The sequence below is a fragment of the Narcine bancroftii genome, chromosome 5 (genome assembly GCF_036971445.1).
Source record: "Narcine bancroftii isolate sNarBan1 chromosome 5, sNarBan1.hap1, whole genome shotgun sequence".
Taxonomy (NCBI): Eukaryota; Metazoa; Chordata; class Chondrichthyes; order Torpediniformes; family Narcinidae; genus Narcine; species Narcine bancroftii.
Window position 1 is genome coordinate 234,363,746 of NC_091473.1, and position 72,089 is coordinate 234,435,834.

The window sequence follows — 72,089 nt, forward strand, 5'->3', positions numbered from 1 at the left end:
ATTCCGGAAGTGCGTTAAGTAAAGAGGCAGGACTTGCAATCCGCGTCATCATTAGCCTGTGCTATTCATTCGCCCATTGTTCACGAAATGCCTGTAGTTGACTTTCGACTGCAGGCATTCTAGGAAATTTACTAGGGGTTGAGGAGGTAAAATATCGGAACAGGAATGGCCCTTATTCCCATTCTGACTTTTTTACACAGCATGTATTCTGAGAAAATGACAATAATTTCCTGGAACACAGCAGCTGTGTAAAAAAAAATACATAAATGTTTCTTTGTATCTTGATGAAGGGCTCATGCCCGAAATGATGGTTCTATGTCTTTGCATCCTGTAGCTGCTACGAGACCTGTTGAGTTTTTCCATCACTCTTGTGTATTTACTACAATCACAGTGTCTGTAGACATTCTTGTTTCACTTGGAAAAAATTAACACATTTATTGTAAATGGTTTGTTTTACTATCATTTAAGTGATGTGAATATTTATTAATATGTGCAAATGATCTTATTGGGCAGTAGAGATGACTCTGTACAATGACAATTTCACAATGGCTGTGATCCCAGCTACACTGCTGACTCTGTGGACCTTTCTGGGTGACTGCATGGTTTTCCTATAATGCTCTGGTTTTCTCCCAAATCCTAAAGAAATGTGGGTTAGTAAGATTCATAGACAGTACAGCACAGAAATGGCCCTTCAGCCCACCATGTCCAGGTTAACCTTTTTTCCAACCTACTCCAATCCCATTTGCCCTCATTAGATCTGTATCCTTCTATGACTTGTCTTTACAAGTGCCTGCCTAGATGGCTCTTTATTTGTCTATTCATTCATTGATTATACCTGATTCCAACACCTCCTCTGGCAGTGAGATCCAGATATTATTCACTTTCTGTGATTTTTAAAAAACACATTCCCTGCGAATCTCTTTAAAAATTTTTGATTTTGATACCATTGTCCTTGGAAAAAGATTCTGACTATTAATTTTATATACCTCTGTCAAGAGGTGACCTTAACCTCACTTGCTTCATTGAAAAGAAATCTAGTTGATTCAAATTCTCCCCATAATAGAAGAACTCTATTCCAGCCAATATCCTGGTGAGTCTTTTCTGCACACTCTCCAGTGCAACCATAGTGATGAGAAAGTATGAAGAATAGGTTGCAGGGAAAATTAGTAGGGGCACAAATTGAATTAAGAGAAGGATGCAACAGGTGGATCGGCATCTGTGGAGGTAAAAGGATAATCAATGTCTAAGGTCGAGATCAAGTTGTTTGCCTTCACAGATTCAGCGTAAAAGTTAAAACATTGTTTTTGATTTTTGTTAATTTTGTGACCATCCCTTTAAGAAAGGTTGTTGTTTGTATTGTTACCATAGTTACTATGCCATCAGATGTTATAATATCTGGGCATAGGGAAGGTTGCTTTCATTCTTTGAAGAAACATGGAGGAGGTGTAAGCTCTCAAAATACTTTGAATTCATCTTAATCATTTTATTTCATTTTAATCATCTATTAATCATCTCTTATCTCATTATATCATTAAATATAACCGAATGCTTTGTTTATATATCATGAAAATTTTGGATAAGTTAAGCAAATTGGTAATATCAACTAATTAAAGGCTACATAAAGTTGCAAATATGAAGTTTAGTTTATTGATAAGATTGTAATTCAAAATATCTAAGCTTATGTTTATTAGAAGAAGACGTTTTGAAACTGAAAATCACTAGAACTTGGAAAGTGTTGTCTACACCCATCATGCCCTCCTGAGTGCTTCTCACCATATGTTTTGTTCACTCAAGATTCCAGCTTCTACAATTTCTTGTGGCTCAAAACTAGTAGGAGAATGGGATAGCAAAATGTGCTAACATAGTTCTGATAGATTGAATAGAGTATGAAATACTCTTGATAGAATATGAAATACGTCTAATAAATAATTACTGGAGGCAGTTCTTAATTTGAGAAGATTAATATGCCTCTGTCTATGTCACGAGCACATATAAAAATATAAAACTTGAGCATTGGAGAATATATTAGTTTTTAGGGATAAAATTGGCTACAAAGAAGAGGCCCTTAGTGTTACCCACTTGTTTGGTTAGCTGCAGGAAGTCCATACCCCATCCCTCAAAGCTAAGAAGAGTTTAGTCAATCCTGTCACAAGCATGAAAGCAGTAATTCAAGGAGGCAGCTCACACTTCCTCAACAACAGCATTTATGGTTGCCCATTAAAGGTTGTGTGATAGTACAGATTGTATCACTGATGTGTATATGTACAGATTGTAGTGTAGGATGACTGTGATTGGCTGAGAGCATAGCCACCCCTACTGGCAGGTCTTAAAAGGATTGCTCCTAGCCAGACCAGGTCATTCTGGACTGGTCGACCTACTTGTGATATGCTCCAGTCTTTTAGTTAATAAAAGCCTTGGTTTGGATCAACAAGTCTTTGGTTCTTTTGACGCACTCTACATGTTGGTGTTGCTGAATTATTTCCATGAATTAAAAAATGTTAGTCGACTCATCTTCAAAGAATAAATCCTTCAATTAAGTCTGCGTGCAATCATGCAAACAAAAAAAACATACAAGGACATATTAGAACTCAATGCTGGAATAACTCAGAAGGTCAAGCAGTGTACTTTATATATAACCATTTTTTTAACCATTTACGAAGAAGAAACAGACCATGTCGGCCTTTCGAGTCTGCACCGGTTCACTAGAACAACTCCACTAGCTCAAACCTCCTGCTCACCGTCAATAACCCTCCAACCCCCTCACCGCCATGTACACATCCAACCTTCTCTTAAATAACAGAAGGGACCCTGCTACGACTATCTCATTCGGAAGTTCATTCCATTCTGCCACCACTCACTGAGTGAAAAGGCCACCTCTAATATTTCTCCTAAAGTGTTGCCTCTTTAACCTTACCTCATGGGCTCTTGTTCCAACCTCCCATGCCCTCAGGGGAAAGAGTCTGTTTATGTCTAGACTATCTATTCCTTTAATAATTTTAAATACCTCTATCAAGTCCCCTCTCAGTCATCTACATTCAAGTGAATAAAGTCCCATTCTCCTTAATCTCTCCCTGTAATCCAGATGCTGTAACCCAGACAACATCCTTGTAAACCTTTTCTGCACCCTCTCCACCTCATCTATATCCTTTCTATAATTTGGAGACCAGAACTGAGCACAGTACTCCAAATCTGGCCTCACCAATGCCTTAAACAGCTGCAGCATCACCTCCCAGCTCCTATACTCTGTACCATGATTTATGAAGGCCAGCATACCATATGCCTTCTTAACCACCCTGTCTACATGGGAATCCACCTTCAGTGAACTCTGTACCATAACCCCCAGGTCCCTATGCTCCTCTGCATGCCTCAATGCCCTCCCCTTAACTGTATATGTCCTATTCTGGTTATTTTTACCGAAATGCAACACTTCACACTTGTCTACATTGAATTCCATCTGCCATCTTTCAGCCCACTCTTCCAAACAAACCAAATCCTTCTGTAATCCAAGAAAATCTACCTCACTATCCACCACTACCCCTATTTTTTTATCATCTGCACAGTTGCTTACCCAGTTAGCAAAGATCAAGATATGTAACCAACTTTTCAGGCTTAAGCCCTTCATCAAGGTATCACAAGGTGTGAGGTATAGTTCAAGGCTCCAGATAAACTAACAAGGGAATATATCCATTGACCTTACAGTGAGCAATTCACTCAACTCAATTTTCGAAGTCCTTGACTCCCCAGCTTCTACCCAGGGGCAATGCTATGTACAATTTAGCTGAAGAGTATGAAATACAAGTCTGATAAATAATTACTGGAGGCAGTTTTTTTTTAATTTGAGATGATGGTGATATAGTTCAGCAACAGGCCAATAGAAGATGACAGGGAAGAGCAGATAGCTGTCATAGAAATAATAACAAAATCTAACACCTAATGCCAGGCTCAAAGCAATAAAGTATATGAGAAAGGAACAAAAAAGAGCACATTGTTATTAAAACCCCTCGAGGCCAATGACAAATGTGTCTAGCTAACTAATATTGTATGGAAGTAATATTTCCTGAAGGAGTTTCTTATTTCTGAAATATTTACAAATAACTTTTAAAAAGCTGTACACCAAAAGAAGAAACTAGATGAAGTTGAATAATATTTGAGAAATACATTATTATTTTTCCTGCAACTGGAAATATTTGAAGAATGTTTCCTATCTTAAAATAAATACATTTAATTAAGATAGTTGATATTTACAACCATAGAACACTACAGCACAGAAAAAAACAAGCCATTCCACCCTTCTAGTCTGTGCCGACCATTATTCCGCTAGTCCCAATGACCTGCTCCCATTCCATAACCCTTCAGATCTCTCCCATCCATCTATCTATCCAATTTATTCTTAAAACTAGGTCGAGCCCACATTCACCACATCAGATGGCAGCTTGACCCATATTCCTACCACTCTCCGAGTGAAGAAGTTTGTCCCTCAACTTTTTCCCTTTCACCCTAAAGCTATGTCCTCTTGTACTTATCTCCCCAAATCTAAGTGGAAAAAGCCTACTCTCATCCATTCTGCCTATACCTTTTGTAAGAACTATAGGCTCGGTCCTTACCTGTCACGGTTGCGGCCGTCAGCGGAATCCTCCGGGGTCTGTAGGTTTCTTCCTGTTGGCACAAGCTGGAGATGGAGTGAGGGGGCACATGCGCAGTTAGCTCAGTCCTATGATGGTGGTGTCAGCCATTACGCATGCGCCTTTGAGCCTAGTGATGAATGCACGCTTGGCCTGGCCTCAGCAGGGCAGTGGTTGGAGCCAAGGCCATTGCATTGCATCAAGATGCATGCGCAGGAGTTATGCACATGCTTAAAATTAGGTTCTACAGCCAGCATCAGCAGTTGGAAACCAGAAGGAGATTAAGCTAGGGGTTGACAATTTCTGTTGACTGCTTTCAGAATCGTTAAGCATCATTTAAACATTAATTTTTAGATGAATGTTTTGTTGTTAAGAATCTACTACCTAGAATATTGGAAAAGAATATTACAAGTTTTGCATGTTAATAATAAAGGATTTAAATACAACTGATCTTGTACTGAAAATGATTGAAACCCCTACCTTAGCCTCCAAGTGACTATATAAGTGAATAGGAAGGAAGTCGCTACACCTCTCATAATTTTGAAAACCTCTATCAAATCTCACCTTATTCATCTTCGTTCCAAGACATAAAGTCCTAATCTGTTTAAACTTTTCCTGTAACTAAACTCCAGAAGACCTGGCAACATCTTAGTAAATCTTCTATGCACTCTTTCAATCTTATTGATATTGTTCTTGTAGTTAGGTGACCCAAACTGCACATAAAATTCCAAATTTGGCCTCACCAATGTCTTAAACAACTTCAAAATAATATTCCAACTCTTATACTCAGTACTTTGATTTATAAAGTCTAAGATGCCAAAAACTTTCTTTACAACCCTGTCCACCTGCGACAACACCTTCAGGAAACAATGCATCTCTATTCCCAGATCTGTTTGCTCCTCCACACTCCTCAGTGCCCTCCCATTTACACTGTATGTCCTACCTTTGTTTGCTCTTCCAAAATGCAGCACCTCACACTTGTCTTCATTAAACTTCATCTGTCACTTACTGGCCCATTCTCCCAGCTGGCCCAGATCTTTCTGCAAGCTTTGAATATCTTCCTTTCTGTCCACTACATCTCCTTTCATTGTGTCATTAGAAAACTTGCTGATTAATTTCACCACATTATCATCAGATCATTGATATAGCCAGCAAACAACAATTGTCCCAACAGAGTTCCCTGAGGCACACCACTAGTCACAGGCCTCCAGTCTCAGAAGTAACCATTCGCTACCACTCTCTGTTTTCTCCCACACAGCCAATTTCAGATCCAATCTACAACCTCTTCATTGACACCTAGCGTCTGAACCTTCTGAACTAACCTCCCATGTGGGACCTTGTCAAAGGCTTTACTAAAGTCCATGTAGGCAACATCCATAACCTACATGATTCGTTAAGCCCAAAGCCATGCGGACTGTCCTTAATCAGCCCATGGCTGTCCAAATACTTATATATCCTATCTCTCAGAACTCCTTCCAATAATTTACCTACAACTGACATCAGGCTCACTGGCCTATAATTACTTTTGAAGCATTGTTTATTTATTTATTTATTTCCTTCTGGAAATATTTTTATTGATTTTAATAAAGAACATAATAATAATAAAATACAATATGTTATGAGTAGTTACACATAATTAATAAAACAATAAGTATATCAAAAACAATCATAAATTGTAAAGCATATGAAAAGTGGTCCAAGGAACTTGGTGTTCTCAACTCTCTCCATCACTGAGCTATTAATGTATAGTGGAGAGTCGTCGTTACTCCTCCTTCTGAAATCCACAATCATCTCCTTTGTCTTGTTCACGTTGAGACTCAGGTTATTGCATCATTTCATAACATTTTCCACCTCTTCTCTGCAGAGTGGCATTGATGTTGCTGATGAGGCCAACTACTGTTGTGTCATCTGCAAAAATTGATGACTCTCTTGGAGCTGGATCTGGCTTTGCAGTCATGTCAGTCGTGTGACCAAAGATGGGCTGTGCACACAACCCTGTTGTGCGCCAGTGCTCAGTATGATGACGCCAACCTGAACATGCTGTGGTCTTTCCATTAGGAAGTCCAAAATTCAGATACAGAAGTGTTGAGTCCCAGCAAGGCCAGCTTCTCCATGAGCCTCTGATGTATGATTGTATTAAATTCCAAGCTGAAGTCGATGAACAGTAGTCTGGCATATGTGTCAATCTCCAGGAGGGGAAGAACGGAGTGGAGGGACAAGGCTATAGCATCATGAGTGGAACGGTTCCATTGTAGGTGAATTGAAAGGGGTCCACTGATGATGTTGTTACAGCATTGTCCTTTTTGGAGGTAGGCTTTGATACATCCAATCACCAGACACGTGAATCACTTCATAATGGTGAAGGTCAGTGTCAATGCTGTTGACACAAAAACCTAATTGGAGGCCGTTGTGGAATATCATCGGGCAAATCAAGTGATGATTCACTTACACTTGCGCATTGAGAGTTCCACCTAAAATGTAGCTTCAGTTGTTTATCTCCATATTTGAAGTGTGAAGTGTTTTAATTAAAGCACTGAAGCACTAAAACCTGCAGAAACCAGATTTTCTGTTCTAATTCATGCAATTATGCTCTTAATTTTCTGATTAGGATGTGATCAATTAAAGTTTTTCTTGTGTTGGTTTAAATAATTGATTTATGCTGAAGCTATTGGAGAGGGATTTTTTTTTCAATTAATAGGTCTGAGTGTGATCATTCTCCATCAATTGCCTGGATGTAAATTCGCTATTAGAAATCATGGTAAAATTTTGAATTGCAATTTTTAAAAAGTTAAAATAAGCAGGTGTTCCAATGACTAGGGATTTCATTAACATTGTAATTATACCTCTGCAGTCAATTTGTAGCTGTTCTTACTGTTGTCTAGAGAGCCATTCTCAACTACAGCCACTCCCCCACGACCACCTACCCCCCACCCAACTCTCCTCACGTAAATTTTTTTTTTGTAATTTTATTGTAGTTGGTGGGAGAGAAGTACAGAAAAAGCCAAAATGACTTATTCACAGGGATGGGGAGGTCAGTAAACTTTGACCACAGTCCAAAGGGGGCCATAGCCAATAAAAAGGTTGGGATTGACTGCCTACAAGATTCCACCATTTTCTTAGTTTTTTTTAAACTCTTCTCATTCAACTTCTACTATATCAAATTATCAGCCTAGTTTATATGCACACATGCCTGGAGAGGAATTTGAATCTACAACCTTCTGACATTAAGACTATCTTGAAATTTGGTATTGAGATTAATCAGAGTGACACTAAGATAGCCAATCAGTTTTTTTTCATCATTTTGTGTTTGAGATAGAATGAGAGCAGGTCTGTTACCAACATATTCCTTCCACTCCATTTTCTGTACAATTTCTGATTCTATCACTTTTTGCCCAGTATAATTCATTTCACCGTCCACAATAATGGCAAAATTGCGCCTCATTGTTTAAAGCTGGAAGACAACTCAAGGTAGTCCCTGACTTATGATCTATGTGACTTATAACCATCCGTATATATGACCAAAAGAATTAAATAATGTCTGCACATGCGTACGATAGTGACCATCTCTCAGTTGTCATTTGGTAAACGCAGTAAGCTCACCAAAGAAGAGGATCTCCACAATTTTAAAGGATAAAGAGAAAATATGGGAAGTCGTGAAAGGTTTGGCATGTATGAAGACCATGACAGTGCAAAAGTAATAACTTATACATGCCCATGCTAATATACTTGTCCATTTTAGGATATCCAGTTGGTCAGAAAAGAACACAGTCGTAAGTTCAGGATGACCTGTTTATGCTTCTGTATGAGATCAAATGAAAAATTACATTTTGTTTGTACTATTTCACATTTTCTAAGTGTCTTTTTGCTTCAATAAAATGATAAAAATATATTCATACTTGAGTGGTGGGAGGTGGATCATACCACATTGATGCTAGCCAATCAATGTTGCTTTAGTATGGAGACTGAGAAGCTGAGCCAAGTCCAACAGGACCCAACGATAGCTACCAGCTTCAGGACAGGTAATACGGATATTCTGAAAAAGATATAAAGATATGTGTCAGGTTGGATTGGCCTGTACCATTCTTCCCCAATTCAGTGCTTCTTAAAATTCAGAAAACATGCATGTTGCTACATTTATGATGATTGTGGCCAGATCAGATATGGAAAATTAAGGATTACTAGAGTCTCCCTTCTCTCCTTCCCCATCAATGTGATCTACTGGGATCATTGTCTGAAGAGGATACACAAAATAAACTGAGGACCCATTCCACCCTGCACACAGCATCTTTCAGCTGTTCCTGTCGAGGAAGAGATACAGGAGTATCCGAGCCAGCACCTCCACCCTGAGGAACAGCTTCTTCCCACGGGTAGTGAACGACCAAAGGAACTACTCACACTATCCATCCGAGATTCTCATATTCACAAAACAAAATTTATTTATATCTATGAATACTTGTCCTGCATATGTATCATTTGTCTGTCTGTGTGTTTTGTCTGCTTGTGGGCCTGTGTGTTTTGCCCCAGGGACTAGAGAATGCTGTTTCATCGGATTGTACTTGTGCAATCGGATGTCAATAAACTTGACCGACAAATATTTACTTGGACTCAGGTCAGGTTGGGACTGATTTGGGTTGCATGTTAATCTTATACTCTGCTTGTTAGGTACTGAATGCTTCAAGACATATTCTTGGATTCTTAAAACTAAAATTATAGTAGTAGCCATTTAAGTACATGCTGAAAGGTTAGTTAATTAATCTAAAAATTGAATATTCAACAATTGTTGAATAAGCTCTCTTGCATTATCTGCAAATAACATTTTATTTTCAGTTAGAACATTAGAGCACAGTACAGGCCTTCGGCCCAAGATATTATGAGGACCTATATAAACCTACTCAACAAACTATACCTTCCTTGCCTCACGCTCATCCCCACTATTTTTTTCCATCAATGTGCCTGTCCAAGTGTCTTTTAAATTTCCCTATTGTACCAGCCTCCATCACCACCCTTGTCAATGTATTCCAGACACCCACTGTATAAAAAACTTAACCCTGACATCTCTCTTAAACCATCATCCCCTCACCTTATAGAGGTATCCTCTGATATTTGCTACTATTGCCCTGGAAAAAAAGAGTTTGCTGTCCATCCTATCTATACCTCTCATAATCTTATAGACATCTATTAGGTCAGGAACTCTATACAGAAAAAAATATATCATCTTCATCCAGGCCACTTACTGGGAGCTATGGAACCATGGCTTTTGATCCACTATAACAGCTATCAACTTGTCTATGTCAATCACATTTTCTAGCACTTGAACTGTAGCCTTCCATTACCAGAGTTTGAAAGTTAGGTTTACACAGGAGAGTCTGCAGAAACTGGGGTCGAATGCAATACACTCAGAAGTCGTGCAGCATATAAAGGAAGTAAAGGTTAACCAACATTTCAGGCCTGAGTCCTTTGTCAAAAAATGAGCAGATTTCAGACTACAGACATGACATCACATCCAAACATTCTTTTTCCTGCAGGCAGGGCAGAATTACCACATTGGTAGTCCAAATAAAAATCTGTATCCAGCATATATATGTAAACAAATAAAGTACTGTAAACAGATAACAAATGTAATTGAACAGACTTTGCAATAAAGAGAGCATTATATAAAAAAAAAACAAAGTGCAAAAGTAAGAGTCCCTGATGGTGAAGGGGCAGCTGCTGTTCCTGAACCTGGTGGAACGAGTCTTGTGGCCCCTAGACCTCTTATCTGATGGTAGCAGCGAGAACAGAAAGTCGGCTGGGTGCTGTGGATACTTGATGATGGCTGCTGCTCTCTGATGGCAGTGTTCCCGGTAGATGTTCCTGATAATGTGGAGGGTTTTGCCTGTGATATACTGGGCTGTGTCTACTACCTTTTGGAGAACTTTATGCTCAGATTTATTGGTGTCCCCATACCAGACCTTGATACAGCCAGTCATCACACTTTCCACCACACATCTGTAGAAATCTGTTAGGATTTATAATGTCATACAAAACCGCTGCAAACTCCTGAGGAAGTAGAAGTGCTCACATACTTTGTTTGTGAAGCCATTAGTGTATTGGGTGCATTCAGAAAAGATCCAGCAAGTAGGCGATTTTGATGGATGCCAGGAAAATGAAGAACCAATGGTTGAATACATGGATACAGAAAAGGATGAAGTGTAAGATAAGTCCTTGGCAAGTCCTGGTGAGTGGGGTCCAGAGTTGTGGAGGCGGGAGAGTGAAGGTTCAATACTCTCTATGCATGGAAGAGCGTGTGGTCTGAAGAACACAGCGTTCTACACTGATGTTATGGTGCACTAACCTCTATCTGGCCAAAGCCAGATGATAATTCTCAGACATCTCCTCTTATCCCTCTAACAGGACCTCAAAGGATTTCATCTCTTCTGGCCACCTCCCCAGCATGGCCTCCAACTTTATTGTTTCCCAACCCCATACTGCCTGTTTCTACTTCCTACCCAAGATCTACAAACCCAATTGTTCTGGAAGATCCATTGTGTCCATGTGCTCCTGCCCCATCAAATTAGTCTCCACTTACCTCGACTCTGTTTAGTTCCCCCCAGTCCAAGCCTCCCCACTTACATCTGTGATACTTCACACGTCATCCATCTCTTCAACAACTTCCAGTTCCCTGAACTCAATTGTCTCATGATTACCATGGGCATTCAATTCGTATACATCTCCATCTCCCATATTGAAGGACAAGGCCCTTTGCTTCTTTCTGGATATTAGAACTAACTAGTCCCTCTCCATCAACACCCCACTCTGACTGGCAGAACTTGTCCTCACCTTCAATAATTTCTCCTTTGGCTCATCCCACTTTCTGTAGGTTAAAGGGGTAGCCATGGGTGCCCACATGGGTCCAAACTATGCCTGCTTTTTTTTGTTGGCTACGTGGAGCAATCCATATCACAAGCATATACAGTTAAGACCCCTCAAATCTTCCTCTGCTAAATTGATGGCTACATAGAGGCTATCTCATGTACCCATGATGAGCTTGTTGACTTCCTCCACTTTGCTACCAATTTCCAGCCCGACCTCAAATTCACTTGGTCCATCTCAAGCAATACTCTCTCTTTGCTCAGTCTCTCTGTCTCCATCTCTGGACAACAAGGACAGGATTCCTCTTGTCCTCACTACCACCCCACCGCATCCAGCACATCCTCCTTTGTCATTTCCAACACTCACTACATGATCCTACTACAAGACACATTTTCCCCTCTCCTCTCATCTCCACCTTCCATAGGGACCACTCCTTTTGTGAGTTCTTTGTCCACTCTTCCCTCCCCACCATTCATCCCCTTGGGACCTACCCCTGTGACACTGGAGATATTCCATGTGCCCACACTTCCTCCCTCACCACCATTCGGGGCCCCAAACAATCCTTCAAAGTGAAGCAACATATCACTTGTAAATCTGCATCAGAGAGACTGGATACAGCCTGGGAGATTGCTTTGTTGAGCACCTCAGCTATGTCCACTGCAATAGCGTGGATCTCACAGTGGCCACCCATTTCAATTCCCCATTCCATTCTCCTGCTGATCTGTCTTTCCATGGTCTCATGCACTGCCAGTCTGAGACCACCCGCAAATTGAAGGAACAACACCTCATCTTGCAAATGAGGACCATCCAAATCGATGGTATTTATATCGACTTCTCTGGCTTTCATTAAGCCTTCCCCACTCACTTCTTCCCACTCACTTCTTCCCACATCACCTTCTCCCAGTTCTGTCTCTCTCCCTTTTCTCTGTCTCCTTTTGCACAAACGTAATAAATTCTTACCTCATCCCTTATCTTATCTAATTAACATATTTTGTTGTTCTTGATTCCTCCCCCAGCCAGTATTGTCTTAATTCTGAAACTTTCTAAGAATTCCTGGTTCTGGCTCATTCTGAGATAGCCGCATTCCAGTCAAGGTACAACCAAGCACACAGTACAATTCATACAGACTTTATTCGAATAACACTAGCGAGAATGAGTAGTCGTTAGTGTTGGGTAGACAGGGTCACCTCACTAAGACTGTTTGGTCTCATTCAAAGAACACAATCACAGGTACAATATTTAAGACATTTTCCTGCATACAAATTGGATATCATTCCTTTGAATGTATTGCACAATGTATGTTTTACATTTTATATATCCTCTTCCTAGAGTAAGGGATATGGTTTGTTGTCAATCATTTATTCTTATGTGCAAGTCATAATTAAGAGATATCCTTCTTATATACAAAAATCAACAGAAGTCTGGAAGGGTTGCTCTCAGTACACACCAATATCTGCCCTCTGTCTGCCTGATTTCTGGTTTTCAATTAACATATGCAAATAGCTAGTTTCACTCTAATCTTAAAGTATTGAAATTAACAATGGTGATCAAAACTTTTGGGCAGAAACAATGTCATCCAGGGATTGAGTGGCGCCATCAATATTGCTGGACATTTATTGCAGCCTTTGACAATTTGCATCACGTCTAACAGATAGTAACTCAATCAGCTGGATTTGGACGGGAAACCAATTTTTGAGCGGGCTGCCTTTTGACAGCTTGCTGACTCTATCGGTAGTCAGTTAGCACTATTGTGTTAAAGATCTCAGGCAGGCATCAGGATATCTGGAGTTTGAGGGTTCTGTATAAGAGATGAGAATTGATTCCTATGTGGGAGGGTTGTTAGCTTTAAACTTATAACCTGTTCTGTGGAAGCTTCTGACTGAGTAAAACTTATGCTGGTTTTCTTATAAACGATTTTTGTAGCTATCTTGTAAACACAAATTTCTACATTTTTACATTTATCCTAGGAACACAACCTTCAACATTTCTACAATGCTGCTTATTCCTTGAAGAAGGGATCAGGCACGAAGCATCAGCAATATACTTTCCTTTTTATACTTGCTGAAGAGACCGGCTGAATACCTCTAGCATCTTGGTATGTTTTGACCTCAATCACAGCATCTTTCATCTTTCATTCTTTACAAAATATTTTCCTTCTTGAAGATTAACAATTGATGAAATCCACCACCTTCCTGCTAGGCTGATGTGATCCAGCATCCCTCTAGCCTTTCCCCTTTGTAAAGGGGAACGAGTTGAGTTTGTGAAATTGCAAGTTTCCCAATATGAGCATTTTCATCACAATCGCCAGAATTTTTGGATACATTTTTTTGTTAATTTCACTTCTTTAAAATACTTAATAGGTGACTCTCCTTCATGTAAATTCTCACTTCTTCATTTCTGTCATGTTTGTACGTTCTAAACTAATTTAGATGTGAGGATGTTCTTGTTTCAATTTTAAAATGATGAAACTTACTGCCTTTTCTCATACATTTGTCTTTGAATTCAATTGTTCCTTACAGATATACAACACTTATGGGAAAGCTCATAAGTGTAGAAATTAATTTTTAGTATTTGACTTCTATATTAAATTGTTGCATTATCATTAGTATGCATTGAAATGCTTCCATTAATCTGGTTTGACTCACATTCTTTGACATAGGCATTAACATTGATCAAACCTGATGTTCAGTGATAAATCATGTGATTTTATTATCTTGAGTGAGTTTGGTGTAATTTTGCTCCTTACTTTGTTCATATCAGAAGCGTTAATCATGATCCTTTCCAACAGTACAAGCATGGTTGTTTTATTGGAAAAACTGCTTTATATTGAAATTGGCACATGCTGTTAAAAATAACTATCAATTTTGTGCGTTGCTGTAGCAAAACATCTACATCACTGCAGCATATTTTGAACAAGTAACATCTTATAAAATAAATGCTTGATGAGATAAAACATTGTGGTGGTCCACCACCGGCCTACTGCAGGGGGAAACCTCTGTACCTGCAGGAGTGTAAGGGACAGGGCAACACCTGGCCGGCTGTCAATCAGTCGGCCTGAATAGATCAAGCCCCACCCAGTCGGGTGTCAATCACCCTCCGGATATAAGCCTGCGCCGGCCTCCCGAGGCCTCACCCAGAGTTGCTGCAGCCACAGCCAGCCTGGCTCTGTGGAAGTCTTTGTGGATTAAAGCCTGTTGTACAGTCTTTATCTTTGTGTGTGTCTGATTCTGGTTAACAGTGCACCACAAACATTCTTCCAAATTCATAGGCTGGAGTTACTAGTGAAAGTCATCGATTCAATTCGTGCAGTGTATGTAATATTGGTTGGGAACCATGATTGTCATGTTAAAGCTGTTATTCCCTGTAAGGTGTCATGTAATTACATTTTCTCTGATTGCAATGATATTCCTGGAATGTTCCAGAGAAACAATTTGTGAAATCCCTGAATAAATCATGTGCATATACTTTGAGCACTTCATGCTTAGTGAGTGAGTTTGTACACTCAGTAATAGACCTTGTTACAAATTAACAATTTACTAAGCGCTCTCACTTTATAATGAGCACAGTTCTTAGTGCTGGAGAAACTTCTGATGTTAACCTCACAGAGTGAAAGGCCCAAGAAAAGGAGTATTGGAAGAAGGATTCAGACATCTGGGAAACAAAAATGGAAATGAGCCTCCTGCACTTTACACTTACTAGTAAAAGCTGCCCTGAGCTCCAAGTGTGCACCAGAAATCCTCCACTACACCCTCTCCCCTTTCCCCCCCTTAATCAGAGACAGTCATCTGATCATCACAAACTTCCTCCTCCTTGCATTACACATGCTGAAAGGCTATAAAGCAAACAGGCAATAATGGTATTGGTCTACCTCTCGAATATACTGTACCTCTGTCATACAGACCTGTCTCAAAGTTGTCACACAGGTTGACAGATTGGTAAACAAGGCCTAAGTATGCTGGGCATCATTAGTCGGGGGATTGAGTTCAGGAGTTGTGAGGTAATGTTGCAGCTTTATATATCTCTGGTGAGACCACCCTTGGAATATTGTGTTCCGTTCTAGTCACCTCATTATAGCAAGGATGTGGAGGCAGAGGGGATGTACTAGGATGTTGCCCTGGATTGAAAAATGTGTTTTGTGAGGCAAGGTTAGCAGAGCTAGGCTTTGCTCTTCAGATTGAAGAAGGATGAGAGGTGACTTAATAGAGATCTACAAGATTATGAGAGGCACAGATAAGGTGGACAAACAGGACCTTTTTTTTTCTCATAGGGCAGGAGTAGCAATAACTGGAGGACATCTACACAAAGTGAAGAGAGGTAATTTTAGGGGAGATAGCAGAAATATGTTTTTTAACAGGGAATTGTGGGTTCCTGGAATCCCTTGTTAGGAGTGGTGGTGGAGTTTGGAATAATAGGAACTTTAAAGAGACTTTTCGACCGACACATGGATAAATGAAAAATAGAGGTTTATGAGGTAGAAAGAGTTTCTTTATTTTCTTTTATTCTTTTTTTCATGGGTTGGTGTATGAAGGACAGCTCAACATCGTGGCCAAAGGGCATGTGCTGTGGTGTTATGTTCTAATTGTCGATGGAAATGCTGACCATGAATATAGGCAGAAGGGAAGATCCTTGGGTGATGAAACTGATCAGTTGTTCTTCTCGAGGCTATTGGGCTAGCCAAGTCCTATATCCCAGATTCATAGAGCAGGTGTGAACTCTGTGTAGTATACATTTATTTTTATTCAAAATGACTCTTTCTCTTCCCTTACTGATCTGGTCACTTGGTCTGAAATGTGTGTGGCTACTTCCCATAAAAAAAATCATACAGGGAAGTTTGGATGACCAGAGACATTGAGGATCTGGCCAAGAAAAAGAAAGAGGGATATGTTAGCTGTTGAAATCAAGTGAATTGGTGAAGAAGGGAGCAAATATTCAGCCAGAGGAGTACCTTGGTCCTGATTTGCTCACGGCAGCTATTTAAGTAAAGTTGTGTGAAACATCAATTGCGACACCCAGGATGAAGAGCTGATTGATGTCGCTCGCCCGTTGATTTTCAATTACATTTAAAAAATGTAGGGCTGTAAGACTGAATTTCTAGGTTTACTGATTTTAAGAGAAATTCCAAAGGCAATAATGCCTTGAAATCGATTCTGTGATTCACACAGTGGGTGCAGTTATTTGAAGGCAATAGACAATAGACAATAGGAGCTGGAGTAGGCCATTTGGCCCATCGGGCCAGCACCGCCATTTTAGATCATGGCTGATCATTACCATCAGTACCCCTTTCCAGCCTTATCCCCATAACCCTTAACTCCGTTACCCACAAGAGTCTTATCTAACTCTCTTTTGAATATAGTCAGCGAATCCGCCTCTACCACCCTCTGTGGCAGAGCATTCCACAGATTCACACTTCTCTGGGTAAAAAAATGTTGTGAAAGTTTATCTTCTGGCCACTGTTTTTAGAACAACAGAAATTAAACCTGCAAAGTGAGTTAACAACAGAGGTAGATTATGTAGGACTAGATGTTAATATCCCTTATTGCACTCCTGAGACTTGCTGCCTAGTCTCTGCGGGGTAGCCAAGTGAGTGGTGGCGACTTCTGGGCTATCAAGTGGATGCCCTCCTTCCTCATTGTTTTGCTGATAGACCCACGACACCTCCGGAGGGTTCAGCAGTGAATCCCAGCATCCCAGGCTCACCCCCTAGATGCCATTCACTCACTTGGGGGCCCAGATGCAATCCTTTCTCCTCATCCAGAAACACTGACTACCCCTTTCAGCAGCTCTGGAGAGATCTTTGACTGCTTGTTGGGGTTTCTTTCCTCACACTCCCAACTCCCAGAGTAGCCTTGATGTCGATGTGTCTACAAATCCTCTAAGTCTACTTCAACTGGTCGGACCCTTGCCATCCAGCCATCTTTCTGCACATCTTGTGCTCATAGACCTTCTCCATTGCATCCTCCACGGCACTGTAAGTTCGATTATATAAACAAGATGGTGTGAGTCCGAGCACAGCACAAGGTCTCGTCTGAGGTTGGTTTCTGCGATTTCATTTGGGAGGCAGAGCCTCTGACCTAAGTCTGTGCCATCTTCCAATCACGTGAACTACCTAGCTGCCTGGAATCTGATCTTGATATGGTGATTCTGGCTTGACCCTCACCTTCCAAGACAAATGCTGTTAATGGCCACTGGGATGAAGGGGGAGGTAGAATATCAACACCCGTCTGCCGATTTTTCTGCTGCTAGACACCGTAGCAACTGGTTGTAACACCAGGTGATTTGGCCTTGAATGAGGCTGGTCTTGCAGCCCACCAAAATATGTTTTAGTGTTGCTGAAGTTGGGGAGAGGGAGCAGGTGAGGTCCTCTCCATACCACTGGCTGAGATTCATAAAAGACGGCAAGACATCGTATGCAGCCCTGATAGTGAAGCTCTCTCTGAATGCCTCCATCTCCCATAGTTCCTTCCAGGAGATCTTCTTTTTCTCCACTCCCTCCTTGCTTTGCCTGAGCGACGGCCTTTGCATACCTTTCTGCCTCCTCCTGCCGACATACCTCCTCCGTCACAAACCTGTGTCTCTGAGATGGAGCAGCCTTGTTCCAGGCTAGTGTACTGGCCCCAAGATCAAGACCATTTCCCTCCTTGCTGCACTTGGCCCACAATATCCCTATGCTTGAGGGCCACCTTTGCTTGCTTAGTTACTTCTGATGGAATCCATTTCCTCCCAGTATCCAGGATGACAGCAGCTTGAGCTACAAATGGATCAGTCGTCTCTGTTAACATCATCTTCAGTCTTATTTTGGAATATTTAAAGCATAAAATATGATTGATTTACAGAAAATCCTGATGATACAAAATGCTTCAAATAAATGACTTTGAAAAATGACCTTGAAATTGAACAATGAAAAGAAAATATATTTGGCAGATTGTGTTATTGTTAGCCACAAATTTCAATGTCCATTCTTTTTTTAAATATTTTTTTTTTATTTTTCACACTGTGAACCATATCAACCAAAATATGTACAAACGTATCTCGTTAAATTTACACAATGGTCTTGTCTCTCAATGTCCATTCTTCAAGTCCATGACTTTTCTGCATTATTATAATGCCCGCCACATAGCTTTTGGCTAAATGTGAGGCAAACCATTAAAGATGCATTTCAATCATTGGATGTAGTCTTTGACCTTTTCCACCTTTCAAAATATTTTGAAATGCTTTCATCCTGGAAATCATATTCATCTACAGGTTATTGAAAGCTTATTTTCAGGCACACCTTATGTTCTGCAATCCTTTACTGAATTTACTGTTTCCTAACATTCATTCCAATGACAAATTGTATTTATTATTGCATCTGTTAGTCAATGTAATCTGGAATTTGTGATTGCAATGGAGTGAAATCATTATTATTCACCATTACTTTCATGTAAATCCAGAAAGGAATCTTATTGATATGATGCACTTCCACGGGGATTGTTTTGCCACCTTTAAAATGCGGTAAGATTGGATTGACATAAACTTAACATTCTTTTCCACCATAAAAGCAATAAATCTTGGCCTGCTGAAGTTTTCATTTTAAGCAGCTAACTAGTTGATTTTAACTCTTTCACATTTAGCACAATGTGTTACAGTGACAAGGTTTCAAATCTGGCACTGTCTGTCAAGAGTTTTCACGTTCTCCGTGTGTCTGAGTGGATTTCCTATAGATGCTCTGGTTTCCTCCCACCGTTCAAAACGTACTGAGGGTTGTAGATCAATTGAGTATAATTGGGCAGCATGGGCTTATGGGCCAAATTGTATCAACACTTTAATGTTATACCCAAAGTAACTTTTAAAATCTCCATTATATTCCTCCTTTAATTTTAAGAATGTTTTACATTTCAGCACCTAATATAACTTGGTATACACTTATCGATATTTCAATTTCTGTAAACAATTAAAAAGGAAAACAAATGAGTTTGCGGAGGTTGGGTATGACTCCAGAAATCCTGGCAAATTTCTACAGAGATGTGATGGAAAGTGTGCATCATGGCCTGCTATGGGGACACCAATACCCAATACCCCTGAATGTAAAGCCCTCCAAAAAGTATTGGACACAGCCCAGGACACCACAGGCAAAACCCTCCCCACTATTAAGTACATCAGAGCAGCAGCGATCATCAAAGACCCACACAACCCAGTGCACGCTCTGTTCTCACTCTGACATCACGAAAGAGGTCTAGGTACCACAAGACTCACAGCATCAGGTTCAGGAACAGCTGCTACCTCTCCACCATCAAACTCCTCAATGACAAACTCAATTAAAGACTCATTTAAGGACTCCCTTGTGCCTTGATTTTATTTTTGTTCTCTCTGTATTGCACAGTTTGTTTGCATTCATTATCCATTTACAGTTCTTTGTTTATGCTGTGTTTTTTTTTGCACTACCAATAAGTGGTAATTCTGCCGCACTCACAGGAAAGTAAGAATCTCAGGATTGCATGTGATGTCATGTATGCACTCTGACAATAAATCTGAAATCTTTTTTTTATTAGATCCATACATGATCCAAACTCACCAAAATGTGAGTTTCAACAGAATTCCTTGTAAAAGTGACCTCAGAACTGAGTGATGTGCCAAATAAAAGAAAATCATTGCCACAGATTCCACTGAATTGTTAGCAACAGTTTTTTTTTAGGAAGGATTTAAACAGTATTCTGCTAAGCCCAAAATGCAATCCATTGTGTCAAATGTGCAACAAAGAAGAATTTACAGTGGTCATCAAACGGCCTGAAGATGGCAGCATGGTGCACCTTCAAGCCAAAAAGGCGCAGAACAGTTTGATGATGGTGTGTACCATGTTGGGAGAACAGTTAATGGGCATGGACAGAGCATGAATTAACCAAGCAGTACACTGCAGCCATGAGCTACGTGAGCAGGTTGTTTGCAAGTGGTGCAGGTGGTGTGAGGGCAGGCAGTGTGATGAGCCCCCACACAGGTTTAGGTTGAAATGGACACGAAGAGAAGATGGAAGCATGGTGGTCCTGCGAAACAGTAAGGGACAGGGCAGTGTTGTGCAGACTTGAAAGTGACAGAGCAGTGCGGAGTTCGGACAGACCTGAAAGGAGTATGGCAGTGCAGTGCTCAAGGCATCTTGGAAAGGACAAGGATGTGTTGTGTGCATGCTGACCTGAAATTGACAGAACAGTGTGGAATTAGTGTGGATATTTGTAATTTAAGACCAGAAAATTGATTTTTATTAATAAATTCTCAGGATTGTCTGCCCAGTCTTTTTCTTTTTTTTAGATTAGGTTAGGTTTTATATAATTTTTTTTCAGGATTTCAGTTTGAGGAGATATATCATAATGCAATATGATATATGTTGTCATAATCATGATGTGCTTTTCCCTTTTTGATTATACATTCCTATTCTCCATATGTATTGTTTACCTGTAATATACTTAATAAAAAGATTGAAAAAGAAAAAAAAAGACACCACAGTTGTCGGTAAAATCACAAGAATCACTGAGGAAGCGTCCGGGAGGGAGACAGATCAGATCGTTGAACGGTGTTATGACAACAACCTTGCGCTCAACATCAGCAAAACCGAGGAGATGATCATGGACTTCAGGAGGAAGTCAGGGGAGCATGATCCAGTCCTCATCGAGGGATCAGTAGTGGAGAGAGTGAAGAACTTCAAATTCCTGTGCGTCTGAGGAATTGTCCTGGAGCCTCCATGTTGATTCAATCACAAAGAAGGCTCACCAGCTGCTATTCTTTATGAGGTGTCTGAGGAGATTCAGTATGTCACCAAAGACTCGTAAACTTCTATAGGTGTATGGTGGAGAGCATTCTGGCTGGTTGCATCTCTGCCTGGTATGGAGGCATCAATGCTCTGGGCAAGAATAAACTCCTGAGGTTTGTTAACTTGGCCTGTGACATCACTGGCACTAGACTTCACTCCATCGAAGACATCTACATGAAGTGGTGTCTTTAAAAGAAAGCAGCCTCTATCCTCAAAGACCCCCACCACTCAGACCATTCCCCCTTTACTCTGCTACCACTGGGGAAAAAGTATTGGAGCCTAAAGACAAGCACTCAGTGGCACAAGGGCAGCTTCTTCCTGAATAACCAATGAACCAAAGACCCTGCCTTGAATTTTGAGCCCTATATTTTTTTTATATATAGTAATCTTGTAAGATGGTTCTAATATGAAAGTTTGCACTTTGATGCTGTGTCAAAACACAGAACTTCATGACTTGCTCATGTCACTAAATTCTGATTCTACATGTCGCAGCTTTATTAGGTGTAAAGTATATAAAACAGAATTTAACATTTCCCATTTACTATTGATTTTGGCCCATCAGATAGAGAAGTTTGGAAGTCATATTGCTCAAACCTATTGGACTAGAAAGTCAAGATAGTGAAAGGGGCAGCAAAACTGTCGAGTCCTCTTGTCAGATAATTCCTTCAGTCATCTAATTAAGTTTTGGAAACAAATAGACATTCAACCCCTGACATTGAATTGGAGAATATCTTCATCTGATCTCCTGAAGAATGCATTATATTCTTGAAAACCAAGTTCAAACAAGACGAGAAAGTAATAAAACATCTTTAAAGAGTCATCCCATACAGGCCAAACTTTATTCAAATCCCTTTGGAAAAAGATTCACAAGTGTGATGTCCCATACCACCAGATTCAAGGACAATTTCTTTCCTGCTGTTCCAAGACTCTTGAATCATTCTCACACTATTGAAACAATGTTTCATTTGCTCTGTGGAGCAACTAATCTCACTCTGTAACTTTGCATTTTAAATGTCCTACTTGCCATATGGAACAAGGGAAAGGGGGGTAAGGGGTAAAATGGTTCAGCTCATGAGGCCCATCAAATGGCCTTTTTTCTGCATCCTTTATCTTATTGCCTTATAATGTAGATGGACTAATCACCAAACAAACTTTACTATTGCATCTTGGTACATGTGATAATAAATGAACTTGATGAAGACTTAAGCTTGCATATTTAATATTTTCTTCAGTAGCAATGAATGTCATAACTAATTTAAGGTCACGATCTCTCGCTCTCTCCCACTCTCTCTCTCTCTCTCCCTCTCTCACTCTCTCCCTCTCCCTCACTCTCTCTCTCTCTCACTCTCTCTCTCTCTCACTCACTCTCTCTATCTCTCTCTCTTGCATACTTGATAAGAGGAAAGATGTGAGCTCTCTCCCGCTCTCTCTCTCTCTCTCCCGCTCTCTCGCTCACTCTCTCTATCCCTCTCTCTTGCATACTTGATAAGAGGAAAGATGTGAGCTCTCTCCCGCTCTCTCTCTCTCTCTCTCTCTCTCTCTCTTGCATACTTGATAAGAGGAAAGATGTGACATGGCCAGTATACTTTGCAGTATAGTGAATGATACAATTTCTGCCAACAATGTAAATATGTACATTGTCGTCGTCCCCCCACCCGATTTGCCATCCCAGCATAGGACATTGGAAACTAAATTTTGTGGTCATTTGATTTGAAGAACACCAAATATCTACTGTTCTAAGTCACTGGAGTAAAAACTCCTCTGAACAACTATATGATGTGAATGCTAACTTGCAATCATTGGAATTATTTACCTTATTAACAAAGCTTTATTTCAATTTTGATTGGATAAAATTAAATGGTGACTCCCATATGTCAATTCCTAAATAAAAAAAATTCCTCATTAAAAAGTGACTTCCATTCTTGAATCAGTCACTATTTAGAAAGGCTTTCTTTTAGTTCATCTCAACTGTCAACCACAACAAAGTAGATAATAATTCATGCTGAACTGCATAATATTAGATTTTTAATGAATGTGTGATAGACTTCACTCAGCCTAAGTAAATAGAGGGATATTTAAAGCCACACACAAAAAAATAAATATTTATTTTACTGTGTTAAATGCTGAAAAGATGATATTCTGTTATGACAGTGTTGTTTGAGAAATAAATATTCGCTGGAAAATTGGGAATGGCTAACTCCAAGGCACTTTTATATTTCACTGTGAAAGAAGACTGGACCTTGATGCAACCTTTCACTGACATTGAGACACATGAACCTGGATTATATATCAAAAATCTGACTAGGGCATGAGCCTATAATATTTGCATGCCATAAGGACATTAATTTTCTGGATGGATCAAAATTCCAGATTTTTTACTCAACACTGTGCATATTTTTTTACCACATTGCAGTTAAGGGATTTCTTGCAAAATTCATGTTATATATTTTGGAAATTTTTTTTCTTGCAGTACAAAGGACATCCAAAATGGTTGATTTTCTTTTTTGAAGTTGTGGGGTTAATTTATTGACATTTAGCGATATTTGTGGTAATTTGGCCAAGTCCATTCTCCTTTTAGCTCTATTTTTGCCAAGGGCTGGAATGACTGGAATGATTCAGTCAACCCTGAAGGAAGGTGGAATGGAGGGCAGTTGTTATTCACATGAATATATTTACTCTTCACCTTTTTCACCAAGTTATTCGTAGAAGGATATCGAAATCCTTATCCTTCTCCGGTAGCATTAAAAACATAACATTATAATTTCATTGGGTTGTTCTCAGCTTCTAAAATTCATTCCATTAACTGAATTAATAACATCTCATCTTTGTAAAATATCCATATGGACTGCTCAAGCCAGAGATAACTTTAGCCAATCCAAAACTACCATTATGGCTATAATGTGGTCAATGACATAGTCAATGCTGGACCATTTGATGCAGGATAATGTTTATGTGATTGCATCAAGTGGATGAGTAAATATAGCTAATTTCCAAAACAAAACATAAGAGGCTTTGATGGCAGAGGAAATGTAAAACTAAATTGAGCAAGCAATTAATGAACAATTATTTCCAGATTCTCATGTACTTGGTACTCGTAAACCAGCGCTGAGCAAAATGAAAGTGGCAAGAAAAATCCCATATTGCCACCTGGTGAAGTGACATCCAGAGAGATATTGTAAACAGGCTCAAGTCGACAACTTTGAACTTATGAGGATTGCCCTAATAAAACAGTCAACGCTTGAAAGTATTGCCACCAGGTAATAACTGAACTATTGATTTCCCCTTATTTTCCCCTCTTAAATGAAAACACTAGTGCACTTTCATTCTAAATTGCTTCAGGTATAGCAGAGTCCTTCTTTAAAGGTAAAATTTATTGTCTTTAATTAAAGTAAAGCAATCTTGGATTATTTTGTAAAATAATTTATCTGTAAGTATTACTTTGATAATCTTGTGACAGGACTTCTCAAAGTAAGCTTGAAAATTGTTTATTTACAGACTTGAAACTGGGGATGAAAGCATTATTTCTGCTTACAGCTTTTCCCCTGGCAAAACATTTTATTTCAACTTCCTCGAGGTTGGCCTTGATCCTTAAATGAGGATTCCTGTAAGGATTCTGGTGCAGTGTGCTGTGAAAGGAATATATATATAAAAAAAGAAAAGGCAGAGCCAGAATGTGATGGACTGATAAAGAGGTAGATAAGAAGGACACATGGATTTCTGAGCTAGCTGAAAATCTCTGATAAAGGTTCTGATCACCGTTATGTCAACATGGTTTCAGCCTCACCGTCACTCATTGCTTTCATGTATCTTCACGAAACAGATTGCAATAAACCCATAAAGCTCCGAATTGTGGACACAAGATTTCTGGTTCAAATCCAAGCAAGAGTCAAACATTAAATTCAAAAAAAGAGGAGGCCAATATCCCTTTGTAATTATTTTCATAGGTTTACATAGTGATTTGCTACATCATGGCATCCTATTGCAAATATCCTGAATATTTGCCTTCACTGCATGTGGCATGATTTATTAAATTTTATAAATTATTTAAAAGCATTAACTGTATAACTAAAGTAAACAGAGCAAGTGAATAAAAGCTGTTGCTCCAATTAAAGTAAATCATTTAACTTAATCTTATCCCAATACTTCAGTAAGGTTATTTGCATGAATTGTTTATATCACATGTACTAAAATATTATTGAATTATAATACCTGTGTCAACATTTCACTTTTGTGTGGCATTTTACTATAATGAATGGTTAAACCTCGTGTACCCTCTATCGTCCATGAATGGTATCAGCCCTTAAATGAGTTTAAGTACTAAAACTCAGCCAGTCTAAACACTGAAAATTCTCTTGTAGAATGCCACCACAAAGTCAGTGATTAACACTTAGAATTCTACAAGGTCAAAATTAAAAATTCTGGAGTTTAGATACAGTAAAATCCTGGGTATTGGGAACTCGTGCGACCGCCAGCCTCAAACAACTGGCAACAAAAAAAATCTAGGAAAATAAATAAAATAAGAATGAAATAATATGCACATTACAAATGGTAAGAGTAAATGTTCACTGAAGTAACAATAAACCTTTGGTGAAGATGAGAGCAAATATTTAGCCAGTGAGTGACTTTGCTCATAGCAGCTGTTTGATTGAAGTTGAGTGAAACAGCAATGGCATCACCCAGGATGAAGAGCTGATTGATGCCGCTCACCATTGGGTGAGTCTCTTAATGTGCCTCCTTATCCCTGCTTAGTAAGAGACGTCCCAGCCAGAGGCCTTAAATGTAAACTTGGGGGAGGTGGGGGGGGGGGTGGGTTGAGTGATGTAGATAATATGGTAGAACTGTTGTAACTGCAGCTTTGCCGCTGGTGCCAACCTGCAGAGAGAGCAGGGAGCGGAGACGCAGCAGTCCCGCGGGGTCCAACCTACCAGTCTGACTGCTATGAGCTCTGTACATGCTTTAAATCGCTTGTTAATGGAGCCAACATTGGTTTTATTTAATAATACCATGCCTGTAGAGTCTGCACCCAAGATAGCAGCACCTATAATTGGCAGTAGCCTCAAGGCCTTGCAGATTCCGTCGAAGCAGAGGGCTGGCGTAGTGCGCTGTAAAATGTGGAGACTACCCCTTTCCTTAGAAGGGGAAGCAGAGGAAATGATCCATGAAACAGTGACCATGATGGTGGACCAGTGAGGGGCTCTGAGTTTGAAGAAACACACAGGCAGCAGGCTGTTGGTGACTCAAGGTGAGGAGCTCACGCAGGCTGTGGGCCTCCTGGCGAATACGGTTGAGGGTTTCACATTGGTCTGCTGACTACTGGACACTCACTCATCTGGATGAAGGGGTACCAGAAAATCGGAACTGGATGCAAGAGGGTGTGCCGAGCTTGAAGTAAATTTTGCTCACCTTCAGCCTCGTGGGTGCCTGCCAACACTAGTCCACAAAACATTCTGTTTAAAACTATTGACCTTGTATTGAAATTTCTGACCTCCACCTATAGTCTCCTCTCACCTCAAAGGGTCTTCTTCCTCTATTTCTGATCTCACCGATAACTTTCTCCATAGATCCCCATACTCGAATTTTCTCTCTAACCCCTCCTATCTCTCTCTCTCTCTCTCTCTCTCTCTCTCTCTCTCTCTCTCTCTCTCTCTCCCCCCCGCCCCCCACCTTTAGCTTGCACCAAACCAAGATCATGGCCAGATAAATTCTAAGGAGTAGAAGTTTGATCATTAAAAAAATTTTTTTTTCCTATTTGTACAAAATTTTGATCAGTGTTAACTCCACTCAACTGGGCTTTCTGGGAACAGTGTGTTCTTTTTGAGCTAACCTGCCTGCAGCTATAACCTCTCCTGCACTATAGGCTCTGCAGAGCCATAGCTTGTAGCAGCCAGCCACAACATACTGTGATAGTACAGATTCTATCACCAATGTGTCTATGTACACATTGTAGTGTAGGATGACTGTGATTGGCTGAGAGCGTAGCCACGCCTACTGGCAGGTCTTAAAGGATGCTCCTAGCTAGACCAGGTCATTCTGGACTGGTCTTACCCACATGTGATATGCTCCAGTCTTCTAGTTAATAAAAGCCTTGGTTTGGATCAACGTCTTTGATTCTTTTGACGCGCTCTACAATACTATTTAGAATATGAATATAATTTACAATTTGCATATGTTACTGTTATACAGAATATCTTATTTAGTTTGTGTAACTCTATGTAATCTTATTGAATAGCAGCTTTTTGATTGTATGTTTTTTATTAAGATCAATAAAAATATTTTAAAAAGAAAAAAATAGTGCAAAAAGAAAAAGTGAGGTACCTCATCATGCATTCAGAAATCTGATGGCAGAAGGGAAGAAACATTTTTCTTCCATTGGGTGTTTGTCTTCGGGCTCCATGATGGTAGGAGTGAGAAGAGGGCATGGCCTGGGCCGTAGGGGTCCTTGAGGATAGAGGCTGTTTTCTTGAGTCACCAGCTCTTGTAGATGTCCTCAATCGAGTGAAGACTATTGCCTGTTATAATACTGACTGAGATAATAACTCTCTGCAGCCTTTTCCTGTCCTTCACATTGACACCTCCATGCCAGATAGTGATGCAACAAGTCAGAATACTCTCCGCAGTACACCTGAAGATATAAGCAAGATTGGGTGACATACCAAATCTGCTCAAACTCCTAATGAAGTACAGCTTCCAGAGAGCCTTCTTCATTATTCCATCGACATGAAGGCCACAGGATAGATCGTTAGAGATGTTGGCACCAAGGAATTTTAAACCCTTTATCCTTTCCTGCTGACTCCTTTATGAGGACTGGTTTGTGTCCTCCTGGTTTCCCTTCCTGAAGTCCATAATTACTTTGTTAGATTTTCTAACAAGGTATTGTTGTGAAGCTATTCAACTAGCTGATCTAGCTTCCTCCTATATGCTTCCTCATTGCCATCTGGTAATCTGCCAAAGATGCTGGTACCAAGCAAGTAAATTTAAACAATACTGATAGGATAAAATTGTAGACCAATCACCTATGTGCATTCACTTCCTTTCTGTTTGGTGTCCTATTTCAAGTCAGTGTTCCCTCTGTAGTTGGAAAAAAGGTGTATGGTTGTTCACTCACAAGTGAAGGAAACTCTAGCTCCACTTGAAGGACAGTCACAAGCAGCTTCGGGTCTGTGAAGGAACAACTTTACACTGTTCAGATTCAGATTTTAGATTTATTGTCAAAGTTCATATATAACATCATATTCTTTTTCCTGCAGGCCAGGCAAAATTACCACTTCTTGGTAATGCAAAAAAAAATGTATTCAACGTCCACATGAAAACAAATGAAGAAATGTTAACAAATTGTGCTATACAGAGAGAAAACAATCAATAAAGTGCAACGATAAAGGTCTTTAAATGAGTCCCTGATTGAATTTGTTGTCAAGGAGTCTGACACTGGAGGGGTAGTAGCTGTTCCTGAACCTGATAGTCTGTGTCTTGTAGCACCTAGACCTCTTTCCTGATGATAGCAGGAGGAACAGAGCATGTGCTGGGTGGTCCTTGATGTTCTCCATAGAAGCTGTGGCTGATTGGGCTGTGATGGCAGGACCGACCTTGTGTAGCAGCACCTGTGCTTTAAATGCCTTCTATTAATGCTGTAATACAAGCTGATACACCAATAGGACAGCCCCATAGTTGACTCTTTTTATATTTACTGAAACAGTGCATCAATCACTTGGTCAATGCCAACAATGGGCTCCAAATTCAGTTCAAAGCCACATCCAAAGTGAATTTCCCTACACAAGCTTTCAGGCAGAGTACATCATCCTTTGTCTACAAGCATGTGGAGACTACCCCTTTCCTTAGAAGGGGAAGCAGAGGAAATGATCCATGAAACAGTGACCATGATGGTGGACCAGTGAGGGGCTCTGAGTTTGAAGAAATTTGCTTTCTACATGGTCCCCATGACCAGAGTGGGTGTGTGGGGAAGAGGTGTCCTTGCTGTCAACACAACATAGAGTGCCAGAACATGATCTGCTCCATGTGTGTGGCAGGGAGAATTGTAAGTTATCTGTTTGTTTCTCTCATTTTATCTGCTGAGGCTTTGCATTTGGGATTCGAGAACTGAAATGTGAAACATACAAGGGGAAAGGGCATGTAAGCACAGACATCTGAAACTTACAACGCTGAAGCCATTATAAGATGAGGTGGAAACTGGATTTAAAACAGGGGATTAGATATTTCACTTTTAACATGTTCAAATCTTTGACTGAAAGCTGAAGTTTACCAAACTCAATTAAATGCAGTGACCATTATTTCATTATGTCAATTTTTCCCATGTGTTGTCAGATAGACTTCAACAACTGGATTTCTGTATTTATTTCTGCAAATGTTGAACAGATTGGACACCAGCTGAATGTTAAATGCATAACCTATATTAAAACGACTCTCTGTACTGGTGGTTACTTGCATATAGAAAAAGTCACCAAGAAATGAGAAACCAGATAATGAATGATTTGAAATCCAGTCGAGACATTGGATTCTATTTGGAACAAAGAATCATCAGGCTTATAGGTGCATAAAACAGGATTCAATTATGATCTTTGGAATTCTCTCAAGTAGTTCCTGAGAATGTTAGTTGCCCGAGCATAAAGCTAGAAGCTTGTTAGAATGTGATTGCGAACTGAAAAGATTTGAATGTTTAAAGGTTAAAGGAGATCTAAATGTCTATGCAAATTATTACAACATCCATTACCTTCGGATAAGTCAGCACTTTAAGATGAGTTTAAAAAAAAGCTTCACTTAAATTATGAAAATAAATTTGAGAATATCAACCAGGGTAGTTCAGATTGAAGTCCCTTTTCCACTGGCACTTGTCCCAGGAATTAATAAGGAATTAACTGGTTAAGGGTCCACTGGAAGAGGAAAACAATCAGCATGCTGCTGCCAAATGACATCAAATCACGTTGGGAATTGACGGCCTCTACCTCTACTCATATCCTCAGTATCAGCTGAAGCTGGCGTGCTGATTGAAACAGTGGAAGAAAAACAAATTTCATCCATTCCATTCGAAGATAGACTCTCTGATCCCCCCCGGGGATGAGTTGTGATCAGTGGAAAAGTAATCAGTGTCCCAGTTAAAGGTGGCCCAGTTGAAACAGCACAAATGGCTTCTTATCCCAGACACTGCATGACCAATTAACTGGGATGCCAGTGGCAAAAGGGCTAAAGACTCCAAAGGAATTTTAAAAGTCTGCAGCTTAAATTACTATCAACCAATAACACTTACATACACAGCGATGAAGTGTTTTGTGAGACTGGTGTTGAAGGATATCTGCTCCTGTCTGAGTGACAACATGGATCTGTTCCAATTTGCCTTCCACAGCAGCAGCTCTACTGCCAGAGCCATCTCAATGGCTCCACACAAACTCCTGGATCACCTGGACAGCAAAGATGCATACATCAGGATGCTCTTTATCCACTACAGTTTGTCATTTAACACTATTATCCCCTCAAAATTGATCAGAAAACTCCCAAGACCTGGGCCTCATTAACCCACCATGTAATTGGATCCTGGATTTCCTCAACTTCAGACCACTGTCAGTAAGGATTGGTAAGAACATTGCCTCCCCAATTTCCATCAGTACCAGAGTACCACAGGGCTGCGCTCTTAGCCCTCTGCTCTACTCGCCTGACAACAATGACTGTGTTTCTCAGTACGACAGTAACACAATCTACAAATTTGCTGACAATCCCATGGTAGTGGGATGTATACAAAGGGGTGATGGCTTGGCTGAATAGAGTACTAACAAAAACCTCTGACAATGTAACAAAGACCAGGGAGCTAAAACTGTGGACTTGAGGAGGAAAAACCTGAGGTGCACAATGCAGTGATCATTGGGGTCATCTTAAGTGGAGAGGGTGAGCAAATTTAAATTCCTGAGAGTCATTATTTCACAGGTCCTTTCCTGGAGTCAACAAACAAATGTCATTCTGAAGAAAGCACGTCAGTACCTCTACTTTCTAAAGAGTTTGTGGAGGTGTGGCATGACCTTGACAAACTTATACAGATGTGTAGTGGAAAGTGTGCCAACTGACTGCGTCACAGTCTGGCATGAGGACACAGGTACCTCTGAGTGGAAAGCTCTGCAAAGCATAATGGACGTAACCCAGTACATCGCAGGCAAAACTCGAGAAAATATACATATGATGCTGCCATCGAAAAGCACCAACCATGGAGGGAGTCACGTGATGGAGTAGTGGCCGGACGGTGAACTCCAGCCCTCTCCAGAAAAGTCGGGAAAAACAAAAGAAAACACAAAGGCACAGAAATAAAAGTTACAGAAAAGTGAGTATAAAGGTGGAAAGAAGATGGCGACAAAAAAAGAAAAATCGAAAGCAACGGTAAGAAGAGAGGAAGAGAAGACAAAGGAGGAAAAAGGTGAAGGCCTTACCTGTCCGAAGAGGCCCGCTGCGGAGAGAGAAACCCGCTCCCTCAGGTCGGTAAATAATGGACTACAAAAATGGCTCGCAGAGCCGAGTAAAAGTGCGCAACCGCGCATGCGCGATACTTCGCGCATGCGCGATGCGAATGAAAAAAAACACACCGATGGGAGGGGGGACCAGCTGGGGAGTCGATCTCCAGAGCCGGCAACGACAGCTGCAGAACACCTGCAGCAAGAAGAGACCACAGAAGACAATAGAAACAAGAAAGAAGAGAAGGAAAGGGCACCAAAGAAACAACAGATGGCCAACCCAGAGGAAGAGGAAGAGGAAGAGTACAGGGAAATAGAAGAAGAAAAGAAAGGCAAGGTAAAGGATATACTTGCTCTTATTAAAGGATACATGGAGTCATTTAAAGAATGGCAAACACAGGAATTTAAGGATTTAAGAAAAAGAATAAACAACACAGAAGAGAAAATAAATAAAATGGAGATGACCTTAACAGAAATGGGAAAGAAAATGGACAAGATGGAAGAGCGGGCAGTAGCAGCAGAAATGGAGGTAGAAGACTTAAAAAAGAAATTGGAGAAATCTAATAAAAAAACTAAAGAGACACAAGAACTACTAGCTCAAAAAATAGATACAATGGAAAACCATAACAGAAGAAATAACATAAAGATAGTGGGCCTTAAGGAAGATGAAGAAGGCAAGAATATGAGAGAGTTTATAAAAGAGTGGATCCCTAAGACCCTAGGATGTCCAGAACTACAGCAAGAAATGGAAATAGAAAGGGCACATAGAGTATTGGCCTCTAAACCACAACCACAACAAAAACCAAGATCTATTGTAGTAAAATTCCTAAGATATACTACAAGAGAAAAGGTACTGGAGAAGACAATGGAAAAAGTAAGAGAGGGCAACAAACCACTGGAGTATAAAGGGCAAAAAATCTTCATTTATCCAGATATAAGTTTTGAACTCCTAAAGAAGAGAAAAGAGTTCAATACAGCAAAGGCGATTTTATGGAAGAAAGGGTATAAATTTATACTAAAGCATCCAGCGGTATTGAAAATATTTATTCCAGGACAACAAAACAGACTATTCTCGGATCCAGAAGAAGCACGAAAATTTGCAGAACAATTACAAAAATAGACTGAGGGATGAAGACGGGTAACGAGAGTAAAAATGATCACGATTGATATGTATGTGGGTAAAGAGGTATAAGATTGAATAGAGACAATGAGCATACATGAATGTATCTGTACTTAGAGGAAAATATAGATAGTATAGACAAGAATTAATAAGGGAAGGTAATGGAATAGAGAGAATAAGGAGGGAATTAAAAGAGTGACCTTTGTGACATATGAAAAGTGAAATATTTTCTGGGGGAGGCGGGGTGGGGGGAAATAGCGGTCACTGCAAAATCAGTTGACGCTTGCGAGTGGATTCGCAAATCCAAATGGAGAGGGGAGATGTGGTTGTCCGACAAGGGATAAAGGACAACTCAGGAGGTGAAGGGGAGATTGGGGATAAATAAGATAGAAATAGGAGAATAAGGAAAATGTTGGATGTTGTAGGAATGTTGTCTTATAAAGAGTTGAAAATAAGAAAACAGAAATGGAAAAGGAGGAAAGGTAATGACGGGAAAACGGAAAGAGAAGATAAACAAAATATAAAAGGGCTACGCTGAACTATATGTCTTTAAATATTAATGGAATACATAACCAAATTAAAAGGAAGAAACTACTAAATTTAAATGAATAAATGTATTCCATTAGAAAAAATAACATATAGGTTAAAAAATAATATTGAAATATTCGAACAAGTATAGGAGCCTTACATTAAATACAATAGCGAAAACCTACTGGGGACAAACATTACCTAAGTTGATGGAAGGAGAAGGAAAGAAAAGAATGGACTCAGTAGAATTTCTGGTGTAATTTTGTTGAATGACAACATTGTCTGACTGGCTTAATGCAACCTAGATTGTATACCTAAAATGGATGAGAGGGGGGGGGTGGGGGGGTGGTTTGGGAGGAAAGGGGGGGGGGGAGAAAAAGTCACTGTATATGTGTGAAAAATAAATAGTGTATATCATGGCTAATGTGATTTATGGTGTGAAAAATAAAAAATTTAAAAAAAAAAGAAAAGCACCAACCATCATCAAGATCCACACCATGCAGCATGTTATCTGTTCTCGCTTCTGCCATCAGAAAAAAGGTATAGATGCCACAATACTCACACCACCATGTTCAGGACAGTTGCTACCCCTCTACCATCAGATTCTTAAAGAACAAACTCAATCAAAGACTTATTTCAGGGCTCTTACTTTGCACATTATTTACTATTGGATATTTATTTTCTGTATTATACAGTCAGTTTGTTTGCAATTCTTTCATTGTTTACATTTTTTTCTCTTTTGTACACATATCTTTTGAGTAGCGATATCCCAAACTTAGATCTCTTTAACCCATAAATCAAACTCTGTGGCTGTTAATTTATCTAGTTTTAATTCATTGATAGAACAGATAAACATTTTGCTTAACTTCCCCGCAAGACTTCCATAATGACGAATAACAAAGCATTTACTGTATAATAGAGATACAAAGATATATAAAGTTACAAAAACTTACAGAGATAACAAAAATTCAAAGAAAAATTTCCTGTGCTCACGCTTCCTTCACATCTTGCAGAAAAAGAGCAAACACTTAGCCTGGGCAGATATTATGACATATTACATCATAGTCATTATGGTACCACGGCAAACATTCATTCTCTTAAAGAGACAGGCACAAAATTAACTAAGGATCAAAAACCTTTATAATATGTTTTTTACTATGAAGTAGAAATCCTCCCTGGCCTGCTGGGAAAAGACTCTCAGGCTTCCATGTAATGTCATGTATGTATTCTGACAATAAATCTGTACTTTAAACTTGAAGTGCATAAAAGAGCATGTGAAGGATTGTGCATGTGAAGGATTATCCAGAAAAGAATGAGAACAGAGAGATTCTTACAACAGTTACTCAGAGCTAGGATGCCTAATGGTTGCATTGCTACTGAGAAAGGAGGGAATTGTTTTTGGAAGTTTGATCAACAAGATGAAAAATAAATGAGTACATTCAGGCATTCCATGTCTAAATAGCCTTGGTTTCCCTGGCTACTTGCTGCATCTCCACTTCTGAGAAGGTTTTGTTTAAGAACAGACTCAAGGGGTTTCTTAAATCTGATGAAACCCCTTGAAAAACTCATGACATTTCATGTAACTCTTTTGTATTATTCCAGCCATTTTATTGTGAGTTAAATATTGCAGAAAAAGTAGGATGCTCACAAATTTTAATCTCTTGTTATTAATTTACCAAAACACTTAATAAACAAATTCTTTGCCACTCTCAATATCCTGCATTTGTTTCTGCACTGGTACTTATTCAAAATAGAACATTAACGGGATATGTCCATTTTCTGCTGCAAATTTAACCTTTGGCAGAGGACATGGGGGTTTGGGGGATATAAGTGATAAGAATATAATTTTCAAGTTGAGCTCAGCTTCATGTTTGAAGGCAATTTTCTATTGATATTTATAAACTAACTTCGTTTTTAGTGATGCATTAAAATTTTAAATGTTAAATTCAATGCTGGACATAAACATCATGATGGCAAATGTCATGGAATGAAATGTAAATGTTATTTGGTTCCTGTCGCTTTCCTTTTTTAAATGATTGCTCCACAGGGCATTTTAAATATTTCATTGGTCAAGGTTTTGAGCACACATCATCTGCATTATTTTGGTTTTTGATTTGATATCGAATTTGTCAGGACTATTAAAACCACTTTCCAGAACAAAATTAAATGCTGGATCTCTTTCAGATTCGTCAGTCAGTAAATGCTGCTTAATTCTTGCGAGCATGTTTATCAATTCTACCTGTATTTAGAAGAATCTATGTAACTCACAATTATTTCACAAGGTCAAAAACAAAGTCCAGACTTTCAGCACTAAATTCTGGAACATGGAGGCACTTGAGATAAGATTGCAAGAATTAAAAAAAAAATCCAAGAACCTTAAAAGATGTTGTTTTGAACACCTGAACTGTGGATCAGAAAGTAGAATCAAAATTATATCTTAATAGGTATTGGAAATACTCAGATGGTTATGAAAATTAATCAGAGAAATCTTTTATGATGGGCATTGACATGAACTATCAATGTATTTCCCTCTACACAGAATGCTCTCTTTTTATCAGCATTTTTCTGAGCTTATTTATGAACATTCAGAATTTATAATGGAAATGGATCAGAAAGTATGTCCATTAAAAGTATTAACATTGTGGAGTGGTGTGTGATAATGGGTAACCTGCAAGAGGGGTATCAGTACATCAACACACCGTTTCCCTGTAATGATTAATAATATTAAAGAACACTCATATTTTTCCATATTCAGGTAATACAAAGCAGTCATATTTAATTTCCTGCACATGCTGCTATTGTGTAATGGAGTCAACTACTGTACTTAAAATGAAGATTTACTGAGAAAGGCCTACATTTTACAGAATCGACATAATTATCACAATATATTCAGGGCACATAATTCAAACTGAGTGTCAATTCTTGTTTCTCTCTTTTTCGAAATGCATTTTCTTCACTACATACAGCCTTACACACTTCAAAGGCCAAATTTTGAGCACCTGGTATGTTTTTAAACGCAATGAATTGCTTTGCATCAGCTTGACATTGTTTTTGTAATCATAGAAGCTTATGCCTAAGCAACCTTGAATACTTTTCAAGGTGTATTTTGAGCATATACGAGATAGGCAATAAAATTAATATAATTTTCTGTGAATTCCTACTTTTTTTTAAAGAAAGGGCTTTCACAGCCCCGAAACTTTTACTCGTGTTTTATCTATAAAAAAAATTAAAGCTAGCAAAGATCATTAAGGCTTTACTTTCCTGAATAAAAGCTATTCATTCTTGTGACGCTTGCAAAATTGCTGGGAGATGTGCTGCCACCTTTATTGCCACATTCAAATGTGATTAAGTAAATTATAGATTGAATAAATGCCTAATGGAGACCTTTATTTTATATAATGGTTACTAATGATCAAAGTCTTTCCCATTAGCACGAGTTCTATGGTTTCATTTAGATGTCTGAAAAAAAAGCTCATGCAAGATCATTCCTGGAACAGTATTTTTTCTCTAATGTGTATGATCTGTTATCAATAAGCAAAGAAATTGAAATATTTTAGAGTAATGGGTTTTTTAAGTTGAGGATGCTGTAATTTGATACATGGAAGGCAATTTAACCCCTAAAATGGATAAACTAAGTCGAGTGGGATATTAAATCTGAATCTAAAATTTGAGCTTTCTCTAACCTATTGAATTTTAGCTTAAAGAGATAGGATGTGGTGCAGACAGACAATTTATTCTTAGGATGCCAGTTGCTGGTTGAAACATTATTAAAGTGGATGTCTCATTTCATTTTTACATGGATTTTGTTTTTAACTCAAGGCAGATGAATTTCCATGAGATTGGGAAGCTCATGAAAAAGATGAGAAAGTCTTCTAGTTAAAACTTTTACATACCATTACTTAGATAGGAGAAGCAAAGATACTATCTTGACGTTCAACAGGAAGTTCCTCTACCACATTACCTATTAGTCACATTCCCTTCCTTCTATCAATCACATCTCAGAATTAAAATCTTCTCTTTATTTTCCCTTTCCATTTTTAAGTCAGTCTCTGGTTCTTTTTTTTTGGAATATTTTATTTAAATTTTTTCCATACATGTAATTAATAAAACAATATAAATTTAAATTTCAGAGAGTTTCAATCATTACATGATGGTTATAATCCCTCCCGTACCCTCAATCCTTAAACACCTCCACCCCCAAATAAATTTATATAAAAGGGATACATAGTTATATAGAGTAAAGAAAAGGAAAAAGAAAAATAGCTTCAGAGATTTCTTAGAGGATTGCTTTCCAACACATAGGACTTCAGCAAGGTTTATATGATCAATTTAGTGAAGAAGATTAACATAGGTCTCAAGAGATTGGAAGAACACCACTACATAAAATATGCATATATGGACTCTAAATTTGCAAAAATTACCATATTTATTTCTCAAATTGTATGTAATTTTCTCCAAGGGGGATACAGCTTTGAATTTCTGCATTCCATATTTACATACCCAAGTATGAATCTGATTTCCAGGTCACTGCAAAGCAATTCCTTGCCACCATTAATGCTATTTTAACAAATTTCATTTCCTATATTGATATTTCCAACTTATATTTTGTTCCTTCTATGTTTCCCAATAGAAATAAATCTGGGTTTTGTGGAAATACAATGCCCGTAACTTGTAAAAAATTCCCGAAGTCCACCCAAAAAGACTTAGGACATGGCCAAGTTGAATGCAAGAAAGTTCCTGTCTCCTCACCACATCTACAACATTGATCGGATAAATATTATTTCATTCTATTCAATTTTTTTGGTGTCAAATATAGCAGATGTAAAGAAATTATATTGAACTAATCAATATCTTATATTAATAGTATTTGTCATACAATCTCAACAGAGATCTGGCTATCTTTGCTCATCAATTGTAATATTCAAATCCAACGCCCACCTCTGTCTGTATTTATGAACTCCATGTTTTATTGTTCCTGTTTGTAATGACAGATGCATTGCAGAACTAAATTTCTTAGTATTTCCCCTCCTAATAAGAGTTTCCACCTCACTACAAGTAGAGAACAGCATTGTTGGACCTAACCTTTCCCTCAAATATCCTCTCAATTGAAAATAACAGAAAAAGAGTATTATTAGTTATTCCATATTTATTCCTTCGTTGTTCAAATGACAATGATTGTTCATAACAATCTTCAATATTCTCTTTTTTTCTTTGGCTTGGCTTCGCGGACGAAGATTTATAGAGGGGGTAAATGTCCACGTCAGCTGCAGGCTCGTTTGTGGCTGACAAGTCCGATGCGGGACAGGCAGACACGGTTGCAGGGGAAAATTTGTGGGTTGGGGTTGGGTGTTGGGTTTTTCCTCCTTTGTCTTTTGTCAGTGAGGTGGGCTCTGCGGTCTTCTTCAAAGGAGGTTGCTGCCCGCCAAACTGTGAGGCGCCAAGATGCACGGTTGGAGGCGATATCAGCCCACTGGCAGTGGTCAATGTGGCAGGCACCAAGAGATTTCTTTAGGCAGTCCTTGTACCTCTTCTTTGGTGCACCTCTGACACGATGGCCAGTGGAGAGCTCGCCATATAACACGATCTTGGGAAGGCGATGGTTCTCCATTCTGGAGACGTGACCTATCCAGCGCAGTTGGATCTTCAACAGCGTGGATTCGATGCTGTCGGTCTCTGTCATCTCGAGTACTTCGATGTTAGGGATGAAGGGGCTCCAATGAATGTTGAGGATGGAGCGGAGACAACGCTGGTGGAAGCGTTCTAGGAGCCGTAGGTGATGCCGGTAGAGGACCCATGATTCTGAGCCGAACAGGAGTGTGGGTATGACAACGGCTCTGTATATACTTATCTTTGTGAGGTTTTTCAGTTGGTTGTTTTTCCAGACTCTTTTGTGTAGTCTTCCAAAGGCGCTATTTGCCTTGGCGAGTCTGTTGTCTATTTCGTTGTCCATCCTTGCATCTGATGAAATGGTGCAGCCGAGATAGGTAAACTGGTTGACCGTTTTGAGTTTTGTGTGCCCGATGGAGATGTGGGGGGGCTGGTAGTCATGGTGGGGAGCTGGCTGATGGAGGACCTCAGTTTTCTTCAGGCTGAATTCTAGGCCAAACATTTTGGCAGTTTCCGCAAAACAGGACGTCAAGCACCGAAGAGCTGGCTCTGAATGGGCAACTAAAGCAGCATCGTCTGCAAAGAGTAGTTCACGGATAAGTTTCTCTTGTGTCTTGGTGTGAGCTTGCAGGCGCCTCAGATTGAAGATACTGCCATCCGTGCAGTACCGGATGTAAACAGCGTCTTCATTGTTGAGGTCTTTCATGGCTTGGTTCAGCATCATGCTGAAGAAGATTGAAAAGAGGGTTGGTGCGAGAACACAGCCTTGCTTCACGCCATTGTTAATGGAGAAGGGTTCAGAGAGCTCATTGCTGTATCTGACCTAACCTTGTTGGTTTTCGTGCAGTTGGATAACCATGTTGAGGAATTTTGGGGGGCATCCGATGCGCTCTAGTATTTGCCAAAGCCCATTCCTGCTCACGGTGTCGAAGGCTTTGGTGAGGTCAACAAAGGTGTTTTGTTCTCTGCACTTTTCTTGGAGCTGTCTGAGGGCAAAGACCATGTCAGTAGTTCCTCTGTTTGCGCGAAAGCCGCACTGTGATTCTGGGAGAATATTCTTGGCGACACTAGGTATTATTCTATTTAGGAGAATCCTAGCGAAGATTTTGCCTGCAATGGAGAGCAGCGTGATTCCCCTGTAGTTTGAGCAGTCTGATTTCTTGCCTTTGTTTTTGTACAGGGTGATGATGATGGCATCACGAAGGTCCTGAGGCAGTTTTCCTTGGTCCAACAAAGCTTGAAAAACTCATGCAGTTTGACATGCAGAGTTTTGCCGCCAGCCTTCCAGACCTCTGGGGGGATTCCATCCATACCTGCTGCTTTGCCACTTTTCAGTTGTTCAATTGCCTTATATGTCTCATCCTGGGTGAGGACCTCATCCAGCTCTAGCCTTAGGGGCTGTTGAGGGAGCTGGAGCAGGGCGGAATCTTGGACTGAGCGGTTGGCACTGAAAAGAGATTGGAAGTGTTCTGACCATCGGTTGAGGATGGAGATCTTGTCGCTGAGGAGGACTTTGCCGTCTGAGCTGCGCAGAGGGCTTTGGACTTGGGATGAGGGGCCGTACACAGCCTTTAGAGCCTCGTAGAAACCCCTGAAGCCGCCTTTATAAAACCAAATATTAAAAAAATTGATTATCCTTTGAAAAAGGTCAAGATAATTTTGAAATGGAGATATCTTGGGTGATGTACTTCCTTTTGTTCCAATTTTGACATTTATCTTGTTCCAAAGAGTAATCAAATATTTCAACAATGGTGTTTATTTAACACCAATTATTAATTTTGAATCCTATTTGAATATAAATTCCTCTTCTAATCTCTCTCCTATTTTATCCAATTCTATTTGTTTTTTCCTCACCTTCAATAAATAAATGAGAAATCTCATTTAAGCCGCTTGATAATAATTCTTATTATTACGAAGCTGTAGGCCTCCCAATTCATATTTCTACATTGATTTTTCTCTAGAAACACCTGACATTTAACCTTTCCAAAGAAATGTCCTTATATATTTATTTAATTCTTGAAAATACTTTTGAGGTAATAATATAGGTAAGGTTTGAGTAATGACAAATAGTTCAATATGTGTATATAAGTTTTTTTTTAAATTATTATATACACAAATCCCTAAATATTTAATCCCATCTTTTGGACACATAAATTGAGTATTTCTTTAACAATAACTGTAATCTCCTTCCATAAGGAGCATAATTTCACCTTTATCCCAATTTATTTTATAATCAGAAACCTTACCATATTCTTCCAAATTAAAATTTAATTTTCACAAGGAAGTCTCAGATTCTATTAAATGTATTAGAACATCATGTGTAAATAGAATAATTTTATGCTCTTCTTGACCAAGCCTAAATCCCTTAATTTTCAAATCACTCTTAATTGCATCTGGTAGTGGCTCTATAATTATTATAAGCAAAGCTGGAGATAAGACACATCCTTGTCTACTGGATCTCATCAATTGGAATAGAGCAGATATTTGTCCATTAGTCACTGCTTTTGCTTTGGAATCATTATATAATGCCTTTTCCAAACCCATATTTATCCATCATCTTAAACAAAACATCCCACTCCAATCTATCAACCCCTTTTTCTGCATCTAAACTCACTGTAACACTTAAATCTTTTCCTTTTTTGTGATAAATGTACAATACTAATTAATCTAGCCACATTGTCAGCTATTGCCTCTTTTTTAAAAGCCTGTCTGATCCAATATTTATTAATTTAGGTGATAATTTAGTCATTTTATTTACCAATATTTTGGTAAGAATCTTATAATCTGCATTTAATAATGAAGTGGGTTTATAAGATGAAGGTTTTAAAGGGTCTCTCTTTTTTTTGGTATCACAGTAATTATTGCTGTTGAATATTATTCTGGGACAGTATGAGTTATTGATGCTTGGTCAAACATTTCCATAAAAATAGAAATCAATGAATCTTTAAATTCTTTATAAAATTCAGGTGGAAAAATATCTTCTCCCAGAGATTTATTACTTTGTAAAGAACATGTTGACTCCTTCTCCTCTATCTGTGTAAAATAGACACTCAATTATGATTTTTCTTCCATACTCAGTCTAGGTAAATTTATCTGAGATAAACATCTATCTATTTTATTATAATTTATTTAAGACAGAACACTACCTCCCTCTATTTTATGGGTGCGACCAAGGGCACAAATACCCACATGATCCAGTAGAAATTAGACCCTCATCTCCCTTGCCCAATCCCCTGGTATATTTACCATTTAATTTTTGATCTTTTAATTCATACATATTTTTTCCCCAAAAACCAACAAAAAAATTGAGTAGGCATTATACTGAATTATTCAGTCCTTCAGAAACTGTCAAATAAATTTAGTCCTCTAGGACACAGTAGCAACAACTGATTTTCTAGTTTTTCATTCCACCTGGACTCTTGGAAGACCTTGCACAAACTCTTGTGCTTGTACAAAACATGAAAAGAACTTAATTTCATCTTCAAGGTTTCAGGATGACGCAATACAAATCAATATCCTTTCTCCTGAAGAGTCTTCTTAACTGGGTTAAATTCTCTTTTTATTTAATAAATCTGCACTTAAAAGGGGGTAAAATAAAATGTTACCCCCTTCATACTCAAGCAGGCTTTTCCTTGCTCTTGCTCTTTCCGTCACCAAGGTTAATTTCTTCTTTTTATCTTGATATTGAAGAAACTTAAATAGCACAGAACATGGCTTTTGATTTGGAAGTGGCTTTCCTCTAAGGGCTCTGTTTGCTCTTTCAATCTTAATAGGGTGTTCAAAATTCTTGACTCCCAACACTTCAGGAATCCATTTCATAAAAAAGCAAATTGGATCTTGCAGCTCCCCTCCTTCTTTCATACCCACTATTTTAATATTATACTGAAATTTTCCAGTATATCTACTTTCTGCTGAAGCTTTTGATTTTCCATAATTAAAACAGTAACTTCCACTCCTGTCACTCTATCATCAACTTGTTACATTTCTTCTTTTATTTTCTTCATTTTCCCCATCTAACATATAATTTTCTCTTCATTTTAATGACTGCAACCAGACTTTATTCGTTTCCCCTTTCACTTCCCTTTTCATTCCATGAAATGATCTAAATAAAAATATTGGTTATATATTCTACCTTACATTTATGTTTACTTTTAAAAGTCTTAACTCTTTTAGTTCCGCCATTTCTTGTTGCTGGTCTTCCTCTTCTTCTGCTTCTTCCTCTTCACTTTTAATCCCTTTCGAGCCCAACACTACTTCTTCTGATGCTGTAACTGAAGGCCCCGGCTCTTGGCGCATGCGCGTCTCACTTCTGAGTTCTTCCCTGACACTATCTCTTCATTGCACAGGTTCACTCCCTCCGGGAGCAGCTCGAACGCGAACTCCCTGCTTCAAGCTTGCTGTAGGCCTCAGATCTCTTCTGCTCTTCTCTTCACGTTGGGCTTCACATAGGGCTGCAGCAATTTTTTTCCTTTCTTTGGAGGCATTTTTAAAATGTTGTTTCACTGTTTTAAGGTGCTCCAAAATTTTTACATAATTAGTACTTTTTTAATTAGTTTACCTAGAGGGTCAAATTCCTACTTCCTATCCTTACAGTATCACGTGACATCCTTAGAGTTTCTGGTTCTTGACCATCTTTTTAATAGATCAGTCAATTAAATAAAATGAATCATTGTATGAAATTTGGCTTTTTATAAAAAATGTTCGATCCTATTTGCCTGATGTTTCCATTCAATGTCAGGGACGTTCCGTTAAATAGCTGAAATTATGTTGATGTGAAAAGTATTTGGGGCGAAATAATAGTCTGGATTTTGGTTGGCAAAATAGCCTCTTCCTTTCTGAATTAGGTAAATTTAGGAGTTTTAAATGTAGGTACAAGGCATGTGCTACCTATGTTTAATCCAATTCACTAAGATGATCCTAAAAATCATTTGACTAAAACTTCTTGATCAACTTCCATGCAGGACCTGGTCAAAGGCCTTACTAAAGTACACATAGACAATATCCTCAGCACTTTCTTAATCAATTTTTCTGGTAACCTCCTCAAAACCTTCATAAGATTGGTTCACAAAGCCGAGTTGATAATTCCTAATCAGTCCATCTATCCAAGTACTTATATATCTTCTGACGTCAGACTCAGCAGCCAATTATTTCCCAGGTGAATGTCTCCTTCTGTGGAATTGTCTGCCCTAAAAAGCAAAAACTCAGTAAATGAATTTTAGACCAACTGATAATAGATATTTGAAGAATAGGGGAATTAAGGGTCATGGGAAACAGACAGGTAAATGAAATGGTGTGCTCAGTCAGATCAACAACGATCTTATTGAAGGAGAAGGCTCAATCAGCCAGATGGCCAACTCCTGCTTTTATTTCTTACGTTCTTATAACATTTGGTGTTTTCCTGCTAAACATCACTTACTTCAGGGATGTGCAATGATCAGTACTCATGGGATAAGCTGATATAAACTTTTCCACAATAACCAAAACTGTTATCGCAGAGAGAACAACAGGTGTCTTGCATACTTCAATGTGACCAAGAATGTCTCATTCGGGGAAATCCCCAGAAGGATTTGTAGAGTGGTTCAAAGGATTCAGAAATAGTCTTACACCCTGCTGCAGGAATGAAGTAACGTTTTTAATTACATAAGTGTGAAAAGGAGTTATATGATTTCATTTTGAGTTGTACATTGAGTTTAAGAATAATTGTCTTGTTTTAAAATTGTGGTATCGTCTTGATAAAAGGGGAACAGGATTTAAGCCTTTCATTGTCGGATGAGGTTTGGGATTAACTCCACATCCCTCTGTGGCCATCACTGTAGGTGGCAATTTAAAATTGTGCATTGGGCTCACATGTCCGAAGCTAAATTATCTTGTATTTATCCAGATGTAAATTCTTGTTGTGATAAATGTAAGAGAAACAAGGTCTTGCTTGGTCATATGCTTTCAATGTGGCCTGGCCTCGAAAACTACTGGAGGGATGTTTTCTAAACCTTACCTTTAATCCTTAATTTAAGTCTTGAACCTAACCCTCTGGTTGTCCTCTTTGGTACCACTGGAGAGGATGACGTTCGTTTGACTCCAATTAAATCTTGGTTTCTGACTTTTACCTCTCTATTGGGCAGAGGTGCAATATTGCTAAGATGGAGGGATGCTACCCCACCCACCTATGCTCAGAGGCTGAGGGATATTATGTCCCTCAGAAAAGATTTGCTAGTAACTTAGACCTAAGTTTCAGAACATATGGAAACCTTTCCTGAGCTACTTCAGAACCTCTAGTTTTATTGTAAAATCTGTCTACCAACACGTTATTATATTACTCCAGGTACAAGGCATAGTTTAACTTTAGAAATTAGGCTTGGTAATGGGCTCAAGAGATGGGGAGAAAATGAAAATACAATATTCAGGATAAAATTGTAAGAGGTCCTGTTACCTTACAGATGTACTCTATAAATTAGACAACTTTGTTGATTTATTTATATTTGACATCTCCGTTGTGTATGTTATAATTTATATGTAAAACAATAAAAAAAATTAAATTAGAAAGAAAAAAATGTGGTATGAGTTCAATGTTTTAATGGGCTCTGTTTTGTAATTCATTTCCAGCAGTGGACACTGAACTATCATGTTTCTTAACAAGAATTGTTGAAAATCATATTTCTAATCAGGCATAACTTAAGATATAACATAATAGTATTGCTTCATTGCTGAATCCAGCAGAGATAAAAATACATAAGCAATGTATCGGGATAGAACCCTTCATCAAGGTATGAGCAAAATGTAGGCAGGCACCCCCGAACAAAATGGTGGGGTTGGGGAGTAGGGGGAAATCCCACAGGCATGAGGTGCAGGTGGATAAAGGAAGGAGGGCACATCAGCAAGAGGGGGGAGGGGTAGCAGACAGAGCGAAGGTGCTCAGCGAAATGATCTCCCAGTCTGTGCCCAGTTTCTTCAATGTAGAGAAGGCCACTCCCTCTACCACTGTTTGCTGGTGTGCCCTCCCTCCTTTATCCTCCTGCTTCCGGGGCTGTGCTCCTTCCCCTGCCCTCACCCACGCCCCCCAACATTTTGTTTGGGCGCCTGCCTACATTTTGCTCAGACCTTGATTATGTTTCTTTATCTCTACTATATAAAATATGCTCTTTGACCTGCTGAGTTTCCCCAGCTTTATTTTTACTTCAGTTATGGTACCTGCAGACCTTTGTGTTTTACTCTGTGTTTGTACCACTGTTAATTCAGTTTCCTGAAATTTTTGCTCTTCTCTAAGCTGCCTTTTTCCGTTGCTTACATTACTTTAGCAGATTGTTTCTGTCATTTACCCTGGATTTTATTGTGACAGGATCTGACAGAAACAAATCGCATCTAATATAGCTTTGAGTTCATTACATTTCATTAAACTCATGATCAGCCAATTGTTTCCACGTCTTTTTACTCTAATATGTTAATGAACAACACAACAAAAACAATGGTTCCTGCAACTTATTAGAGGCAGCACGGTTGGTGTAGCAGTTAGCGCAACACCTTTACAGCGCCAGCGATCGGGAATGAGGTTCGAATCCTGCGCTGTCTGTAAGGAGTTTGTACATTCTCCCCATGTCTGCGTGGGCTTTCCCTGGGGGCTCTGGTTTCTTCCTATTGTTTGAAATGTACTGGGGGTGTAAGTTAATTAGGTGTAAATTGGGCAGCATGGTCCCAATTGCCTGGTGCTGTAAATGCATCACGCTAACCACTACATCAACCTTGAACTAAAAAATGACATCTACTGGTGTTCCCCAACTTACCACCTTTGCGAATTACAGTCATCCATACATACGACTGAATTAAAAAAAATATATATATATATATTAAAAATATACATTTATGGGTGAAAGTCGGGCCTATCTATGGAAAATAATGCTTCTTACAAGAGGTAGGCAGCGGTGGCCACCATATTGTATTTGACGAACGATAACATAGATACTGTGCATTTCTGACAAATGTCCATTTCGAGATATGACTGGTCAGCCAGAATGGAACACCTGTAATAATGTTGTTAGATGGTACAAAGTGGAGTGTTGAAAGATGAGGAGGTGGTGATTGTAGTATTGGGAACAGGGTGGTTTAAGTTTGTACCCTCACTTTGAGCATACCCACTGCCTGACTGTGGCAATGACAAGAACAATCTAAGTCCATGGGTCTGAAGTCCTTTACCTAAACTGGTTCAATAAGAGTTGTGACAAGATTTTTTTAAATCTATGCATTTATTAGCACACAGTAATAGAAAACATATATCAAAATTTGTTTCTATAACAAGGTATCCTGCTTTTTTTCCCAGAGATATAGGAATCACATTCCATCATTTAAAATTAATTATTCAACAATAAATGCTGCTGAACAGACTCCGAGGAATGGATTGGTTTCTGTGAAAATCTGCCCAAGAAGTGGTTATGCGATTTTTAATTTTATTTTGAAACAGACTTCTTTGAATGTTTAAACACCACTGAAACTACTGCATATTCTCAAGTTACTGATTTGATACATTATACCAATTCAACTGGAGGTGAGAGCTCTTTGTGATATTAGACTAGAAATCTCAATTTCACCAGAGATTTTTTTTTAATGCTGGTATTTTGCACAGGCTTGGATATTTTGTCTCATTAAATGTTACATTCTTAGGAGCCCCTCACAACAATCCATATTTTGAACAACCCATTAGGTTCAGACACTCGAATCTGTCACCCACAATTATATTGACTGCATTAATGAGTTAGATTATCTTGTCCTCAGGCTGAATGGAGTTGCATCATTTAGGAAGAAATTGCAGCAAGGAATCATAAAATCTCACAATTATATTTTTCTTAAAAACCATCCTCAATTAATTACTTATATAAATCCTGGTTTCTTCTTTGAGCCTTTCCCTGACAGTCCCTATTTAGTCTTCTATTTGATAACTATCAACCTCAATCAAATTTTCTGTGGTTACATAGAAATGATGCAGCTGGTGAGAGGAGACATGGGGAGAACATATACATAAACAAAGATCTAGAACCGCTGTGGTCACAAATGGTCCATATCAGTTGCAATATTGCTGGCTCTCCACTCAGCTCTGGATCATATAACCTCTGCTCTTCATAGACTACAGCTTGGCCTTAAATAACATTATTCCTTCAGTGCTGGTTAAGAAGCTACAAACTCTAGGTCTCGGTACCCCAGTCTGCAACTGGATCCTTAACTTTCTCATTGGAAGACCACAGTAGGTGTGAATTGGAAGAAATGTCTCCTCCTCACTGATTATCAACACAGGAGCATCCCAAGGATGTGTGCTTAGCCCACTGCTCTACTTATTATACACTCATGACTTTGTGGCCAGGACAATTCAAATGCTATCTACAAGTTTGTCGATGACACCACAGTAGCCAGATGAATCACAAGCACCAATGAGGAAGCGAACAGATCAGCTCGTTGAATGATGTAATGAAAAAAACCTTGTGCTCAACGTCAACAAAAACAAGCCAGTCCTCATCAAGGGCTCAGTAGTGGAGGGTGTCAAATTCCTGGGTGTTAACATCTCGCATAACCACTTCTTGGGCAGATTTTCACAAAAACCAATCCATTCCTCGGAGTCTGTTCAGCAGCATTTATTGTTGAATAATTAATTTTAAATGATGGAATGTGATTCCTATATCTCTGGGAAAAAAAAGCAGGATACCTTGTTATAGAAACAAATTTTGATATATGTTTTCTATTACTGTGTGCTAATAAATCACATAGAAGGCTCACCAGTGGCTATACTTTATGAGGTTTCTGAGGAGATTCGATATGTCACTGAAGACTCTCGTAAACTTCTACAGGTGAACCATGAGCATTCTGGCTGGTTACATCACTGCCTGGTATGGAGGCGTCATTTCTCAGGACAAGAATAAACGCCAGAGGGTTGTTAACTTGGCCTGCAACATCACAGGCACCAGACTTCACTCCACTGAATGAAGTCAAAGACCACCATCACCCAGGCCATGCCCTCTTCACTCTGCTACCATCAGAAAAAAGGTACAGGAGCCTAAAGATGAGCACTCAAAGAATAATTCTTCATTGGATGATAGGTGTCAGAGTTAAAAATGAGTGGCTAAATACTAAGTTTTGTGATTTGTAGTTAATGTCACAACCATTTTATTTGTGGCTTGATGAGGACTAAGAATATTTATAGTTTAAAATGTGACTCTCAGTTTTTTGCAGAGGCAGTTAGGGAACAAGTATGGGAAATAGAATAAGGGAAATAGAATAACTGTACATTGTCATAATAAGTGGTCTCTTTGGGCTTTTATAAAGGAAGCTTATTACTAGTGGTAACATAATGAACCAGATATTATTTGAGTCAGTGTTTTAGATTGGTGGCAAATGAAATAGTTTACCAGGCAGATTTTCATTCCAGTCCCTGGGAAGTGAGTTAAATTGAAGGTAATTGATAGAAGGATTAGTAAAAACATTTTTGATCGAAGAGTAATGTGGAACTCACTATATGAAAGAGTAGTAAAACTTTTTTTAATCATGTCTGATAATGATAATGATCTTATTTTCATAGACATTGTGCAATATACATATGCACTGAGATTCTTACTTGATGCAGCCACATAGCTATTTTGTTAAATAACAAAACCATTAAAAATAAGCCACTATAACAGTATAATTAATTAATATTTTCACAAGATCACAATCACAAGATATAAGAGCAGAAGTAAGCCAATTGGCCCATCAATTCTGCTCCACCATTCTATCATGAACTAATCCATCCTTCCACTCAACCTTCTCCCTGGACTTCTCCCCATAACCCTAGATTCCCCTATCTAATCAAATACCTGTCAATCTCTGTCTTAAATACACCCAATGACTTCGCTTCCACAGCTACTTACAGCAACAAGTTCCACAGACTCATGACCCTCTGGCTAAAGAAAATTTTCTGCATCTCTGTTTTAAATTGTCAGCCTTTTACCCTGAAGTTGTGCCCTCTTGTCCTAGACTCCCCAGACATGGGAAGGAACCTTGCCATATCTACTCTGTCCAGGCCTTTTTAGCATTCGAAATGTGTCCATGAGGTACCCCCTCATCTTTTTGCACTACAAAGTGTACAGTCCAAGAGCTGACAAATGTTCTTCATATGCTAACTCTTTCTTTGCTGGTATCATTCTAATAAATCTTCTATGAACCTTCTCCTATGTCAGCATGTATTTTCTCAAATAAGGCACACAAAACTGCACACAGTACAAGGGAGGTCTCATCAACATCTTGAACAGTTGTAATCTGATGTCCCTGCTCCTGCACTTAAAAGAAAGCAATTCCATCAAGCACCATCTTATCTAATGTAATAGCTCCATTTAAACATGCCTAGGCTCACACTAAACTCAGTCCTGGATGGGTGAATTAGGATTCCAACCTAGCAGGATCCAGAAAACATTAGCAACATTCTGATAGATGCAGTGCAAATATCTCTTAGGCTGAATATGAATGAATTGGTCTCTTCAGGTGTGGAGCAGTTTGAGACACTAAAGATGAACATTAGTCACCACAGTCTGAAGGTTTTTAAAGCTCAAGTAGAACATGGAACACGACAGCACAGTTCAAGCCCTTCAGCCCTCAATGTTGTGCCGATCCATATGTTGTTCAAAAGTAAAGTACTAAACCCTCCTGACCCCATTATCCTCTATTTTTGTTCTATCCATGTTCCTGTCTAAGAGTGTCTTAAATTCCCCTAATGTTTCAGCCTTCATCATCATCCCTAACAAGGCATTCCAAGCACCCACAACTTTCTGTGTAAAAAAACACCTCCCCATGATGTCTTTCTGAACTTCCCTCCATTCTGGTATATCCTCTGGTGCTTGCTATTCCTGTCTTGGGAAATAGGCTGTCTTCCCTATCTATGCCTCTCATAATCTCTTAGACCTCTATAGTTGAGAAGTTTCTTCTCATCCTCCTTTGCTCCTAGAGAAAAGTCCCTGCTCTGTTAACCTTGCCTCATAAGACTTATTTTCCAATCCAGACAACATCCTGGTAAATCTCCTCTGCACCCATTCCATAGCTTCCACATCCTTCCGATAATGAGGTGATCTGAACTGAACACAAAATCTCTGGCCTCTTAAACTCAATCCCCTTATTAATGAAGCCCAACATCCCATTAGCCTTCCTAACTATCCTACCAAGCTGTGCGGTGACCTTGAAGGATATATGAAGCAGGTCCCTCTCTTCATCCACACTTTTAAGTAACCTGTACCCAGCCTTTTGGTTTGACCTTCCAAGTTGCATCACCTCACACTTATCTAGATTGAATTCCATCTGTCACTTTTCCGCCCAACTTTGCATCCTGTCTATATACTTTTGTAACTTATGACAACCTTCAGCACCATCCACAACTCCTCCAACCCTTGTTTCATCTGCAAACCCATCCTTCCGCCTTTTCATCTCAGTCATTCATAAAAATCACAAAGAGCAGAGGTCCCAAAACAGATTCTTGCAGAACTCCACTAATCACTGAACTCCAGGCTGAATACTTTCCCTTCACTATTACTCTCTGTTTTCTACTTGCAAGTATTACAAGCTTCTGTTTTACTTTTAGTGAGCATTACTTTGGGGGTTGGTGCGGGCTGCAAAACATTCAGTTTTCACAACATTCACAAACAGAATGGGATCGTATAAATAAAGGATGTTCTCAACTAAGAACCAAGAAATAATGGTGTTCATCTAAGGGAAAAACAGATAGGACACTTACAGAGAGTGTACACTTGTGTTTGGGACACTTAAAGAAACAATTTGTCAGTACTGATCAGCAAGTCATCTGACAAAACACAGAGTTGAAATGGCTCTGTGAAATATACAGTTCTCATAGTTTTTCTTGTCATGGTCATTTTGATTGACCCATATCTGGGAAAAGGAAGCAGAAGGATTCCTGCATTTGTATTGTGACCATTCTGATGGTCATTTCATTTGATCTGTGTCTGGGTTTTGGAAGCATTGTGGAAGTCACACATTTCCTTTCCCCTACGAAAGGAAGATGGGAGTTGTGACAATTATTCATATGAAAGAACATTTCTCTGGAAGCAAGTCAACAACAATTCATGAGTTTTTGACAGTCTGGTCACACAGTTTCACCTCCTTCATGATTACTTCTGTACATTGGATTAAAAGTCTGATTTTTAACAAAAGATATCTAAGTCTGAATTTTGAATTGATTTTCCAGAATTGTGCTAAGCTGTAATGGTTTGGTTATTAAACACACACACACACACACACACACACACACACACACACACACACACATACACAAACATAGGTATATTCATGCATAGTTGGGGTTAAGTTTAGTAAAGGTATTATATTATTAATAGTTATTAATAAATATATTCTTTTAAAAATAACACTGTCTTGGTGCATTTCTATTACTGCTGGTCTTCGATGGAATAAATTGTGAGCTCATCTGAGATATGACCCAAAGTTGGAGCTTATTGATTAATTGATTTGCAATTTGATTGGTTTAATTCACTTTTGAAAGCCAATGGATATTGATGAATTTTTGGGATCACCAACCCTTGCAGATTTGCAGAGGGCGAAAGGAATGATTTGGTGACTATCACCCAAAAAATTAGAACTTACGGTAATAAAACAGTCAATGGAAAAAGCAGATGTTCCAGAGAGTTAGAGTTGAACAGTATATAAAAGAGGAGACATTTGGAGAGGGGGAGTTGAAGCAATTTCCCAAGAGTAAACAAATTAAATTAGAAAAGAAAAATAGATGAAGCAGAGAAACAAAAACAGTTTAAGAGAGACCAAAAGCAGGCTGAACTAGATAACATTACGCTTAAATCATATAGTTTCATCCAATGTATCCCACATTCTCATTCAAACAAATTACATTTTATTAATATTTTATTATTTTATTATTAAAAAATCTAAACCCACTACCCAAACAAAAAGCTGTTTGGCAAAACAAAAAGACAGAATTCTTATCAGAGTAAGAAATCACCTTATTAATCAACACCTTCTACCTTTATATCAAATCAGAGATTTTGAAAGTAATTCAAGAAGGGTCCCCACAGCATTTGAAAATTTGAATTCAAATCAGAAATTGAGCATCTAATCTTCTCTAAATTTAAACATGACATGACCTCACGAGGCCATTGAGCGTGAGTAGGTGGAGAAACATCCCTCCATTTGAGCAATCCTGCCCATTTTCAAATGCTTCCCATTCCATTGCCCCAGCGCTTCTTCAAAGAGCTCAATGAACGTGTAAGAAACTTTTTGTGGAATGGTAAGGTGGCGAGAGTCTTCATGGAAAAAAAATAACACGGGAATATATATTAGGGGGTCAAAAGCTACCAGATTTTTAAAAAAATTATTGGGCTTCCCAGGTGAGATTTATCGCCTCACCGTTTGAGGGACGGGAGGGGGGTCCCTTCCTGAGCACAAATAGCTCAATAGGGGAAAGGACAGCAGGAGAATTTATATATAAATGGAACAGCAAATTAATTTCCAAAAAGACAAATAATCCCATATTAAAACATATATACCAAATATGGCAAAAAAAAGCATCCATGTATTGGATTGAAGGTAGTGCTATCTCCTAATACACTCTTGAACCAGAACAATTTATTACCCATGACACCTGGTGTCAGAAAGGGATCAGGTGTATCAAGGATTGTTATGATCAAAGGCAACTAAAGTCATTCGAGCAATTGAGAATTAAATTTGCGTTACCTAATGGAACATTCTTCTTCCTACAATTAGGATCTATTTTAAGAGACAAATTAGAACAAGCAACGACTCTGCTGGAGTGTAGCACCATGGAGATTCAAATTCGACGGGGGAATGTATTTAAATGTATTTCTAGAATATATTGCATACTCCAAAGCGAGGGCCAAACACCGGGATTACATTGGTCGAGGGAAAGATGGGAGTTGGACTTGGGTAAAACGATTAATGAAAATTGGTGGGAAGACTTATGTCTAATCAGCACGGCACAGTAATTATCAATGATAGACACATACTGGTGCATCAGTTGTACCCCACACCACAAAAATTACATCAAATTTGGATATGTGTTTGAGATGTGGTGTAGAGGTTGGAACCTTTATCCATTTCACCTAGCTATATAGGAAGGTGAGATCCTTCTGAGTAGACCTGTGGGACATCTTAAAAAATATGACCAAGGTGGAGTTTCCACAAGACCCAGAATTGTTCCTCCTGGGAGATATTAGTGAAGTACAGTTTAAATTATCGAAGCACCATATTTAATTTGTGAAGATTGTTTTGTTCGTAGCCAGGAAGTGTATAGCAGTTGCATGGAAATACAACTCTCAATTTAGTATTTCACGATGGAGTACAGAAATGCAAAGTTGCATTCCCCTGGAGAAGATTACTTATAACTTGAGAAAGAAGTATGACATATTATGGTAGCTGTACTTGAGGTACATAGGTGCACAGATAGGATTCATACTCTCCTTAAGAAAAAAAAAATTAAGATACAAACTAACCTGATAGATAAAGAAGAGAATGAATTAAGGTTGTGGAACAGATCATATGTGTTTTAATTTTTAGTTTTTAATTTTAATTATTAGTTTAATATTTTTTCCCTTGACGTTTATGGTTTATTTAATATCTGGGGAAAGGGGAAATACTTCATTTTTTATTATATTATATAAATGGATATTATATTATATGATAAAATATCTTATATTGCTTGTATATATTTGCTTGAGTCTTCTTAAATAATATATTAAAAAAACATTGCCTGCTGAGCCATCAGAGAAATAAAAGCTAATACATGCAAATCAGATGCCATTAAAGTTATGCCATTCTCTCCAACAATTCCAAATAAAGAAGGGAAAAGGTTTAAAATTAACTTTAAAAAATACAGAGAAAGTTTGAAATATTTCATTCCAGTATTTCTCAAGACTCTGTCATGTCCAAAACATGTAAATTAATGAAGCATTTCCACTGTTGCATTTATCACAATGAGAAACATCCGCTTAAAAATAAGATAGTTTGAGTTTGGAGATGTGAGCCCTATGGACTAATTTAAATTGTAAGAAGGAGTGGTGGGCACATAAAGAGGAGGTACTAATCAATTTGAAAATTACATTCCAAGTTTCTTCAGAAATTAAAAGCTGTAAGTCCTGTTCTTAGGCTCTTTTGAAACTTTTATCTGAGGGAGCATCTCTTATTCCCACAACATATCATAAATGTTAAATGTTGAACCATTATCAAAAGATTGTAAATTAAAAATTCCATCAATAATGATGTTACAGTACTAGCAGCTGAGACCAGAGTTCGAGTCCCGCGCTCTCTGCATGGGGCTTGTACGTTATCTCCGTGTCTGTGTGAGTTTCCTCCAAGTGCTCTGGTTTCCTCCCACTGTTCAAAGTCTATGGGGGTTGTAGTTCAATTTGGTGTAATTGGGCTGCACAGGCTTGTGGGCCGAAAGGGCCTGTTATCATGCTGTATGTCTAAATTTAAATTGAAAATGTTGAAAGTAGCATAACTTACAAGGAAATAATTTGTGTAACTTTATATTATCACCTTAAAACTGGAGTACATGATCATTAGACTGGTCTTTGCAGGTAAACAATGGGCTTTCCATCCATTGAAATGTAAAACTGTAAATTGGGAAGGACTTCTACAGTGCATCCTTCCCAATAATCCCATTGGTGCTGATTTCCAAAGATCCAATATACTTAAGTACAGTCAAGGAAAATTCTCCTTCACAGTTCCATTTTATATGCCAGTACTTTAAAAAGATGAATGTACAAGAATGGTCAAAAGAAAACATTGCATAGAGGAATTGCTGTTTTTCACAAATTTGAATTCCACCTTGCAAAGAGAAAGATATTAATAAGTTGAGACACTCAGTTAATTATGCAAGCTATAGGTTCTGCATATTGCATAATTTTGTTGATAAATATCTAAATAACTTACTCATTCATGCAAAGCTAACGTTCCCCAGCCATTTTGCAGACACCTTTTGTATTCTGCCTGGAATCATCCGTGACTGTTTTTCACAGACAACTCATTATGATGTGTTAATATGGTTCGAAATTGATTGTTGTTAATTTCACTACTTTACATAAAGCCATTTTCATGGCCAATTTAATCTTCATTGTCTTGTGCAAAGCTGAAATAATGACTCGAAAAATATTTGCTTTCTGCATAAACCTCCATCAGTGGTAGAACTTCAAAGAGAAAGGCTGCTTCCTTAAAGTCCAGCAAAAGGAAAAAGAAAGCAAAAACTTAAGGAAATACTTGCATTTTTTTTCAGATGGATACTTGTGGTGAATCAGTTCACTGAAATAGGTGAAGATCGGTCATTGAATCATAATACTGATCACCCTTGAACCAAAGGGTTGTCACCACTGCTTCTAAATCTTTATTAATATTTTTTTAAATCATGTTTACTTTGAGTATGGTTTTGGCCTAACCCATTGAAATATTTGATCCAATAAAACAGTGTCATTTAGAATATTAGGATATAGCATTTTATAATCAGAATATAATGAAATTGCATATAATAAAAAGCAGAAAATGCAGTGTTTTCCTTCGATAAAACAAAGCTGTATGCAGGCATGCACATGTAAAATCAATTTCTGGAAAAGCATTGTGCATCTTGTTTTCGACAAATTTATTATATCTTGGTATAATAAGGGTTGTCACACCAGCTGAGGCTGCCAACTCTCCTAGGAGAGGCAACGAAACTGATTAAAACCTGGACCAATTAGGATAGAGAAATGTTTTTTTTAGCTACTATCATTTATTGCTTCTTTGCATGATACATACAAATTCAACAAATCTCATCTCTATGTTCACAGTGGTGTATTTCCTGTGAAACATATTTACCCAAATATGGGTCCAATCCCAAACATATCCACATTTGCTTGAAGAAATTAGGTCTTCATTATAACCTTCTTCAGATTATCTTGATATCATTCCAAAATTTGCTGATCACTCCCTTTTAACTTTTACTGAATCATTTCTCACAACAGTCTACTGCTCCTGTTGGATCAATAGTCAAGCCATGTCAAGTTTATTATCCTCCGATTGCATAAGTACAACACGACAAAACACTGTTCTCCGGTTCTCGGTGCAAAACGTGTGGGCACTCAACCATACTTAACACACATACAGACAATATATGTATATATGATGGATCAATATTCATATATACATATAAATAAATATATATATTTTGTTTTGTAATATGAGAATCTCAGATGGTTAGTGAGAGCAGTTCCTTTGGTTGTTCAGCATTCTCACTGGCCATGGGAAGAAGCTGTTTCTCAGCCGGCTCTGATACTCCTGTATTTCTTTCCCGATGTGAGTCACTGAAAGATGCTCTGTGCAAGGTGGTAAGGGTCCTCAGTGATTTTGCGTGTCCTCTTCAGACAATAATCCTGGTAAATCACATCTAGAGCAATGGTTTTCTAACTGCCCCCCTAAACTCACATTCTACCTTAAGCAATCTCTATGCCATAAATGCTCTGTGATAAGTAAGGGATTGATTATGGTGGTACGTGAGTGGCAAGGGAAGGTTGAGAACCATTGCTTACTAAAATATTTTGCTTGAAAAAAAGAGTCATTGGACCATTTCCTTCGGAGTTATGAAACCATGCACATAACGAGTCAATTAGGTCCAATTAAAACAGTGGTTTCAAACCTTTTTCTCTCCACTCACATAATCATTATTGAACAGAACTGAACAGTGAACAAAATATCTACTGCAGTATTTACATCATTGATCTCCTCAGTGAAGAGTATAATTCTAACTTGTCTGGTCATTACTTCTACTGCTCCAGGAGATGGTAATTGCTTTTTTTCTTAAAGATTACCAAGCAAAACCACATCACGGCTTTAACATTGTTTAAATTAGATAGCTGGAAAATGTCAATGAATTCCACCAACATAGAAAAATATTTCTGTTGAATATCAAATCTGTACTCTATTAGAGACAGAACCCTCATTTAGAGTCACAGGCATCCCATTGCTCAGCTCTGTGTGCATTAATAATCATCTTAATAGCTTTCAAAATGGTTTTAATATGAGACCATATAAAATTAAAATATTTAAATAAACATTTTGTATGACACTATTACTGCCTACTTCTGTTTTATTCATTTCTTTATATCGCTTAGTACAAGAACATTAGTTTAATTTGGTAAAACTGAATCTACTTTGAAATAATTGGCAAGCTATGACATGGTATTTCTTTCTTCGGCTTGGCTTCGCGGACGAAGATTTATGGAGGGGGTAAATGTCCACGTCAGCTGCAGGCTCTCTACACAAAAGAGTCTGGTAAAACAACCAACTGAAAAACCTCACAAAGATTAGCGTATACAGAGCTGTTGTCATACCCACACTCCTGTTCGGCTCCGAATCATGGGTCCTCTACCGGCATCACCTACGGCTCCTAGAACGCTTCCACCAGCGTTGTCTCCGCTCCATCCTCAACATTCATTGGAGCGACTTCATCCCTAACATCGAAGTACTCGAGATGGCAGAGGCCGACAGCATCGAATCCATGCTGCTGAAGATCCAACTGCGCTGGGTAGGTCACGTCTCCAGAATGGAGGACCATCGCCTTCCCAAGATCATGTTCTATGGCGAGCTCTCCACTAGCCACCGTGACAGAGATGCACCAAAGGAGAGGTACAAGGACTGCCTAAAGAAATCTCTTGGTGCCTGCCACATTGACCACCGCCAGTGGGCTGATATCGCCTCAAACCGTGCATCTTGGCGCCTCACAGTTCGGCGGGCAGCAAACTCCTTTGAAGAAGACCGCAGAGCCCACCTCACTGACAAAAGACAAAGGACGAAAAACCCAACACCCAACCCCAACCAACCAATTTTCTCTTGCAACCGCTGCAACCGTGTCTGCCTGTCCCGCATCGGACTTGTCAGCCACAAACGAGCCTGCAGATGACGTGGACATTACCCCTCCATAAATCTTCGTCTGCGAAGCCAAGCCAAAGAAAAGAATGTTTATTCACGTTGACATTTTTTGATAATGAAATATAGATTAACATTAATCATTGATTAATGCATTTTATAACTCCACACAATTGGAATCACACATTCAGGGTCAAATCAACTTAGAATGACCTTACCGGAAATCCAAAATTATCCCATATATTTTACAAGCTAGCAATAAAAAAATAACAAAAGGTTTAAAATATTTCACGGCATTTATTTATGACAATATGGTATTTATTCCATTATTTTAATTGTAGGTTGTGTTTGGGTGATTATTCAATGAAATTGTGTTGCAAATGAATTTGGAGTGATATGATAAGGGTAGGAATAGAAAACAAACATTTCTGACATGAGAAATTGGCTTGCGCAGAGTTCTCAGTGACAGGACCCAGATGGACTCCCAGGGCCATCTATAACTGTTTGGACCCAATTTTGGTGTTCAGAAACCAGAACTTGGTGCTAATATTCAGTTTGAGCTCCCTGGATATATTTTAAAATTGAACAAAAAGACTACAGCAGACCCAACAAAGGGCCCAAGACTAAAACTTTGGTTACCCTTTGCTTCCCAAGGATGCTACATGACCTACTAAGTTTCTCTAGCACATTTGTGTGATGGACTTCCAGCAGATGGTCCAGAACTGTCCAGAAGGAAACAGAGGCTGGAAGATGGAGAAACACATGCATAGATTCAGTAAAAGAGATATTAAGGTCCCAATGTGTGCAAGGAGGGAGTTAATGCTGTCAAGGGGACTGGAAACCGGCCTGCCACCAAAAGAATTTGCATTCCCCGAGTGTGAAAAATCCTTTTTTATCAATATAGATCTCATTTTTTATATATATATTGCAAGCTGAGCTACCCACTACTGAAACAGCCTCATATCATTGATCAGCCATTGATTCCTGTAGATGTAACAAACAGTATTTGCAGCTTTGCAGTGGAGAATGCAAATGGCCTTAGGGCTGATGATTGGGGAACATGTTGCTGTTAAGGAGTGTTAACTTTGCCTGGACTAGGCACCATATTTAGCAGGTGTCTATTAAAAGAGTTGCACTTTGGAAGGTCCTTTGTTGCTATGCGTTCAATGAATCCCTCCTCTGCTCTTTTAGGAGATTAGACTGTTAGAGTTCTATTGATGCCACCCTTTTCCTTTATTATTCCTTTCGTGCTTCTTCTTGCCACTGCTTTTCAGGAAGATTTTCATGTTTCTCGAACCCCAGTTCTCCAGAATTCCATGCTGCTCCGCCTCATTACCTGCTTGATGTCTTTGATTTATAGACTGCAAGCACACCAAACTCAAGTCTCCACACCCAACTGGCATATTCTGCAGAGCAATTCTCAATAACGATGGTAATTATTTGATGGGCTTTATTTTGGTGCTCATATTCCCATACCTTAAATACATTTTCTGTCCTTTGCAAAAGGAAAATAAATTGTCATATTTTTCAGTTGAAATGCACATCTCATATGTGTGGTTCTTCAAGCATGGTGTCTGCGGGTGCGTGTGTAGTATAAGCATGTAATAATCATGGTGTTACGGTGGATGTAAAAGTCCAACATACATATTACAAACTTTATGAGTTTTATGACTACATATTATTTTTTATTCCATTCCAATTAGCTTGACTTTTCCTTAGTTTGAAATTATGATTTTGTGCTTGAAATATTTATACAATGAAAATGTTCATTTTAAATCATATTTCTGTATAAATGGGTCACAATATTTAAGCATTTAATTCACTATATCTTAAAAATACATAATATTACCCACATAGAATGACAAAAAATTAGAGGCTCATTTGAAGTTAACAAAAATAAAATGTATTAAATTATTTGAACATGCTGACAAAATACCGAACAAGATAAATAGGTTCCAAGTTTTGACCATTTAATTTTAATACTGGCAGTTATGTCTTCATTTGCACTCTTTCGCAATTAATTTAAGCATATCCACACACGAATTACACATATTTTTTTTTTAAATGGGTTCAGTTTCTCCAACCAAGAAACAGATTTATTTACTTATTTCAAAATATACACAAAATACATATCAAAGTCTTCAAATTAACCCAATGACTTTGAAGTGCTAATGTTATTATCACAAATTCCCTTCCAGCCAGGTGTCAAACTTTTGAATATCAGGAGGTAAAATGCCCAAAATTCTATTATGATATTATTTTTTTCGAGCATTTTTCAATATAACTGGATACACAGGTTATATATTACACCTCAAAAGTTAAATAAATGGGACCCAACAGTATCTGACAGATGTTTTCGCTGTAAAAAGGAAATGGGAACAACAATTCATGCAATCTGGACGTGTGAGAAAAATTTTGGGAAGATCTAAACCAGATATTAAATAAAATCACAAAAAGCAATATACCAAAAAAACCAGAGATCTTCCTCCTAAGTAACATAAAAAACAAAGAATTTGGACTTGATTTGGATGGTGCACAAAAAAGTTTTGTTAGGATAGCCCTAGCTGTAGCAAAAAAATGTATTATGTCAGCCTGGAAATTAGAAGATAACTTGAGAATACAACAATGGTATATAGAAATGAATAAATGTATTCCATTAGAAAAAATATAACATATAATTTAAGAAATAATATTACAATATTTGAACAAATATGGGAGCCATACATGAAACACAATAGAGAAAACCTAGCGGGGACATCTACCACCTAAAATGACAGAAGGAGGAGGGAATGAAAAGAATTGACTCAGTGGAATTTCTTGTTTATTTTTATTGAGTGACAACATTGTTTGACGGGTTTAATGTATCTTAGATTCCGAACTTTAAATGAATGGGAGGGGAGGTAGGGAGGGTGGGATGGGAAGAGGGGGGGGGGGGGAGAAAATGACCCTGTATATATTTGAAAAGGAAAATGTATGTATCTTGATCAATGTGGTTTATAGTGTGAAAAATAAAAAAAATTTAAAAATGAAATGTGATAACACCATCCTCTGGTTAATTTTGCATTCCTTTGGAGATCTGACAGGAATCATCCAGTCCTGAACCATATTTATAACATTATAGCATTCCCATATTGCAGCTTCCAGGGGAATATGAATTCATCATTGTCTCCTGAGATTTTCTCACTTCATTGGCTGATCAAGTCCCCAACAGATAAGTTCCCTACTTACTCATTTAGATGTCATCTTATGTGTCACCCATCTTTGCACCTCAACCTCTATACTGCAATGACACCATGTCCCTCCAACTGCTCAGACTCTTGACCCTACGACCTAAATGTGAAGCTAATTCCTCCTGCCATGAATTCAGACTACTTGCTTGGACAAAAAAAATCCTAGATTCATCACGATTAGACCTCCTGGATTAAAGATAAAAAAGAGAACATTAGCAAAATTGAGGTAATCGACATTTTGCAATGACATCAAAATTCAACATTTAAACTGAAACTCAGGTCATACAGTTTGAACAATGACAGAAAGAAATTGCTCTGAATGATCGATTTTAAAAAGCCAGTTGTTAGATTAAGCAGCAAAACATTCCTGAAAGTGAACAGGATGCACTTGTTTAAAAGAAATAGGTATCAATCAAGTTATGGGGTGAAGTTGGTGCTACAAGTTTACCCTAGCCACACTGGGAAGTGAAAAATAGCTACATCAGGTCAAGGAATGTTGAAGTCAATGACAATGAGAATGATTTTGAGATAGTCTGCTTAACATTGCAGAACAATAGCATCCCAAAAATTTTGGGAAGTATCTCATAAACCCATTCTGGCTGCAGCTATTTTTTTGTCAGCCACTGGTGGGCAGAGTAGTAAAGAAGATCAGTACTTTTCAAATGTGGATTTTGGCGCATGACTTGCAGGGAATCTCAGAAATACATTTAAAGTCAATAGCATCTAGTTCAAGATGCAACTTCCTACTGCCACAAAAAGGAACCCATTTCTCTGCTTATTATTATGAGAAATTGTGTCAAAGTAAATCATCTGCACTGACTTCTAGGCTTTATTAGGCAGTCAAAATCCATGCCTTCAATTGTGCCATCTGTATGGCATAACTGAAACTGAATACCAAGGATTCATTGATGCCTCCAAAATAAGGAGTGCTCATGGTTTCTGTGTCCATCAAATCATCTGCATGTGAACCCATCTACTTCAGTGGTCACTGTGAACCCTGATCACATCAACCATACTATTCAGAAGAGTTGAATGTGGTCAAACCTCAGATATAAAATCAGGCAATAACAAGAGATTTGTACAAACATTTGAACAATGAACAATAGGCAAGACCCTGAAACTCATTACAGTAAAAGGCCAAAAATATAGATTCCAGAGATCCCGATGACCCGAGAATCTGGACGTCTCGAAAACACTCAACTTCTCAAATTTAGCCGCGTTTAGTGTACAGGCATAAGTGCGACAGATGCACAGTGGCAACAATTGACCTTGTGGAAGTTGAGGGAATGTAAGAAAAGTATGTATTTGATTTTTTTTTTGGTGCTTTGCATTTTATATGAAAAAAATGTTTTGTTAATTAACTATCAAATTTTCCTGTTCATCTCTTCTTTATTCTTCTTAAATATGTATATTAAAAATACTGCCCAAGAATCCAGAAAATTCAAAAAAATCCAGACCAACCTAATCCCCGAACAGTCCAGTATTCAGGACTTCTACTGTACATAATTTTTAGTTGAACCTAACTTTATATATTAGCTTGTGCGCCTTTGTGGAACCTTGAGTTCATCGAAGAACCTGCTAAGCATGCTTTGAATAAGATAAAAATCTAAGGATGAGTAGTCTTCTATTTCATGATTGGGAAATTACTTATGCCATTAATCAAAAAATTTCAGAGAACTCTTCTGGCACCCTCGGTATTACATATATTTGTACTATCGGAATAAAAGTGAAAAAAATATCAGCCTCTCTCGGTTTGTGAGAACACATGAGAAATATGGTGAAGGTTATGGTCATTGATTAATGGCAGCAATTGCAGAGGTGGGTGTTAAAATGAGAGGAGAGGCAGAAAATAAGCTGAATCTGCCCTTTTTTTCTGCATCACTCACCATTTCCGACAGGAAAGTAGGATTGGTAACAAAACTGAAAGAAAATGATTAATAAAACTTTTTTAATGTGTTTTCTGCGGAGATGTGGTCAGGTAGACATAATGTTAGTAATTATTTCATGAGCTGGTTCAGTGTTGCAGTTGTTAGAAGAAAACCTATTGGTGTGTGCAATCCTCGTTAGAGACTAATTAAAAAAAAACCTAGCCTGTGGCCTTTAAGAAAATTATATGTCTTGATTTTTTTGTTTCTCTCAAAAGAAGACAGGCAGCAGTCTCTCTGGCATATTCCATGCTCAGCAACATTACAATGTAAAGAGCATACAGCTCATATGATGCAATTCTTAAAAATGTACTGCCGTAACAAAGAAATGATTTTTTTCACAGCTCAAGTTATCTTTGATGCATATGTTAGCTGGTAGTCTGAACACTGAGGTCACAATCAACCTGCTTGTGAGCCTAGGCTGAACTTTTCTCATGCAGTCATAGGGCCTTAGGTTCATATTGTTGGACAGTATTAAAAAAAAGCCCTTTCAGCCCACCATGTCTCTGCCAACCATCCTGTCTATCTATATCAATTCCAAGTGCATGCATTAATTCCATATCCTTCAATACTTTGCTCACGCAAGCACCAGTCAAGATGACTCTTAAATGTTGTAAATGTGAAAGTCCGCAGAGAGGGATTTCCCAGTGGCCAACCATCTTAATTCTGTGCCTCATTCCTCTGCCATCATGGCTGTCCATGCACTGCCAAACTAAGACCACCTGTTAATTGGAGGAACAACACCGAATATTCTGTCAGGGCACTCTCCAGCTAGACGGCATTAACATCAACTTCTGTTTTTTGCTAAAGCACTCCCCCAGTTTGCTGGTGTGCCCTCCCTCCCTCAACCCCCAATTACCTCTGCCTGTGGAACTACACTCTTCCACCTAACCCTCTACCACACTATTTTATTCAGGCACCTGCCTACATTTTTCTGATATCTTGATGAATGGTTCAGTGCCAAAATGTCGGTTATATATTTTTATCTTTGCTATTTGACCTGCTGAGTTTCTCCAACATTATGTTTTTGCCTCTTAATTGTTGTTAACTGTTCCTGCATTCACAGTCTCTTCTGACCAGCTCATTTCAGTTACCAACTACATTTTGTGTGAAAATGTTACCATTCAGATCTACTTTAAATCTCCTCCATCTCAACTTAAATCTCGATCTCATCATAGACATTCCTACCATGGATATAGACTAGGACTATCAACATTAAAGTTTCAAGATTCCTTTATTGTCATGTAATAATACAGAATATGTAATATTACACAAATTTACCTTCTGCCTGCCATAAGGCAGACAAAGCATCACACAGCACCTTGACTTTAAGAGAAAAAGAGAAGCAAAAGAGAGTTCCTTCAGAGTCACGGAGTGTCTGTAGATTAATGTCCACTATTCTGCACCACCTGGTAACCACAACCTGAGCTCCAGATCCAAACCTCCAACGTGATCAGGAAACTTCAACCCCAAGACTTTTCGGAAGCCCCACTTGTCATCAGCTCCCTCTTGAATCTCAGCTCTGATACCTGATTTCCACAAGCCAGTCTCCAGCAGCCCACAGCCCATGGGGGTCACCGGACCACAAGTTGCCCGCAGCCAATGTGGGTCCCTCAGCCCTCACTGGTCCATTGCTGCCATGGTCACCTGAAGGGTTGTTGTCTTTTCTACTTCTCAATGGGGGAGTGCTCTCCCTCTTTCTGGTGCCCTACATCAGTGCATTGCTCCCCTGGAGTCTGCAACCCCTCATAATTGCTGCTTGTCCACAGGTGCTGCTATTTTGGGCATAGACCTGCACGGCTGCAGGATTTTACTTGCAAACACTGTAGGCTCCTTTATCAGGCTGTTCAAAGCCATTGAACCCTTCGGAGCAACACTGTGTCTCTGCTCCCCTTCTCCTGGGTTTGAACCAGCTGAGCTGCTATTATCGGTTTCTCATACTTCATTCATGTTCTCTCCAGGGAAGACTATCTAATCTCTCTGATAATTAGAGCCCTCCAATTCAGCCACCATCTTTGTGTACCTTTTATATTTCTCTCCAGTTTAATCCTGCCTTTCCCATTATTTGGTGATTAGATGATGTAAAATACTCAAAATGTACTCTAAGAAACATTTTATACAACATGATATCCTAACTCTCATCGGGCCTCAAAGGGTTCTGGACCCTAATGTTGACTGTTCTTTTTCCCCCAGTGATGCTGTATGACCCACAGCATTCAAGTCAAGTCAAGATTATTATCATCTGATTGCACAAGTAGGCAGTGAACTGAGATTCACTCAGTTGTGCTGATGGCGGGTTCCTCCTCCAGGCTCCGCCCCCATCTACTCATATAGAACCCAGTTTCCCACCTAAACCCTGAGCCTGACTGAAGACTGTTATAAGACCCTACCCTTTGTTATTGCTAATAAAATGTGTGTTCTCCTTCCAGTGGTGAGAGGTTCTTTTTGCTCCACAATGTACAACCCGACAAAACAGAGTTTAATGGTGTTCAATGCAAAACACACAGACATGCAATGAGACATAACACACACACAGACAACCAGTACATAAGCAGGACAAGTATTCATCTATACAAATAAATAGGTAAATATTGATTTGAAAACATGAGTCTCGGATGGTTAGTGTGGGCAGTTCCTTTGGTCGTTGAACATTCTCAGTGCCCGGTGGGAAGAAGCTGTTCCTCAGTTTGGTGGTGCTGGCTCTGAGAATAGAGAATAGCTGAAAGATGCTGTCTGTGGGATGCAGGGGGTCCTCAACTATTTTGACAACTTCAGACAACAATTTCAGGTGATCATGTCAGTGAGGGAGAGGGAGACTCCGATGATCCTCTCTGCCACTCTTAAGGTTCTGTGGATTGACCTCCGATCCATTTCTCTGCAGCCACCATGTTTTGCTTCAGGTTCTATTTTCCCCAGTTTCAGGGAACTATGCATATATACCACAAGGCATGTCTTCAACAACACTCCCAGGGCCTTGTCATTCACTGTGAGTGCCCTGGCCTGTTTTAACTTCTCAGAATGTACCGTTAAGTATTCGGCTGAGTTAAATTCCATTTGCCATTCCCTTGCCCACTTTTCCCATTCATCTATATCCTGTTGTAACCTTAGACAACCTTCTTCACTCTCCAGCATCCTATCAATTTTACTCTCATCTAAAAATTTCCCAAACATGCCACTGTCTTCTTCATCCAAATAATTATTTATGGCAAACAATAATAATTAAAGGTCCGACATTTTTTTTTCTGCATGTCCATAAGAAAGCAATAGCAGCTTTGTGGAATGGGCATTTAATTGGCTAAAGAACCAAAATGGATAATTGTCTAATTTTAAATGTTGGTAAGAAGAATAGAGAGTCCATCCTCAGTGGGAAAATAGGTTTACTTATTTATTATTGTCATGTGTTCCAGGATACAGTGAAAAGCACACCATTTGAAGGTTAGCAGAGAAAAGTAAGGAAAAAATAAAAGGAGAGTATAGAAAGAAAGTCTCTACAGGGATGTCAACTGGCCAAGGATCATATCACCTCCTGTTCTTGAACACCGCTGTTCTTCAACACCGAGCACAAGCCCCCGATCTAGCTGCCTGATTACAATCAGACCTTGGTCCCATTTCTCCAAAAGCATTGCCTGGTTGGAGTCCTTGGAGAGTTGCCTCCAAGGCAGAGCCCGTCTCTGTATAGGATTTCTCCTCCTCAGATCTCCAGGGCCTGCCCACTTCTCCAGTGGTTTTTGTTAGTGCCACCACTTCCCCAGCTGAACCAATGCTGCCTCGTAAGTGCTGAAGCAGACTCATCTACAGCATTACAGGTTTAAAAGGCCATTATAAAGGAAAAAAAATGGGTTATTTTCTCTGTTATGGTATTGAAAAGAAAAGAAATCATGTTGAACTTTGGTTAGATTGTGTGGGGCCAAATCAAGCATAGCTCAGTCTGAACTCCTGCCCATCCTCCCACCCTACCTGGCTGTGTTTAATTAGGTCTGATACAGAGAAATGAACAATCTGACTTAACAGCCCTGGGAAAAACTCTAGTGGCAGCAGTGAGATTCCAGCAGTGAGGTCCCAGCCACAAAATCAGTGAGGACTCCTTCCACCCTGCACACACCATCTTTCAGCTGCTTCTATCAGGGAGAAGAGTACCAGAGTATCTGAGCCACCACAACCAGGCTGAACCACAGCTTCTTCCCATGGGCAGCAAGAATGCTGAACAGCCTAAGATACTGTCCGCACTAACTATTTGAGTCTCTCATATGTACAAAGCAATATTTATTTATTTGTCTTAATGAGATACTTGTCCTGCATGTGTATTGTTTGTCTGTATGTGTATTATGTCTTGGTTGTGTGTCTGCATGTTTTGCACTGAGGACTGGAGAAGGCAGTTTCATGTGCAATCAGGATGACAATAAACTTGACTTAACTTGACTTCAATCATTCATCTCTTTGAGCGCCTTCTCCCCTGAAATAGTAACTGCAGCCACTTTCCTTCCATGATAACCTTTGACATCTGTCACACTGCTGATGTCTTTCTGAGTGATACAAAATACATATTTAGTTCATCTGCCATCTTCTTGTATCCCATTATTATTTCTCCAGCATCATTTTCTAATGGTCCTATCTCTACTCTCACGTTTCTTTTAATATACTCGAAAAATCTTTTTGCATCTTCTTTGACATTATTTGCTAGCATACCTTTTCCCTCCTTCTGAGTTTTTAAAAAAAAATTTCCTTGCTTCCTTGTATGGCCTCGCATTTGCTTTTACATTGGCTTTTACTTCCCTTGTGAGTCACAGAGGTGACATTTTTCCATTTGAAGACTCCTTTTTTTGGGTGTGCATATATCCTGCACCTTCCTCATTTCTCGTAGAAACTCCATCCATTGGCACTCAGCTGTCCTCCTTACTACTGCCCCCTTCCAATCTACTTTGGCCAGTCCCTCCCCCATGCCACTGCCATTCCCTTCACTCCACAGAAATACCCTCACATCTGACTTTAGTTTCTCCTTGTTTAATATGAACTCCATCCATTTGTGATCACTGACCCTCATGACTCCCTTATTCTAAGCTCTCAGTCACCTCTGGTGATTTGCACAACATCCATGCGGTACAGCCGTTCCACTAGTGGGCTTATCAACTAAAGAGTAATCTCATAGGCCTTCTCCCTGTTGAGATCCTGTCTCAACCTGGTTTTACCAATTTACTTGCACGTTAAAATCCCTAATGACTTAACATTGCTCTTCTGACATGCCTTTTCTATTTACAGTTGTATTGAAGGGGATTATTACCTGGACATAGAAAATAAAGATGATGCACTTCTGAAGGAGGACCCAAACCAAAAGGCATCAATGTAAAATTATAGGTGAATTCTGGAGAAACTCATTTACCGAGGGGATGCTTAAAATGTAGAACTCATGATATATAGAATATAAGGGACAAAAGATAGCCACTCTCTGTCCCATAAACACCCTCTCACTTTGCATTATTTTCCAGTCCTGTCATCGTAATCAAATATCCAGAAATCTATTAACTTCATTTTGAATGCAATTAATGACTGAACCTCCACAGCTCTCCAAGATGCAGAATTCCTCAGATTCTCCACCATCTGAGTAAAGATAATGTTTTTCCTCACCCCAGTCCTGAATACCTTATTCTGAAACTGTGGCACACCTCTAGTTCTAGACCTCTCAGCCAAAGAAAGCACCCTACCCGCATCTACCCTGTTGTACAGTCTGAGTATTTCGAACAATTCAATGACATCGTCTCTCATTCTTTAAATATTTGAGAAAAGAAGTTTAGACTAATCCATCTCTCTTCACATGAGAGATTTCATCTGAGGGACCGGGTCTGCTATATCTTCACTCTTTTCCCTAAATGGAAAATATTGCATTATTTAAATTTCGACCAAGTTTGCATACAAAACTCTAGTTGTTATCCTACTAATTTTAGTAGAGAATTCAAATCCTCAAGCAATAAACACCAATATATAGTTTGTTTTCTTAATTCATTCCTGGCCATGATGCATCTTAATTCTAGCCTCAACTGATCGCAATTTGCTCAGACTGCCTCATCTCCCTGGCATTGTTCATCTACACTTTCAACATTTTAAATGACTCATCCCACCTCGGTCACACTTTCTTCTCCCTTCTCCCATTCGGAAGAAGATGCATGTGTGTGACATCAGGTTTAAGGACAGTTTTTTTTCTCACTATTATCTGTTTTATCAGTAATATCACTATTTTTTTCTCACTCCTGAATGAACCTCACTTGAGTAAAATAGTTTTTGTCTTTGCTCTTTTTTTCTCCTCTTGTGATAATGTCAATTCTCACAATCTATGTCCAAATATTTCCTTGTGGAGCACAATGTGAAAAAAAATGTGAGAATTAACAATTCAACATAAATACCCAGAAATATTGATATAAAACAAAATGGTGGGAAATTGGGAAATGTACATAACTTCATGACTCATAACCTCTGAACAATAGATAAAATAATCATGGTCTTGATAATGAGCTTGAAGTCAAGCATCTAATAATTGTCTGGTATACATAAATTGAATGAACGTCTCTAGAAATGTATGATCTGGAAACACACAATTAAGACCTTCACCAGTTTAGTGCAGAGTGAGAAACTCCTGCAATATATACTCCATATTTTCTTCTAAACCCATGCAATTGTGCTGTAACACTAATCCCTGAACTCTTTGATTTATTTTAACATTTAACTCTGCACTTTGTTTTATTAGTCTACTATCTGCTGTACTTAAATATGGATTGACTACCCTGCATAACACATAAAACAACACTTTTCACTGTATCTCAATACAGGTGACAATAAATAATTTGACTCATTTCAAGTGGATGATGTGGATTTTTTTTAGGCATTTTGTAGTGTTCATATAGTATTGCATTATGCCGCTGGCTACCTCAAAGTAATTCAATATTACTATTGATCGTAGGTGTTCAGTGAATCCCTACAGTCCACATGCAGGCCACCAAAGCATCTCTTTGAGATATAAATAAAGTACCTTATTTGTTAATATCCACATAGATTCCATTATTAGTGCTATTTCTCCCTTCCTCTTGGGGAGTTTGAGAAGGTGTTGAGTCTAAGAAAAGTCTGAGAGTCTGATAAGAAAACTTAAGGCACATTCTGCTGAATGAAATTCCATTTGAGGAAACAAACTCGCCTTCAGCAGTAAAATAGAAAGTGAAGGGCCACTCGAGGTTGTAACTGATATCTGTAACAAGGCTAAAAGTGCTTCATGGTTTAAATGAAACCTGAAACTAATGCATTTCCAATAAATCTGTCGAAACTGATGGCATTTGATTAACGGTGATTATCTGGTGAATAGGTTCACTTAATTTTTACTGATCTTTCCGATGAGAACCCTAAAACCATAAAAGTTATTTATTTGCATAAAAGTCATTATAGCATATACAGCAAAATTTCACTCATAATGTTTTAATAATCAATAACTAAATATGCCGTAGCTGAAATGTATTTATTTCTGCTCCATAGATTCAAAACCTAAAGTATGTTCATTTAGATCCCTGAATCTTGCAAGCTGATTATTTTTTCTCAATGAAACGTTTAGGAATAATGGAAAAAAAAATTGCATAATAGGTCTTGACAGTAAGTAACTAAATGATGCCATCTATTTCAATGTGTCATGATCTTAAATTTAAATTTTGTAATACAGCACGGTAACAGACACTTCCATCCCATACTGCCTAAATATTACAGCCCCTATACGTTTTGAAAGGTGGGAGGAAACAGGAGCACCTCTAAGGAACCCATGAAGATATGGGAAGAATGCAAAGCTTCCTTATTGTCTAACCCGGTCCAATCTCTACCTAATTTTGGCAGATCAACTCTGTTTGGACATATCAAATTTCAAGTTCCAATTGGTTTTACCAAATCAGTTTTCAACTAATTGCTTTAGTTTTAGCTCACTTCTGCCACAATCTTAGGGCAAGTCCTTTCATTTCTTTCGAAGCAGTTCCAGAAACAAATAACAGATGTGTTGGGGCTCCTTTTAGAATGCAAATGAGAAATTTCATTATGATCGTTTGATCACAATCATGCCTCTCATATTTAA